The 72,089-nt window shown below is 42.7% G+C and overlaps 1 protein-coding gene and 1 non-coding gene across 2 annotated transcripts; both read right to left on the reverse strand.

Annotated features, from left to right (window-relative positions):
- Positions 1 to 3,219: 3,219 nt before the first annotated feature.
- LOC126961940 (small nucleolar RNA U13) lies at positions 3,220 to 3,323 on the reverse strand. The gene has a single exon (XR_007728519.1). It is a non-coding gene; the product is annotated as a small nucleolar RNA U13 (small nucleolar RNA).
- Positions 3,324 to 28,176: 24,853 nt separating this feature from the next.
- LOC126960627 (programmed cell death protein 5) lies at positions 28,177 to 28,750 on the reverse strand. The gene has a single exon (XM_050800300.1). The coding sequence runs from the start codon at positions 28,676 to 28,678 to the stop codon at positions 28,301 to 28,303; it is 378 nt and encodes a 125-aa protein (XP_050656257.1). The 5' UTR covers positions 28,679 to 28,750; the 3' UTR covers positions 28,177 to 28,300.
- Positions 28,751 to 72,089: the final 43,339 nt, after the last annotated feature.

Genomic DNA, 72,089 nt, shown 5'->3' on the forward strand with positions numbered 1-72,089 from the left:
GGAAAACTCCAGGGAAGACATCTGTGTAGTCTGTCTTGAAGGGTCTTCCTTGAGCCAACTGCTGTGGATCACAGGAGGGGGTAATATGATCAACCACATTACCAGATCAGCCTACCTGGCGGATGGAGGAGGGAGCCGTTTCCTAAAGGAGGAGAAGGAGTATTTTACCAGGAGTGGAAAAGGCAGGCAGGCAGATGAAAACAACAGATGGTCCTTCAGCAGGCGCCGAAGGTTTAGATGAGTGGAGAGGAAAGGCAAGGTGATTTCAGGGGGATGGTCACCTCCTCCAAGAAGCCTTTTCAGACAGCCTGACTTAGCCACTTCTCTCTCCACACCATCCACTCTTGCTTCCCTCATGGTAGTACATGGCACTGTGTCTTCCTGGCAGCTTTGAAGGCGGCCACTTCTTCTGGTTGATCCTGTATCCCTTCCTCCCATTACTAGCATGTGGTGGCCACTCATTGTTTAGAGCAGTGAGTGAAGGGACAGGGGGAACAAAGACACAGAGGAAGAAAGTCACAAGAAAACTTCGGTGTGCTTGGAATCTTGAGTGTATGATTAAAAACCTGGCAAATCCCAAGATTCTTAAGGTGGGTTAGGGTTATAGTATGGCCCTGAATGTCAGGCTAAGAAGTTTGTGCCATGGACAGTAGGGAGCCGTTGAAATCTTTTGAGCAGGGGAGTGGCAAGGTCAGGGCTGCTCCACTCCTGTGCCTTGTTCCTTTGACCCCTGGCTGCTGTCTTTCTTTTCCATTCTCTGGATTCTCCATGATTCTTCTTGGTCTGGTTCTTCACCTGTCTTGAACACCTTTAGTCTATGTTTTGCACCCCTGCTTTTTTTCTCCTCAAACTTCTTCACCAATCAGTTCTGGGCTGATTCTGCTCTCTGTGCAGGGAAAGGACAGTTTACCCTGGTGCCAAGTGAGTGTCCTTCCCAGGAAGGTTCCATCTGAGCAGCTCTTGGCTGCCCTCTTCTGGGCACTGGTGGATATAACCACCTGCTCTTCTGGAACTGGCTAGAAAGACTCTGGTAGCAGCCTTGCCTCACGATGAGACTTCGGTCTTTTTGTATCTGCCCACCAGATCCCCTTTAATTTCTTAAAATCAGTAAGTTTTTTTTTGAGTGCCTACCAAGTGTTTAGATTTGTCTGGCGATAGCTACGTATAGAATAGAATGCTTCTGACTTCCCACTGATCTAGATATTGTTTCATCGTGGGATCTAAGCCTTGCATAAATGTCTGAGCACTTCTTTTGCTAATTTACATGTCTGTCCTATTTATTTGACTGAACTGAGGTCACTTTAGTTTTGAAAGCCATTGAAGAGGTAATGTATTTGAACTTTATAAGTATGTAAGGCTTACATATTTATGTTCCCCAGAGAGCATCTTCCCCCATAAATCACACCCTGATGCTTTCATCAAAGTACAAAGACTGTGTACATATTTTTATTATTCACAATGGAATCAAGGCAATGCCCTAATTAATGATTTTGCTAAGAGGCAATTGCTGTTTCCAGGGAACTCGAACTTGTAACATGGATTTGAAGCCATTCCTGGGGTTTTTTGAGCTCATAAAATGACGGATACACATCCCAACAGGACATCTGACTGGATTCTTGGCCTCACGGTGGGTGATAGACATACTTTATTCTGAACCAGTTGCTTTCCTCAGGCCAAAGGCTAATTGCCATCCCATTCTGGTGAGCAGGCTCTCACTCAAACGCCTAGACTCTGAAACCTGTAATCTCTTCACAGTACTAAGACAACATCTTCCTTTCCTGGATCTGCATTTGGAATTCCCCCATTCCTCCATTCATTCAAACCCAGCCCATTTTTTCAAGACCTATTTCTAATCTCTTTTCTCTGAGATCCATTTCCTGCATCCTGACTTTTCTTTGTTCTAAACAGTAACACTTCTGTAGTTTGTGGCATTGACTTAGCAAAAGTCATGTATTATCTTGCAACATCTTTTAATTTTGAAATAAACCTTATTTATACATTTTGTACTGTCATTTAACTTTACACAAGTTTATGTTTCATGTCTTTAATTGAATCATAAAATCCATAATGCTAGAAACCATATCTTACACTTGGTTGTTTACCCCACAGAATGTTGAATATTTATTGCTATATATTCAATAGATGAGCAGCAAATGCTCTTGACTGGTGGCTTGTTGTATCATTTGCCTATCTTAGCTCTAATTAGTATACTTGCCTGAGAAATTATTTACAAAAGACAGATTGGCCCAGGCCATCATTAACACTTCTCTGGAATATTTTCATGCATTTAGATGCTTTGCAAAATGTATTGCCCAAATGGCACTGTGTGTCTATGTGTGCACATAAAAAAGAGAAGCCAAATTAAAATCATCCTTTTAATTTACTGTTGATGCATGATTATTTTAAAATTTAGTTTTAATTTTGATTATACACATACATAATTTTCAGGGTCAAATAATTTTAGAAGGCATAATGAAAAACAATAGACTCTTCTCTTGATCCATCATTTCCTGCTTCCTAGAATCAACACATCCACCTCTTGCTTTTGGTTTTGCCTCCATGTCACTGGTATATGCTTATAGTGCTCCTTCTTTTTTGTCTAATGCCTTAAGCATTAACTGCTAGCCTCCCACTATTTTAGCCCTCTTTTACCACTTCTACCACGCCCCGTCATGTACAGTTCCTGAATCCCTGGACCCCCATGCTCCCATTATCCCACTACAGTTATTTCATAATTTTGCTTAGGTTAATATTCAGTGTGTATACTTTCCTGTCCCTATAAATACTCTTCACAGCTGAAATGTGCTTACTTTTATTTTCTTGCACAATCTTTAGGTTTTCCTGGAGTTAATAGCTCTATTGTTTTTTCTTCCTTTGTTTTGTTTTCTATCACTAATTCACTCCAAACTTTCTCCTCGGTTGTTTACATTTCCTCTCAATACACTCACTCACATCAGGTATTCTAACAAAGCCATCTTTTGACCATCTTTCCTGCGCCCTGCTGAGCTGCTCCAACCGGGACTAGTTTATTTCTAGGCTGAGTACATGGCTGTATTTGGATCTCCCTTCGCCTTTATCTCTGAGATTTCCTTTGCTCTTTCTTGGATTGATGTTCTTACTTTCCAGACTCCATGTCTTTCTCTTTCTTGCTTCGCCTCCTAATTTTGGACTTATCTAGTAGCTGCTGCTTCTTCTCTTTTTTCTTTTTTTCCTTTTTCACATCAGATGGGAAGTGTGCCAACATCACAACAAGGTTTGAGGTAGGCACATCTCATGCATAGACATGAACACCCAATCATCACGCTTATAAACTACAAAAGGATCTCCAGTAGCTTCCTGAGAATGGGCTCATGGCAGGTAATTGTTTTGAGACTTACGTCTGAAATGTTTGTATCCCACCCAAATATTTAATTGTTAATTTTGATAGGTATAGAATTCTAGGCTAGAAATAATTTTTTTCTACAGAATTCTAAAGTCATTGTTACATTATCTTTTTGCTTCTACTGGGGCTGTTGAGAAAGCCACAGTCATTTTGGTATTTTGAGCAATCATTTTTACCTTTTTCTGAAAAGTTTTAAGACTCCCTCTTTTATGTCTATTGTTCTGAAAGTTTAAGATGATGGAACTTAGTGTGAATTTATTTTTATCTATTGTACTGAATATTTACTGTAACTTTTAAGTCTGGAAACTCATGCCCTTCAGTACTAAGAAATTTCTTGGATTATTTCTTTTCTCTTTTTTCTTCTATTTTTCAAGTTCTTTTTCTGAAATTTTAGTTACTCAGTTGATGAACTCCTAGAATGATTTTCTATATTTCTTATTTTTTGTATCATATCTTCTATCTCTTTGATTTTTCATTCAACTTTCTAAGAGATTTCCCTAAATTTATCTTCTAACTCTTTGACTGAAATTTTCATTCTGGCTGTCAAATTTGAATTTATAATTCCTCTCTTGTTTTAAAATTGTTTTCCTTTTGCTAGAGCATTGTTTTTATTTAATAAATTACAATAACTTCTCCTATTTGTCTGGGGATGCTGATGATAGTTTCCTTTTGAAGTTTTTATTTTCCTGCAGAGTTTTCTATAAGTTGCTTTTTTCCCCCTCCTAATATTTTGACCCTTGAAAAACATGAGCTTGAACTGCTTGAGTCTGCTAATATGTGGATTATCTTCTGCTTCTGCCACCCCTGAGACAGCAAGATCAGCCCTGTCTCTTGCTTCTTTTCCTTAGCCTATTCAATGTGAAGATGACTAAGGTAAGGACCTTTGTGATGATCCACTTCCACTCAATAAATAATACATATAGTTTTTCTTCCTTATGATTTTCTTCATAACATTTTCTTTTCTCTAGCTTACTTTATTGTAACAATACAACATATAATACATATATCATAAAAAGTGTTTAGTGATTGTTTTATGTTATTGGTAAGTCTTTCAGTCAAGAGTAAGCTATTGGCAGTTAAGTTTTTGGAGAGTCAAAAGTTATATGTAGATTTTCAGCTGCTTGGGGGTTGGTACCCTTAACCCCATGTTGTTAAAGGGTCACCTGTATTTTTCAAGTTAGGGAATTTCCTTAGAGTTTTGGTGATCATTGACTAAGGCTCACATTTTGAAATGAGACACTTAAAAGCAAATTAGAAACTCAGTGTGTGGGGGTGGAACTTGTTAACTCTGAACTCACTACTTGCAAGGTAATTTGGCCAATCTGCTTCTCTGCGGGAATTCTGTTGTTGGCACTGCTATATCTTTTCTTGGAGTATATAGACTTCCTAGAGAGGTGTGCTTCAGTCTCCGACAAGCAGTGTTAAGTCTGGCTTCTCATGCTCTGAGAACTAAGGTCCTCATATTCAGTGTGTTACCTCTCACTTAATCTTCCTGTGTTCAGTGCACTGTCCCTGCCCTCAACAATGACATATATGCCCCACTATGCTTTATTGTTTCCAAGAATTACGCCTTCAGTTGTCTGGGTTGGGGAAGGGGCAGGATGAGGGGCCTGGGGAGGGTCTATCCCCTTCTTAAACATGCTTCCCGCCAGTCATCTTGTCAACAGACTCAACTTCCCACCCATGTCCAGTGGTACCCTGGGATTCTGCAGTGAAAATCGGGCTTATTCTCATTGTCAGCTTGGGGTTCAGCTTTCTCAGGTCTGCTAAGTGAGTTATCACTGGTTCATCTGCTTCCTAGAGCTCCAGATTTTACTCTTTTATGTTCTTTCTGGTTATCTTTTTCACTGAGGTTTAATGCTTTAAAAAAAATTTTCCAGCCAGGCGCAGTAGCTCATGCCTGTAATCCCAGCACTTTGGGAGGCCAAGGCGGGTACATCACCTGAGGTCAGGAGTTTGAGAACAGCCTGGTCAACATAGTGAAACCCCGTCTCTACTAAAAATACAAAAATTAGCTGGGCATGATGGCGGGTGCCTGTAATCTCAGCTACTTGGGAAGCTGAGGTGGGAGAATCGCTTGAACCCAAGAGGTGGAGCTTGCAGTGAGCCGAGATCAGGCCATTGCCCTCCAGCCTGGGTGACAGAGTGAGACTCCATCTCAAAAAAAAATTTTTTTTCTTTGCTGTAATATTTATTGGAATTTCTGGGACAGAGCAGAAGTAATGTTTATGTTCCATCTACCACTTTTACGTGGAAGTCTATAATATCTTCTTATAGCATTGAACGATTTTATGGTGAGGGTGAGATGTTTTAGTATGTGGCTGAAAGGAAATTGGAACAGCATTTTCAGAATTGATAATAGATGTAGGAAGTTGGCATGGCTGCCTATCGTTCTCTTAGATTAAAGCAGAGATCCTTGGGAAGAATTAGTGAGAAGGATGTCTTTTGAAAGCTTGACCAAAGTTTGGATTCCATTTCATACTTAGAGAAAGAGAATGAGGGATATCTGTATTTAGGAAGTAGTGCACTGGTGAGTTTGTGGAAACTCTGTGCCAAGAACCCAGTTCATATTTATAGGAGAGCTTGAAAATGGTAGGTCATCAATTCCTAGGCAGGTAACAATGCCAGGGCCCCTACAAACTTAACTGCAGTCAGGTTTTGACTTTTACATTGCAGCCAACACCCATGGATCATGGATCTCTTTTTCAGGGGTGGGTGGGGTAGGGCCTGTAGCCATGGGATTTACTATGTTGGCATTTGGACTGATGCTTTTGGGTGTAATGAACTGTGACTTGCTGAAATGGTTAGGGAAGAGGTTTATATAAAAGTCTCCTAATTAGCACCACAATGCTGGAAAAGGAGAAGAACAAAATTATATCAAGAGACCATGGACCATTAAAAAAATTTTTTGTTGAAATTCATAACTGCTCTGAACTACTGCTACCACCACCACCACTACTACTTATAATGGCTACTATTTATTAAGCACCTATGAGGCTTCGGGCACCATTCTAAGTAATGGGCATACCTTCCCTCATCTGATTCACATACAAAAATGTATGAAGTAACATTTGTACAGGCAGTCAATAGTTAAGTGAATAACAATAACTAACACTTATTAAAAGATTACTATGTCCCACTCAATCTTCAAAGTTCTTCATATGCATAACTCATTACAGACTCATAATAGCTTTATGAAATCAGTTCTTCATAATCACTATTTAATGGACAAAGAATCTGAGCCTCAGAAGGTTAAGGAACTTCTCCAAGGTCAGCTCTGGCAGATTTGGAGATGACCCAGGTTTGTATTACTTTTCCTGTTCTACAAATAAAAGGAAGTGCCTGGATTCAAGAGGAGAAAAGCGTATACCACATTTTGGGGAAATGGTAATAGAAAAAAGAGGTAAAAGCCACCAGAGACACAGTCTTCTCTCTAAGAGTTTGGCCAAAAATTTGCCTGGTATCTGAAATAAGATAATGTATTAATAATCCTATGTAATACTTCCATAGTTCTTTGTTGTTTGGAAGGCATACTTACAGTCACAATCTGATTTGGTCCTCACAATAACCCTATAAAGTAGAAAATTCAGGGACTGCTGTCTCCATTTTAGAGATGAGGAAACTGAACTCAAAAATTGAAATAATTTGCCCACATTCATGCAGACAGTAAGTGCTAAAATCTCAGGCTTCATTTATTTATTCATTCATTCAAAACAAATACACGTTTTTGAAGTTTACCATGTACCTGGCAGTGTCATAAGTTCTGTGAATTCTAATAGGGAGTAAGAAAAAGTTCCCGTCCTTGTGAAATTTACATTCTAGAAGGAAAGATAGACAACAAATCAAAAAATAATTGTAAAATATATTAATTGGTAATGATAGGTGCTATGAAGTAAAAATAAAGCAGAGGAAGGAGATAGCAGGTAGCCAGATGGGAAGAGGGAATGGACTATTTTAAACCAGGTATGTAGGGAATCTTCTCAGATGGGCAATATTTGAGCAGCGGTCTGTTGGAAGTGAGGGAGTCAGCCATACAAGTATCTGGAGGACAAACATCCCAGTCAGAGGGTTCAGGAAATTCAAGATCCCTGATGTTGGAATGAGGTTGGCGCATTCAAGAAACAGAGAGAAAGCCAGTGCGGACTTCTCAGTGTCAGAAAAGAGCGAGAGGAAGGGAACAAGAGATGTGGTCAATGTGGTGAGCTAGAACTCAGCCATAAAGGAGTTTATAGACAAGATGAGAAAACTGGATCTTATTCTAAGTTAAGTGGAAGTCTTTGGAGGACTTGGAGTGGGGAAATGACATGATCTAATTTACCCTTGCAAAATATCTCTTTGACTACCATGTGGAGAATTTACTGGGTGGATGTTGGGGAGGGCGGTGACGTGGAAGTAGACAGTCAAGTGGGTAGGTGTATTCATCGGGACGGGCTGAGTAATGTCACAGGAACAATGCTCCAGGTTTTGCAGGTCTGTTGCACATTATCTTCACTCTAGGACCCAGGTTGATGAAGCAGCACCATCTGGAGCCATTGAGGGTCTCATGGAAGAGACAAAAGAGATCACAGTGAATCACATGCTGCTTCTGAACTTCTTCTGCCTGGAAGTGACAAACATTGTTTCCATCACATTTCACTGACCAAAGCAAGACATGTGGGTAAGCCTAGTATCAGTGGGGTGGGGAAGGAGAAGAAAATTCTTGGAAACCACAGGAGGTTATTGCAATAATCAAAGTAAAAATGAAGCCAGTGGCTGGGTGCAGTGGCTCATGCCTGTAATCCTAGCACTTTGGGAGGCCAAGGCAGGTGGATCACTTGAGCTTAGGAGTTCAAGACCAGTCTAGGCAACATGGTGGAACCCTGTCTCTATGAAAAATACACACACACACACACACACACACACATACTAGCCAGGCATGGTGGCACACACCTGTAGTCCCAGCTACTTGGGGCCTGAGGCAGGAGGATCGCTTGAACCCAGGAACTCAAAGCTGCAGTGAGCTGTGATCTTACCACTGCACTCCAGCCTGGGTGACAGAGTGAGAACTTGTCTCAATAAAAAATAATGAAGCTGGCTTGGTCTAGAGTGGAAGCAGTAGAGGTGGTAAAAGGACTTGCTGGTTGAATAAATGTGGGGAGTGAAAGAGTTTTAAGATGGACTCCAGGGTTTTGGTTTGAACACCTTGGTGAAGGATTTGTACCATTTGCTGAGTTGTAGAAATCTGAGGGAGGAGCAGGGTTAAGGGGGAAAATTAGGAATTCCATTTTGGACATTTCTAATAAGGGAAACAATGGATTTGAAGATAAAATGTGGGAGTCCTCAGCATGTACACTGACTTTGAAGCCACGGACTGGATGAGATCACATAGAGAATGAGAACAGAGAGAGGACACAAGAAGGCTGAAAGTGAGCCTGGGGCCTGTCAGTCTATATAGGTCAGGAGGAAGAGGCGAATCCAGTGAGGGAGAGACAGAAGAGACAGATTGGGAAGAGAGGAAACAAAGAGTGTGGGGCTGCCTAAAAGCCCAGTGAAAAAAGTGTTTCATGAAAAGAAGGATCAACAGTGTCAGTTGCTGCTATTGAGTAAGATGAGGATTAAAATTCATTGTTGGACTTGGTCAGATGCAGGCACTAGTGACTTTGACAAGGCATTGATGACTTTGTTACATGGTGGGGGTAAAAGTCTGATTGAAAGGGGTTGAGAAGAGCCTGAATGTTCTTCTGATTCCAAAGTCAACGCCTACCTTGTTTTGCTAAACTGCAAAGAACGTTCTCGTGTGCAGGATGCAGGCACTGAAAATGTTGTAGAACTAAGTAATTTGTATCTCATTCTTGGAACCACTCAACCTGGGAGAGCAACTCCCTAAATACGTGAAGGCAACTACCTGAGCATAACTGGTTCACTACCTTTTCTTCTGGGAGTGTGTTGAGTAAAATTTGAACAGAAATTATCTGTTTTTCCTTCTAGGCTCTAGGCAAAGTCTCTGTAAATGATGGGGCATGGTACAAATTTGTTAGCTCCCTTAACTATGAAGACACAAGAAAAGGTTGGAAATTAGGGTTAGGAAAAGAGGAAGCATATTGTTTACTGTTCAGCTTCAAGTACAGGAAATAAAACCTTTTTCCGAGAGCAATACATTGGATTTAATGAAGTAATTTTACTTCAGAATGATACTCCAAGGGGCTTTCCCAAGTAATAAAACAGACAGCAAAAACTGAAATAAAGTGAGAGAAAGGTGGGAAATGGAAAAGAAAAGGAAATATGCATCTATTACTGGGTGCATTTTTGTTTGGCCTGTAGGACATTCCTGCTGACAGCCATTTCTGGCTGTGTATGCGATATGCCATGGAGACATGGGAGGACCAGATGACACTTCTGAGCTTCACCCTCAGGTACTGATTGTGTCCAAAATACACCAGGTTGGTAAGGCCAGGAAAACAAGACTTGAGGGATATTTTCTATAAACTGGAAAGACTTCCGACGTCTTCCAAAGATTATTATGGTTCCTGACTCATAATCCTGTGCTCCCAGGCAAGGGCAGTATTCCAGATATTTAATAACCAGTAAAGAAAAGGGCCTGAGTGATTGGAAGGAACTCCACATCAATCAGAATAGAGGCTGACTGTATCCAAAATTTTAGCTAAATACTAGGCTTATTCCCTATGTCTAGTGAAAAGAGCATGGGTTCTACAGTTGGTAAAGGTTGTGTTCAATCTTGGATGTCTCTTAGAATCCTTTGTTGCTCTGTGATTTGCTGAGCCTCATTTTCATCCTATCTAAATGGAGGGAATACTATATCCTTGTACTATTTTGAAGATAAAATGAAATGTGTTTCAGTTGTCTATTGCTACTATATAACAAATCATCCAGAAAGCAACAATGATTCACTATTGCTCATGATTCAGTGGGTCAAGAATGCAGGCAGGGCTCAGCTGGGCAGTTCTTCTGTTCTGCTTGGTATACGCTGGGAGTCACTCATCCAGTTGTGTCCATCTGGCAGCTTGGCTGGGCTGAGAGGTTCAGGAAGACCTCACACACATGTCTGGTACCTCCCTACTCCTTTACATGGCCTTTCTCCCAACATGGTGTCACGTCATTCAGGAATCTGAGCTGCTTTATAGCAAGCTGCCTGATATCTTCAAGTTTCACTCCAGAAATGACACTGTGTCATTTCTGTCATACTGTACAGGACAAGGCAAGTCATGAGGCCAGGCAAGGTCCAAGGGGAATGGAAAGGGATCCTACCTCTTGATAGGTAGAGCATCATATGTGTACAGGGAGGGAAGGAATCACTGGTGACCATTGCTGGAAGCTATCTACCCAAAATAAACCTTTGTGGCTCCAAACATTCTCAGACTAGTGTCCAAATTATTTGGCTTGGCATTCAATGCCTATGATTATCTAGTCCCTGCCTGTTTCTCCAAGCCTCTTTTTTCAGTGCTCCCTTCCTTGAAGTTTCCACTGTAATCAAATAAACCTCTTGCCATAATTCATTCCAGCTTTGTGTCTTTGCATATCTACTATCTCCAAATAAAATCCCCTTCCTTCATACACCTCTTTCTAACTCCGGCTTATACATAAAATTCTCCTCAGTGGTGCCTCCTCTGAGAGGTCTTCCTGACTCTGCTTCCACCTCACTTCTGTGCACTAACTTCACTTAAGCAAAGGTTTCATCTCTCCATATTCTTTCTTTCTTTCTTTCTTTCTTTCTTTCTTTCTTTCTTTCTTTCTTTCTTTTTTCTTTCTCTCTCTCTCTTTTTCTTTCTCTCTCTCTCTCTCTCTCCCCCTCCCTCCCTCCCTCCCTCCCTCCTTCCCTCCCTCCCTCCCATCCATCCTTCCTTCCTTCCTTCCTTCCTTCCTTCCTTCCTTCCTTCCTTCCTTCCTTCCTTTTCTTTCTTCTTTTTTTGTTTTGACAGGGTCTCTCTCTGTTGCCCAGGCTGGAGTGCAGTGGCGTGATCTTGGCTCACTGCAACCTCTGCCTCCTGGGTTCAAGCCATTCTTGTGCCTCAGCCTCCTGAGTAGCTGGGATTACAGGCATGTGCCACCACACCTAGCTAATTTTTGCATTTTTAGTAGAGATGAGGTTTCGCCATGTTGGCCAGGGTGGTCTCAAACTTCCGGCCTCGGGTGATCTGCCTGCCTCAGCCTCCCAAAGTGCTGAGATTATGGGTGTGAGCCACTATGCTTGGCTGTTTAATTCATTTTTAAATGAGCTTCTCCCACCATTTATTTATTGCACATGAATGGTTGGCTGGGACGGGGTGGAAAAGAAAAATGGCTGGCATTAAGGAGCTAAGGAATTGAAAGACAGGTGTGTTGGCTGTGTCATTTATGTGATTTTAAACTCACTGCGAATGATAAGGGGGGTTGTGAAGTGGCAGACCAGCAGCCAGGCACTGAAGTCATCAGTGAATTATGAAGAGGGGCTTGAGATTATGAGAAGATGACAGGAAGTGATGATGAAACTGGGTAAAGTAAACTTCAAAAGAGGTGAGGGTTTTGTTTGTTTTTAATGGAGCAAGGGGGAAAAATAGGTTGGAAGAAACAATGAGGAACACAAGAGGACACCTGCCTGTGTTAGTTTGTTCTCTCATTGCTCTAAAGAAATATATGAGACTGTGTAGTTTATAAATAAAAGAGGTTTAAGTGGTTCACAGTTCTGCAGGCTGTATGGGAAGCATGATGCTGACATCTGCTCAGCTTCTGGGGAGGCCTCAGGGAGCTGTCACTCATGGTGGAAAGTGAAGCGGGAGCAGGCAAATGAGATGGCCAGAACAGGAGCATAAGAGTGAGGGAGGAGGTGCCACACACTTTTAAATGATCAGATCTCCTGAGAATTCACCCATTATCACAAGGGCAGTGTCAAAGGGAGGGTGCTAACCCGTTCATGAGAAACCCACCTCCATGATCCAATCACCTCCCACCAGGTCCCATCTCCAACATTGGGGATAGCATTTCGATATGGGATTTGGGTGGGAACAACACCCAAAGTGTATTACTGCCCCACCTCCACCCTGAGGCTTAAGGGTTAGGGGAGAAAAATAATAATTTCTGCTTGAGAAGACTGTGGGACCATCAGGAACTGGCTCGATTTTAGTTAGTGGAGTAAGGTGACTGGAATGTTCAGAGAAGAGGTTGAGGAGGAAGGGGAGTTTGCTGGTGAAATCATGAGTTCCAGAGGGCTCTGTAGAAAGGTTCTGAGGGGAGATGAGGGATGGGAGATGGTTTTAATTAGCAGATGCATCAGCAGTATGAAAATAAGTGTCCGTATGATGATGGAGGCATGGTGGGTCACATCTGCAATCCCAGCACTTTGGGAGGCTGAGGTGGATGGATGATTTGAGTCCAAGAGTTTGAGACAAGCCCGGGCCACATGACAAAACCCCATCTCTACAAAACAGAAGCAAAAAACATATAATGATGGGACTTCCTATGGTTCCTGAGATAATTGAGGATGACAAGTGTGATGAAAAAGGCCTTGGATGTCTCTTAGTAGAGGATTGTTATTGGCTAAGCTTATGGTCCAGTGTTGAGCTGGGGCCACTGGGAAGCTGCTTAGTCATGTGGTGAGAATTGGGCAGGGGGCCCCGTTAGGCAGCTCACAAGCTGTGGTCCTTGCAGGCAGAGTTGGAGGATGGCCTGTCTCCCCTTAGGTGGAGTCATCAGGGCAGCTGGAGCCGTGGCTCGGTGAACATTATGTGGCAGCCGACTTCTCCTTGGTGGAAAGGAGCTTATTGACTTGAACGAAGGGATTGAAGGTCTGGGTGTCTCTGTCATGGTCGGAGCCTGGCATTGAATAATTCAGAATAGGGGCAATGATTTGCCTAAGGATAGATAGTTAATAAATGTCTGACCTGGAGTTCTAACTCAGGCTTTCTGAATTTGAGTTCATTTTACTTTTAGGACATTCCTCTAAGGGAGGGGGAAGATGAGGCTGAATGTAGGGGAGAAAGGTGGATGAGGCAGGATAGAGAAGCAGGGAGTTGGAAGGTTTGCTTGAAACTCCAGATAAATTTTAACGCATCTTAGAGCAGAAACAACTCTTGTCTAGGTTTCTCGGGATGTACAGAGAAGTCTAGCCTCACCATGGCACCTGAGCAGTGGGTGAGAAGTAGCTGAGGGACACATCTCAATGGATGAACCAGCACTCCTGATTCTCTGCAGCCTGCAAACGGGGATAAGAGGGGTAATGGAATTAGTAGTTCCTAGATGGTCCTTGAAGGGTGTACTGGGTTGACTCATGGCTCCCCACAAGGTATGTCCAAGTCCTAATCTTTTGTACCTATGAATGTGACCTTATTTGAAAATAAGTCTTCACAAATGTAATTAAGGATCTTGAAATAAAATCATTCTGAATTTAGGGTGGGTCCTGTATCCAGTGAGTAGTGTCTTTATGAAAAAAAAAAGAGGGGGAGATATGAGGCACAGAGACAAATCATTCTGAATTTAGGGGGGTTCCTGTATCCAATGAGTAGTGTCTTTATGAAAAAAAAAAAGGGAGAGGGAGATTCGAGGCACAGAGACACAGGGAAGAAGGCCATGTGGAGATGGAGGCAGACTTTGGAGTGGTGCTGCCATAGCCCGGGAAGGCCAGGAGCTATCCAAAGATGGAACTGGCAAGGAAGGATTCTTCTCCAGGGCCTTTGGAGGATCAGTGGCCCTAGCAACACCTTGATTTTGGACTTCTGGCCTCCAGAAATGTGAAAGAATACATTTCTGCTGTTTTCAGCCATGTAGTTTGTGGTAATTTGTTAGGACAGCCGTGGGAAAAGAATCCAGCAGAGGAGATGTGGAGCCTGAAATAACTGCTGGGTCAGCAGAGGCCTGGCTCAGTGCCGATTGTACAGAGACATCTCGACTGGAGGAAAGGGCCAGAACCACACACGTCAGCAGCAGGTGCCAGCTTATTGCCCCAAAGGATGGGGAGCGACTCACTGTGCCAGAGGAGATACCTGTGCTGGGTCCCAGAGACCAGCCCAGCTCGGCTGCCGCCTAGGGAAGATTCGCCTTCCAAGAAGGAGGTCTTACATTTGAGGTCTCGTCTCTAGCTACTGCAAGATAAAAGCTTTCCTTTGCACCCAGGCATGAAAAAACCCTGAAAAACTGAGCAATTGCTTCTCAGCAACTCAGCTTGAAAGAGTCTGTTTTAAACTGGAAGAGGTTGAGAGGCCTTCAGTTGGTGAGTTTATTATTTTCCCTTGCTCCTCTATGAAATGAGGCTCATGAAGAAGTGTAGGTCAGGTACAGAATATAAAAGAATCACCTTTCCTTTTTCTTGCGCAATTTAAGCGCACTCTCATCTCACAACCTCAAGCCCTTTAATATGGTAATGAGAGGCAAAAGGCATTTTAATTTGGAGCCATGTCGCAGTTTTCCAGCATGTGAAGAAAGCATCCTCAGTTGCCAAAAGGTCACGTGTGGGATTAGTTGCTAGGCTGTGGGATTACTTTTCGAGGCTTGCTGGGGAAAAGGGCAAAAGAGAAGAAGCGAACTAGCAGTCATGTGGCGTTTCTGCCCTGGAACTTAGGCAAATTATGCAATTGTCCTTTGCATTCAAATCTGTTCCTCTTCCACCGGATATTTTGCTGAGGGGACAAGTGAGATTCCAAAGCTCAGTTTGCTGAAGTGTGCAAAATGCTAATCAGCTTCCACAACCCACAAAGTGGCAGATAGGGCGTGCCTCCCTGGAGAAGAGAGGAGAGACTGGACTAGGAGCTGGGAGGAGTCTGGCTGACTCAGGGGCCCCAGACAAACGCACTTCCATCTTTTCCCGTTTCCATTGTGAACTCTTCCCCGTGGGCAAGGAGGGGACTCAGAACAACTGCGTTCTTTTTACAAAGAAAGATGGTGTGCAAGGGGGTCATTTACAAGAGGATCAAGGGTTTGGCTATGTTGGGAGATGTTGATTTTGATAAATGTTTCCATATCTCTACAAATGTGCCATTCTGAGTCTCCAGTTAGACTTGAAAAAGACTTTGGAGATCGTTCCCTGCACAGTGGCTCTGAGCCTGGACACCTAGGAGATGCTCAGTAAGTATTTGTTAAATAAATGAAGGAATGGATATAGTCCAGGCTACTCGGTCATACATCCAGTTTGTGGCAGATTTAGGTCTCTAAGGCCCAGTACACTAATCACTCAGCTGAAAGTTTTTGTTCTGTTCCATCTTGCTGCTAGGACAACTGTAGCCACCCAGAAAGATGTTTCAATGCTCTAGAAGGTTCTCTGGCTGAATGTTGCTATGATACAATCGTGCAACAAGCTGATGGCTCAGTAGCAAGAGCAAGTGCTATTTATGTTGGGTAAACAAGAAGAAACGCTGCCCTGTTTTTATTTGTTAAGTGCCCCCTTAATATTTGTGAGGAGGTGATCTTGATAACATTTTGAGAGAGTGTATACACTCACAAATTTTACCTTTTATGAACTGTAATATCCTATTGCTACTTGACTTAAAAATCTCTCCCTCCCTTTACATATATCCATATGAAAAAAAAAACAGCAGAGAGAAACATGTGTATAATATATAGGAGATATCTATCTATCTAGAAATATATGTATAATATATGGGAGATATCTATCTATCTATCTATCTATCTATCTATCTATCTATCTATCTATCTATCTATCTATCATCTCCCACTTATGACTTGGAAGCCCCCTCTTCGAGATGTCCTGCCTTTGCAGACTAAACCAATGTATACCTTACATGTATTGATTTATGTCTTTGCCTGTAACTTCTATTTTCCTAAAATGTATAAAACTAAACTGTAATTCAGTCCCCTTGGGTTTCTTGAGAATTCAGTCTCGGACTTTCTTGAGACTGTTTCCCAGTCCATGGTCAGAATAAACCTCCTTAAATATTTTACAGAGGGTTTTTTGTTGTTGTTGTTATCAGCACTCATCCACCAAGGAGGTCACCAGAAGCTTTGGTGGACAGTTTTCCTCCAGGCCAAGGGGATTCTAACTCAGGCATCTTCGTCTCACTGCCTGAGAGTGTTCTCTGGTGGAAGCATCATGATCAGCCCATGTGTTGGGGTTGGGGTAGAGATCTGAAGTGCCAGGGAGTTAACTCCCAGGAGAAATCTTCAAAGAAGGCAGGCAATTGGTGGATAAATACCCCAGTTTCTTCACCCCGATGGAAACTTTCTGAGGTGTATTCTATAGAGGCTCTCAGGGGATACCCAGGAAGCGTAAGCCCCAGTTGCCCACAGCTGTAGTCCATTTATTAATGCACCTTTGTGTAGCTGGGGTCTGGGCCAACTGCTTGTGTGGCTTATTTACACCCTCTGACCCTGTCAGTGCCTGATTGTGGATGTGCTGCCTCCGTGTGGCAGTGGATTGCTGCAGGGTTCCCTTGTCTTTTGACTTCCTGGGTATATGGTAGAACCCAGCTCATGATTGGAATCCAGCTCATGATGGGAATCCTGCTCATGATGGCTGCACGATCATTTGATGTCCATGGTTGTAGGCTCCATCTTAACTAGCATGTGAGGGATTATTTTTTGCATGGTGTGTTGCTCTCTGCTGTGAATAGCCTGGAATTGCCATAGAACTGGGGTCCCCAACCCCCAGGCCGTGGACCAGTACCTGTCTATGGCCTGTTAGGAATTGGGTTGCCCAGCAGGAGGTGAGTGGCGGGCGAGTGAGCATTACCACCTGAGCTCTGCCTCCTGTCAGATCACTGGCAGCATTAGGCTCTCATAGAAGCAGGAACCCTGTTGTGAACTGCACATGCAAGGGATCTATGTTGCACACTCCTTATGAGAATCTAATGGCTGTTGATCTGAGGTGGAACAGTCTCATCTCAAAACCATACCCACTCTTCCTCCATCCCCTGTCCTTGTTCATGGAAGAATTGTATTCCACAAAACTGGTCCCTTGTGCCAAAAATGTTGGGGACCACTGCCATAGAACACTGGAGTTTTCATGCAGTAATTTTTCTGATTTGATCTTCTTGTAAATCCTACACACATTTTTTTTTTCACTCCAAATACCTCTAGAACTTTGTGGATCAGGCCCCATGGCTGATATTTTTTTTATTTTTGAGATGGAGTCTTGCTCTGTAGCCAGGCTGGAATGCAGTGGTATGATCTCAGTTCACTGCAACCTCCACCTCCTGAGTTCAAGAGATTCTCCTGCCTCAGCCTCCTGAGTAGCTGGGACTACAGGTGTGTGCCACCACGCCCAGGTAATTTTTGTATTTTTAGTAGAGATGGGGTTTCACCATGTTGGCCAGGATAGTCTCAATCTCTTGACTTTGTGATCTGCCTCTCTCTGCCTCCCAAAGTGCTGGGATTACAGGTGTGAGCCAACATGCCCAGCCTATGGCTAACATTTTAACCTTGTCACTCATTACAGTAATTGTGACCACTTTGCTTTTGATACTTCAACATTGCTACATGGCTTTCATTATTTTGAAACCCAATCAGTCCATTTGCTAGTAGGGGGTCTGTAATAGCATTAGCTGTGACCCACAGAGGATGACTACCACTGAACATTCCAGTGATGCTGGTGCCCCACCTCATGGACATATTTCTCATTACTGTGGTAAATGAGGCACCCTCTGGGCCATCCCATGGAGGACATCACTGGCTGGTGGGTTTTCCAGCCTTAAGTGGTATATTAGTTACCTATGCTACATAACAACTTACTGCAAAATTACCAGTTTAAAATAACATACAGTTATTTTCTCACAGTGTCTGGAGGTCAGAAGTCTGGACATGGCTTACCTGAAGTCCTTTGTTTGGGGTCTTATAAGGCTACAGTCAAAGTGTTGGCCAGGCTGTACTCCTAACTGGAGCTCAGGATCCTCTTTCAAACTCATGGGATCCTCTTTCAAACTCATGGCAGCATTCAGTTCCTTGTGGTTGTAGGACTGAAGTCCTTGTTTTCTTGCTGATGGTCAGCTGGGTGCTGCTCTCAATTCCTAGAGGTGATCTGCAGTTCCTTCCTGCAGGGCCTCTCACAACATGGCAGCTCACTTCTTCAAGCCAGCGGGAGAATCTCTCATTCCAGGATGCCAAGCTAGAGTATTGTGTAATGTAACATAATCACAGAATGACTATCCCATTACCTTTGCCAGACACTATTGGCTAGAAGTAAGTCACAGGTTCTGTCTGCACTCAAGTGGAGGGATTATACAAGGGCATGGCTCATTGAGGGTCATGTAACGGTGTGCCCACCACAAGGACTATAACAACACCACACACTTCCTTCTCTGAGCCTTTTGACCCTTTCCTCCACTGTCTGGAGGAAGTTCTGGCGTTTGTGTCTCACTTAGGATGAGCCATCAATTTCCTCAAGCTTTCAGGAGCCATCCAAGATGCAAATCAACACCATCTCCTGTGGTTACCAGAGTGTTACATCATTTTCCCATATCAATAAACTTTCTTATCCAACTTTATATTCTGTCCCCTTGATCCAGGCCCTCGGGATCCAGTCCTATACAGACTTTCCTGGCTCCTGGTGATGCATCTTGGTGAGGACTAGCATCTTCTTTGGCCTATGGTCCTTTAATAGCAGGCCTAGCGCTTTCCTGGATTTATCATGTTGTAACTCGACCCTCATTATTGTTTTGGTGGCCAGGAGAGGAGGTGGGGTGAGATTCTGAGGGGATCATTTGTTGTCTTGCACTTGAGGACCTCTGCACTTAAACTGTCTTCAAGTAAAGTGGTAGGGGATAGGGTGGAGTGCTAGCCTGTAACTCGGAAGAATGGTCTACTCTTTCAGGTCCAGGAGGTTCAGGAGGATCCTGTGTTTCAAAGTTCCTCAGTCCATTGACCCAGTTGTTTCCACCCAGGTATCAGGGTTCCATTCCTTCCCAAACAGAGCTTTAAGTAGACACTGCAGCCTTGCCGCGGTTTGGATGTCAACCTTCTGTGGAGTTCCACAACCTTATAATTAAGTTTTTTCTGTCCTCTGGCTGCAGGAGATGAAAGTCTCTTTGCTCGCTGACAAGGAAACCCTCTGACTCTCCTTCCTTACTTTTTAATAATGATGAATCACCTCAACATTTCATTGTCTTTCTGTAATGAATTTATAGCACCTAGCAGCAGCCATCTGATTTTATTGTACTTCTAATTACTACTTCAGTTGCCCTGTACCTCTTAATGCTTTATCTATCCACCAGCCAGCGCATTTCCTTCTGCAGAAATCTCATCCCATTCAGAACAGGTGACAGTTTCAACAATTGCAATGTCAACATGCCAGAGCTCTCAGTACTCCACCTACCACCAGTGATGAGGTACTTATTGCCAGCCAACTGATGGGGGATCCAGCTCCTAAAATTCCATTTTAGGGGACAGACATTGGCAGGATGGCAGAATAGAAGAGCCCCTAGCATCACCCTCCCACAAATGCAACTAGAAACTATTCAAATATAAGAATACCACCCTGATTTTACCAGAACTCATGGGGAAAGCAGAGAAACTCCTTGGGCCCACAGAATTGAGAGAAGCTGTGACTAGTAAGAGACTTGGTCATTTCGGATTGTACCACTCCCTCCCCAAAACCAGCATAATGACATTCACAGAAATTTTCCCTAGACCCAGAGTTTCCAAGGTGAGAGGAAGAAATTAGAAGTGGACATTTGATTTCTTCCCTGATCTGGGAATCTTATGGGAGGCCCACTACAGTCTCATCCCACTAGAATCATTGGGAGCTCAGGAGGGCTGAACTACCTGGGGTGAATTGGGACGGACAGAAGGGTGCTGATAGCAGCAACTGTCATGCAGCTCTTGGTGGCTACTCTGCCCTTTGATCAGTGGGGATGCCACTTTTAAGAGACTAATGGTACTGTCGTGCTACAGGGACACAATTTCTTGGAAGGCCCAAATCCCTGTATGGACTTTTCACAAAGCCCAGGTGTATAAGGTCATTCATGCATTGCTATAAAGAAATACCTGAGGCTATGTAATTTATAAAGAAAAGAGATTTAATTGGTTCACAGTTCTGCAGGCTATATAAGCATGACGCCAGTATCTGCTTCGCTTCTGGGGAGGCCTCAGGAAACTTACTCATGGCAGAGCAGGCACATCACATGGTGAAAGCAGGATAGAGAGAGAGAGAGAGAGAGAAAGAGAGAGAGAGAAGGTGTGGTGGGGAATGGGGAGGTGCCACACATTTCTAAACAACTGGATCTTGTGTGAACTCAGAGTGAGAGCTCACTTATCACCAAGGGCATGGCCTAAGCCATTCATGAGAGGTCCTACCCCATCCCCCATGATCCAAACACTTCCCACCAGACCCTACCTCCAACACTGGGGATTACTTTTCAAAATGACATTTGGGTGTATCACCAGGTACTAATGTGGAGCCTTCCCGTGGCCCAGAAACAGCTAAAAGTTTGAGATTAATTTCCAGTTCCCACTTAAATCTTCTGCAGACTGGGAAATGATATCACAGCAGCAATATAGTTTTGAGGAAACATTTAACTTTTGTTGTTCACTATAAGTCTTTCCCAGACTGGGAAACACTGGCAGTGTATTGAATTAGTTCCAGTGCAGTGTTTTAGTTCTGGTGCTCACCATAAGCCCTCCCCAGAATGAGAAGAAACAACAGGGCAGTGTGTAAGTTCCGATACTAGGTAGTAAGGGTCTAACACCACCAAATGACACCTGTAAAAAGCAGAAGAGATGACTGTGACCTCAAATGCATGGGAATCAATGTAAAGACACAAGAATTGGGAAAATTCAGGGAAATATGACACCGCCAAAAGAAACCAACAAAGCTCTAGCAATAGACTCAGAAAAATGGAAGAGGTATGAAATGTTGGATAGAAAATTGAGAATAATTCTCTTATAAAAGTTAAGAGAATAACAAGAAAATAAATACATATAAAAAACTAAATAAAATTTGGGAAACAGTTCAGGAACAAAAGGAGAAATTTGACAAATAATTAGAAACAATTAAAAATAAAACATATAAGGCCGGGCGCGGTGGCTCAAGCCTGTAATCCCAGCACTTTGGGAGGCCGAGACGGGTGGATCACGAGGTCAGGAGATCGAGACCATCCTGGCTAACACGGTGAAACCCCGTCTCTACTAAAAAGAAAATACAAAAAACTAGCTGGGCGATGTGGCGGACGCCTGTAGTCCCAGCTACTCGGGAGGCTGAGGCAGGAGAATGGCATGAACCCAGGAGGCGGAGCTTGCAGTGAGCTGAGATCCGGCCACTGCACTCCAGCCTGGGCGACAGAGCGAGACTCCATCTCAAAAAAAAAAAAAAAAAAAAAAAACATATAGAAATCCTAGAAATAAAGAATACAATAACTGGGCTGGGCATGGTGGTTCACGCCTGTAATCCAAGCACTTTGGGAGGCTGAGGCGGGTGGATCACTTGAGGTCAGGAGTTTGAGACCAGCCTGGCCAACATGGTGAAATATTGTCTCTACTAAAAATACAAAAATTAGCCAGAATGATGGTGCTTGCTTGTAGCCCTGGCTACTGGGGAGCCTGAGGCAGGAGAATTGTTTGAACTTGGGAGGTAGAGGTTGCAGTGAGCCAGACTGCACCAGTGCACTCCAGCCTGGGTGACAGAGAAAGACTCTGTCTCAAAAAAAAAAAAAAAAAAAAAAAAAAAAGGAAAGAAAAACTCATTAGAAAGCACCAACAGCAGATTTGATCAAACAGGGGAAAGAATTAGAAAGCTTGATGAGAATATATGAAATTGCCCAATAAGGGAAGCAAGAAGAAAAAAGAGTCAGAGAGGGTAAAAATGGCTTATGAGAATTACGGAATACCATCAAGTGAACTAACTTCCAAGTAATAAATATTCCTAAAGGACATGAGAGATAAAAGCCCTAGAAAGCATATTTATGGAAATAATGGCTGAACATTTCCCAAATCTGGAAAAAGATAACATCATCCAGGTACAGGATGTTCAATGGTCACCAAATTCAACCCAACCAAGGCACATTATAACCAAATTAGCAAAAATTAAAGACCAAAAAAGAATACTCAAATCAGCAAAAGAAAAGATGCATATTAGATTCAATAGAGCTCCAACATGACTTTAGCAGGTATCTCAGCAGAAACCCTGAAAACTAGGAGAGAATGGGATGCTATACTCAAACTGCTGAAGGGAAAAAAATTGACAACCAAGAATACTGTACCCAGGAAAGCTATCCTTCAAACAAGAGAGATACTTTCCCAGATCAACAAAAGCTGAGGGAATTCATCAATGCCACACCTGTCTTACAAGAAATGCTAAAGAGATTCTAAATGCTAAATGGATTCTAATGTGTAACAAGAAAATATCTGAAGATACTAAATTCACTGGTGAAAAAATAGACAAATTCAGAATACTTTACTATTGTAATTGGGGTAAGTAAACCACTGCATCTTATGTATGAAGACTAAAAGGCAAAACTATTAAAATCAATAATAATTACAATAATTAGTTAGGAGCTAGGCAATAAAAACGATGTAAATTGAAACATCCATAAGTCAAAATGTGTAGGAGGGGTGGTGTTAACGTGTAGAGTTTGTTTTTGTTACTTTTCTTTGCAATCAAAGCAAGGTCACTATCAGCTTAAAATAACCTGTTATAACTACAAAATTTTTTTGTAAGCCTCATGGTAATCACAAAGCAAAAACCAGTAATAGATACGCTAAAAATCAGTAGCATGGAATCCAAATATCCTACCAGAGAAAACCACTTTACCACAAAGAAAGTAAGAGAGGAAAACAAAAGGAAGAAAGGATCCACAAAACCAGCAGTAAACAAGTAGCATAATGGCAATAATATATCCTTCTTTATTAATAATGTCTTGAAAATAGATTACATTCTCCAATTAAAAGGGAGAGTGGCTGAATGGATAAAAAACAAGTCCCAATTATATGTTGTCTGTAAGAAATGCACTGCACCTATAAAGACACATACAGACTGGGCCGGGCACGGTGGCTCAAGCCTGTAATCCCAGCACTTTGGGAGGCCGAGACGGGCGGATCACGAGGTCAGGAGATCGAGACCATCCTGGCTAACACGGTGAAACCCCGTCTCTATTAAGAAATACAAAAAAAAACTAGCCGGGCGAGGTGGCGGGCGCCTGTAGTCCCAGCTACTCGGGAGGCTGAGGCCGGAGAATGGCGTGAACCCGGGAGGCGGAGCTTGCAGTGAGCTGAGATCCGGCCACTGCACTCCAGCCTGGGTGACAGAGCGAGACTCCGTCTCAAAAAAAAAAAAAAAAAAAAAAAAAAAAAAAAAAAAAGACACATACAGACTGAATGTGAAGAGATGGCAAAAGATAGTCCATTCAAATGGAAACAAAAAAGAACAGAAGTAGCTATACTTATATCACATAAAATAGATTTTAAACCAAGAATAGTTTTTTTTAAAAAAACCACAAAGATGACCGTTATATAATGATAAAGGGATCAACACAGTAAGACGATATAATAATTATAAGTATGTATGTATCTAATACTGGAGCACTCAAATATATAAAACAAATTTGAAAAGACCTAAAAGGGAGACTGACTGCAATACATTAATAGTGGGAAACTTCAACACCCCACTTATGGCAATAGACAGATTATTTTGATAGAAAATCAACAAAGAAACAGTGGAATAAACTGCACTCTGGAGTAAATGAACCTAACAGACATTTACAGAATACTTTATCCAACAGCTGTAGATTGTGCCTTTTTCTCAACAATGTATGGAACATATTCTGGGGTAGACCATATGTTAGGTCACAAACAAGTCTTAACAAATTAAAAAAAATCAAAATCATATCAAATATCTTTTCTGGTTACAATTGAATAACACTGGAACTCAATAACAGAAGGAATGTTGAAAACGGTACACATTCATGGGAATTAAACAAAATGTTGTTGAACAATGAATAGATCAATGAAGAAAGTAAAAAGGAAATTTAAAAATTGGTTGAACAAATGAAAATGGAAACCCAACATACTAAGATGATACAGCGAAAGCACTAAGAGAGGAGTTTATAGCAACAAACTCTTCATTAAAAAGCAGGAAGTCTTCAGATAAACAACCTAATGATGCACCTCAAGGAATTAGAGAAAGAAAAACGAACCAAACCCCAAATTAGTAGAAGGAAAGAAATAATAAAGATCAAAACAGAAATAAATAAAGTTGAGACCAAAAATACAAGACAAAAGATAATTAAATAAAAAGTTTGTGTTTTGAAAAGATAAACAAAATTGACAAACTTTTACCTACATAAACTAAGAAAGGAAAGATCCAAATAGATAAAAAATCAGAGGCAAAAAGGAGATATTACAAGTAATATCACAGAATTACAAAAGATAGTTAGAGACTATCATAAATAACTATATGTTAACAAATTGAAATACCTAGAAGAAATGAATAAATTCCTTGAGACATACAACCTACCAAGATTGGACCATGAAGAAATAAAAAATCTGAACAGACCAAAAATAAGTACTGAGATTATAGCAATAATAAAATATCTCCCATCAAAGAAAATTCCAGGACCTGACCATTTCCCTGCTGAATTCTCCAAACGTTTAAAGGAGAACTAATAGAAATTCTATTCAAACTATTCAAAAAAATTGAAGATGAGGGAATATTGAGGCAAACTTGTCCTATGACACTAGCATTACCTTGACACAAAAACCAGACAAGGATACAACAACAGCAACAACAACAGCAACAACAAATTACAGGCCAATACCCCTGATGAGCATAGATGCAAAAATTCTCAACAAAATACACAAATCAAATTCAACAGAACATTAAAAAGATCATTCATCATGATCAAGTGAGACTCATCCCAGAGATACAAGGATGGTTCGACATATGCAAATCAATAAATGTAATATATCAGATTAACAGAATCAAGAAGAAAACCATATGATTATATCAATGGATGCTGAGACAGCATTTGATAAAATCCAACATTTCTTTACAATAAAAATTCTCAACAAACTGGGTATAAAAGGAACATACTTCAAAACAATAAAGGCTACATATGTCATACCCACAGCTAACATCACATTGAGTGGGGAATAATGGAAAGCCTTTCCTCTAAGATCTGGAACAAGACAAGGATGCAGTTGCAATAGAGGATTTGCTCTATTGCAAATCCCCAGCAAGCTCTAGAGTTGGGATGGCCTTTCATAGTTGTCCTGCCTTGAGGTAAGGGGGCTGGGCCTTAGGGCCCCTGCACTGACCAGTCATTGGATATAGGTTGCCCCTAGGGAAGAGGCATAACCTGGGATGTGAGGCAGTACTTTTCAACCAAGGGCAATTTCCAGAAGGGGGTTCCTTTGTGATCAGTCAGTATCCAACTCTCCCAAATGCTAGGGTAGTATATCCTGATGGGGAAATCTGAGTCAAAGGTAATACTATCCACCATATCAGTGGTTGTCAACTGGGGGTGATTTTTTTCTCCCAGAGGACATTTGGCAGCATCTGGAGACATTCTTGGTTATCACAACTGGAGCGGGAGGGTTGCTCCTAGTATCTAGTGGTAGAGGATAGGGATGCAGCTTAACATTCTACAGTGCTCGAACTGTCCCCCACAAGAAAGATCTGACCCAAAATGTCAATAGTGCCAAAGGTGAGAAACCCCATGCTTTTTTGGGCCAGCTCCAAAATCAACTACTTGTACCAAAATCCTTATTTGAGGATCTGTGCTTGGAGGATCCCAAATTAAGACAAAATGGATATCAAAACTCCAAGAGATGAAGTAGTTTGCTTGGAGCTGCATGCTTGTGGGTGGCACAACAAGGTTGGATTGGGATAAGAACTCTAGACTTTCTGTCTCTTGAGCCCACATGTACATGTCTATTTGTACTATAATGTAGGGATGGTGAATGGACCAGTCTCCAGATCACACAGCACATGTAGAACTTGTTGATGGACTTGGTTAATTCATGGACATTTCTGCAAATTCTGGCTCCTTGACAAATTGGTTGGCTATTCAATAGTCATACAGTCATTCTCAACTGGGACTACAGAACGTGAACAATGATTTGTGTAACCTTCTCAATTCTCCTAAAGTTGGTACTTAGCTAGTATGATTGTAGATGCATAGAGAGAAGTTAATTCATTCCATACTGTGGCTGCCTTAGAGCTTTAAGGCAAATTCTCTTGCACAAACCTGATTGAGAATGGCCGAATGGGCAGAGATGTTTCTATCAAGTTACTGAGCTTCCACTTATTAATGTATTTTTTCATTTGATCATTTTTTCTCTTACTTATTTATTACTTCATTTAACAAGTACTTATGCTTAGCAGTAGACATTCCCATGTTGTAGGCATATTATTCTAGAATAGAAAGTGACTTGAGCTATCATTGTCAGATGATTCTACAAATGATGAAATTGAGAAATCCAGATAGGCTAGTAATTTACTCCGAGTCTTAGGGCTTATCCAAGACACAGCTGGAGTTAGAACCAGGTTCCAGAGGGAGACAGGTGTGCCTAGGAAAGACAACGTTGTGGTCCTTTATTGCAAGCACAGGAATATGTGACTAATCTTAATTTGCATTAATATACATCTCATATTAATATTCTCTGCTCACAACCCAGAGGTATGGGATGTAGCCTTCCCTTCTGTCAGTATTTCTCTAGAAAGCTGTGTGTCACTGGGAGCTGTGACAAATCAAAGTCCTGGCTTTGATTTGAGTCAAGGGAGCAGTTTAGATTCTGGAGTTCCTCTTCCAGCTGCAATTCAAGGTATAGGAATGCAAATGCTCCCAAATCTCTGGGAAATGAAAGCTCTAGCTTGCTGTTTAAGTAAGCAATTTGTGAAACTATCTGGTCTCCCCAAACATTAAGCCAGACCTTTGCCAACCATAATTGTAAGGAGAGAAGCCATTGTCAAGAGGACATAAATTGGGATTCTTTTCAGGCTTGGAGCCGTGACTAGAAACTGTGTTGCCTCCTCTCTCTGCCCTAAGTTCCTATGCAAACCTAATTTTCTCATTCTTCTGGGCCTGAGTTATGCACCTTTTGTGGCCAGTATAGTACTGGGGAGAAATCTGATTTATTTTTACTACCGTAGACCGAATTCATTCTGTTTGACTCATATCTGAATGCTGCCAATTCCCAATCTTGTAATCCAGTCAAGTGTTATATTATCGTTACCCCAAAGGTGGCTTTCCCTGGCATTTGGCCACTGGCCTCATGCCAGAGATTACCTGGAGTTTCAAGGAAAATGTTCCTAGTACCCAGCACAGGAAGTTAGAGGAGAGTTATTTCCATAGTAACCACACATGCCCCAAATTTACCACCAGTGACTTAAGCCTGAATTACTCACACTGTGAATCTCTATTAATACGTTTAACTTTTTCTTAGGTTTTTATATTTATATTAGGTAAGAAGTCAAGGCTGTGGGAGAATCCTGTTAGCACTTGCTCTCAGGGGGAACAAGAGGGCAACATTGGCTCAGGCAAATGACAGGGTTGTGGGTGGACCTGGCTTTAGTAATAATTGGAATCAGGAACTGGACAGCTCTCAGCTGGGTCTGGCCAGTGCATATTTATTAGGGGTAAAAAGCTTCCCTGATCCTGGTGCATCCATATTCATGGAGGTGGTGCCACTAGGCTAATGCTCTGCTTTTCCTCTTCCATTCCCTTTGCAGGGGAGGAGGGTGACTTATCTTTCACGGTAAATTGTGGGAGAACAGAGTGAGCATTATTCTCAATTCAGCTTTTTCCTCTACTTAGAGTCCCAGGGAAGATGGCTCTTTTCTGCCCTCCCATGTACTTGGGGTAGGTCTGTGGTTTTCCCATACCTCTTAGGACTAGGTGGAAAAGTCTTTCTAACTTTGAGATTTCTTTTTTTTTTTTTTTATTTTATTTGCATAACAAGTTTATTTCTTTTAAAAGGCATATAGACAATAAACAAAGTAAATATTTAATCAGATCTTAACTTCTGTACTAGAATTGTTCCGTTAAGTTCTAGTCTGTAAACACTTGTAGTTCAATAATCATCATCTTCATCAGAGTCCATTACTTTTCTCCTGTTGAATTTCACTGTTGTCGTCTTTTCTGTTTGTTGGCTTACTTTTTTAAGGATTTCTATTAAACCTTGTTCTGATACCTTCTCACTCAGTTGTCCATATCTTGCCATCTGTATGAGGTAATTCTCCACTGCTTTAGTTTTTTCAGGCTTTACAAGTGCTAAGTTACTTAACCTGGCCCGGGCCGACTGATCCAGAACTTGGGCTAAGATACTGTTTCTCATTTCTGCTTCCCTGTGCTTTGCTTCCTGTTGGGCCGCATCGCCAGGATCCCCATGCTTGGCCTGCAGCTCGGCCAGCCTCTGTCTCCTCAGCGCCTCAAGCTCCTCGTCCGCCATGGTGCGGCGTCAGCGGTGGAGCAGCCACGGACACTCCCACAGCCCCTCGGCGCCAGCTCGGCCTTGAGATTTCCTATTATTTATTTCTTATATGTTCCCACAAATGGAATCCATATTCTCTAGCAGCACCTCTTGCTAGTAATAAAGGTGACATTTTGGCCTCCATAGGTCTGATTTGTCTGTCTCTCAAATTATTTTGGACTTGGATGGGGGAAAGAAGAGTTATTTATCAGGCCCTCTGCAATCACATCATTAATTCATTCAGCAATTGTTTATTGTGTGATCATTACATATCAGGTGCAGAGAGAAAAGAGATGGTTTCTGTCCTTGAAAGGCTCACAGTGTAGTGAGAGCTGCCTACTGATGTATCTCCAGGGCTTAGTCCTCTTGATAAATGAAAGAACAAAGATTCTGCATTGTAATGCTGTCAGTGTGCAGAGGATGCTGTGCTGTGCTATCCAGATCTCCCTTTATGATTCAGGCATTCTGTCCTCCAGTTGCTGGGAGTGTTGGCTGCAGATGGGTGTCAGTTGAGTTTCTCTCTAGGAATTGCCCTAGTTAGAAGAAAGCAGCCTCACCCAGGAGCATGTCCTCTCCTCAAGGGCAGTGTATTTCAAAGTGGGACACTCTGAATGACCATCTCAGATCCATAGCTCCCCATAGGATTGGAATGAGATTTCTATGTGACTGTATCACAGTCAGCTTCTCCCTCTGCCTAGTCCTGCTTTCTTTGGTCTTTTGCATATTGATCCTGAGAGGACCCATCAATAAACTTCCTGCATGTGGATTTCCACCTCAATCTCAGTTTGCAGGAACTTGATAAGACAGAAGTCCAAACTATTGTGGGATTATCAGGGAAGGGTTACCAAGTCAAGGCTGGGCATTGAAGAAGTAGAGACAGTACTGGGATTGGAGGAGAGGGTAGGACAGCTGGGCAAAGGATGGCAGGAGGCAGATGGCAAGAGAAGGAAGAGAAGGATGAGGTTCGGGAGGAGAGGCAACTCGAGTTTATAGGGGTGTGTGGAGCTCCTGAGACCCTGGGAATTGGTGCCAATGGCTGAGAGGATATGATCCCACTAGCTTCCCTCCCCAGGCAAGTTTACCTTGCCTTCTTCAAGCAAGCAGCCCAGCCAGAGAGGTCACAAGACAGATGCATTGGCCCTGGGTTGCAGCAATCTCAGGGCTTATCTGAAGTGATGAAGGAGGAGCATCATGATCTTAGGGCACTAGGGTAGGGGACAGTGTGGAATGTGAACAGGGATTCCTGGCTGGAGAAGACCAGAGGAAGCAGAATGTCATGACTGACCTTTTGGAGGGCCGACTGCATCTGACTGACTTGGGAAGGCTGTGCTTTAGCGCTTGGAGTTCTGACACAATGCCTGGGCATGCACAGGATGCAGGCAGCAGAGAGACCAGAATGCCTGCTGTGGCCAAGTAGGGCTAGCCAAGATGAGCATCTGCTTCTTCTCTGGCAGGTGCCGGGGCAGAAGAGAAAATCAGTGTGAAGGAAGCTACCCAGACGGCAAGAGAGATGGGGAAGGGCAGGAACTGAAGAAGTGGCCTGAGGGGTGGGTCAGGCAATTGCAAAAACTTCTGACTTTATTTTCTTGGTTATTGATATAAAACATTTGTTTTCCCTCACCCCAGAAGCTTCAGAAAGAGAAAAACAAGTAGCTTTAGCTTTCTAGATGACTAAAATTTTTAATCATGCTTATTGCTTGTGATAAGATTTGTGAAATCAGAATCCAACCCAAATAACCCTGCATGTCTCATGTATACCAGGAGCTGAGCCATGCAGCCTGGCTTCATTTGCTAGTGATTGTAATCAAAGGAGAAGCAGTACCTAGAATAATTCTCCTTAACGAGAGAAGAATAAACAGAAATACCATGTACCATTTGGTTGACTGTTCTTACCTTGCTGTGGATGCTGGCTAGTTTTGTTCCATAACAGCAAATGCCTGTTAATTTCATGAATTTATGAAACACTATAGTATTCAATGTCTTTTCAGCGACTGGCACTGTCAGGTGCTGGAAATATACATGCCCTGCGTAATGGAAAGTGAGGAGAGGAGGCTCCTGAACATGCTGTACTCTCAGTCCAGTGTGGAAAGGCTCACAGGGCGTATCAGCTGCAATCCCTGCCTCCTGGGCCTTTTATTGCCACAGACACAGAGATGATTCTCTCATCACAGCAAGATTCTAGAGCAGCTTCTGGCCCAACCAGAAGATACTCCCGACTCAATATAAAATCACAGTCTGTATAGTTTAGTGTAAAAGTGTTTTCTTTTTTTATTTTCAGTCTTTAAAACATTAGCAATTCTGCCACTGTCCCTTTAGCCATCCAGTTAGCCATTGGTTAGACTATTTAGTTAACTAGGGAAAAGCTAGTCCTTCTTAGCCAGGCAGACAAAATATTTACTTTAGTTTCACATATGCATTTTTCTCCTGCACTGTTTTAGTGATGATATTAAAGAATAATTCAACTTAAGAGTTTCACCTTTTATTTGGTGGTCACATAGAAGTTTGCTTTAATTGCACTTAAGGACTATGGATTTGGGGCTTTTAATACATAAGGACAAAATACGTTGCTTTTGGACATTAGTTCCTTCAGCTTTGAACATCTTTAGACTTTAACTTTTAGTAGGATTTACTTTTGTGGCATACTGTATATTCTTTAAGAATTTGATAAGCGAATGTTTCTGGGTTATAGTCATTCTATTGTGTAAATGTCTTCATGCAGTTCATTATTGTTCATTATTGGATCATTTTACTGTTGTCATTTAATCTCATAGCTGAATCTCATTGCTACACTACATTGGACAATATGGTCGTACATACTGTGATATGGGAAATGTATTAGGGAGTGAATTTGCAGCCTTAGGTATGGAGTCATCCTGTCATTGACTGAATTTTGATTCTGTTCTGATGCATTTCAGAGCCTTCAGGAAGTAATGTCTAAACCACTCTTTAGTGGTCCAGGAGTGGCATTTGTAATTTGTATTGGAGATGCAGACATATTTTGGTGAAGTCCTGTGAGGACCATGGCCACTAAGGTTGACCTTGGACTAAACAATAAAGATGATCGAGTTGACAGCAAAAAGCTAAAGAATGTTGGAGAACATTTCTCCCCTATGTCTTACGTTTTCTTCTGTGTTAAAGAAACTTGGTTTGACTTCTGACCTTTCTCCACTCCAGGACAGATAGAGTGACTCACCTGATCGGCATCTGTGAGGAGCACAAACTGGGCATGTTTCAACCATATCTCCCCCTCTTCATCTTGGGAACGTTCTATCCTCAGGAAGTCATGCTTTTCTTGGTTCTTCCAGGGAATGCCTGCCCCATTCAATTCCACTGCCTGCATCAGGTTGGTTTTGTCCACTTAGTTTACTTAGCCAACCTGTGTTTTGTTCTAAACCATTTCAGAGACTTCTATAAACAAAATGTAAACTACACACGAGTGGTCTCAGGAGATCCCCAAGGAGGAGAGTTCATTTGGCTGTCACAAGAAACCTCAGCCTTCTGGTCAGGCACGGTGGCTCACTCCTGTAATTCCAGCACTTTGGGAGGCTGAGGCAGGCGGATCACAAGGTCAGGAGATCGAGACCATCCTGGCTAACACGGTGAAACCCTGTCTCTACTAAAATACAAAAAATTAGCCGGGCATGGTGGTGGGCACCTATAGTACCAGCTACTTGGGAGGCCGAAGCAGGAGAATGGCATGAACCTGGGAGGCGGAGCTTGCAGTGAGCAGAGATTGCGCCACTGCACTCCAGCCTGGCAAAGGAGCGAGACTCTGTATCAAACAAAACAAAACAAAACAAAACAAAACAAAACAAAAAACCTCAGTCTTCTATCTTTTAAGTGTGGAGAATTGAACCAACAATGATAAAGTAAGTTTGTGGGTATGTGGGACAAAAATTCAGGCTCCACATATGTATGTAAAGTACTTTTAGGAAAGTGGAGGCAAATGAAATGAACCTTGCATCTTTCACAGAGCAGCCTAGTCTCATGCCCTAACGTCCCTTGAAGCCCCCCTTCCCTGGATTCCGTTTGAGGTGCTCTTTGTCTATGCTCCCAGATCTCTCTGTGGCTACTTGTGTCACACAGTATTCACCATGCCAAACTGAAATTCCACATTTATATGATTGACTCTGTGTCAGTTTGGGTCTTCCAAGAAGCAGATATAGAGATGAAATTAGTTATGGGATTGATTTATTGGAAGAATGCCAGTGAAGGATAAAGGGGAAAAGAGCATGAGTAGCCCAGACCTTCAGACCTCAATGCTGATCTTACACCTGTGAAGAGAGAGCAGGCCAGACTGGGTAGAAAAAACCAGAGAAGATTGTGGCATGATCTTGAGAGTTTCTTAGCCAGGCCAATGGAGAGTTGCTGAGCCATAGTTGCCCATCAGAAAAACCTCACCTTGGGCAGGAGAAAACTGGATTTAATGACTGGCTATGCTCAGTCATAGGCCAGGAGCAGTCTTAGGGGAAATGTGGCCTTGGCATTCCTGGAGGTCATGGATGGGTCTGCCAGTTGTCTTCCCTATAGCAGGTTCTCTCAAAGAAGATCTAAGAGATGTATTTCTTTGGCACCATAGTTCCTCATCCAGACAAGAGGCTCTTAAAGGGTAGGGACTGATCTTACTTCTCTCTGCATCCTCAGAGCTTGGACAGTGGGTAGGTTTAGCACATAGAAGGTGCTTAACAAATATTTGTCAAAATATTTTCAGGATATGGACAGACTTCAAGTTGAGTGAGTAGTCTGAATTAATTTGGAAATGGAAAGTTATTAAAGATTTTAGAACAGATGATCATAGCTGCACTTAAAGAATAATGTAGAATGGATTAAAGGGGAACATTTTCACTTTTGCAATAGTATAGGAATAGTGGTAGCCATAGAAAGGAAAACATTGACTGCAAGAGATTTTGGAGGTGGAGTCTTTAGGATCTGGAAATTTACTGGGACTTGGGGTGAGGAAGATGAAGAGTTAAAGATGACAGTAATGTTCCCAACGTCAGAGACTGGGGTACATGGGAAGAGATGGGGAAGAAGAGCTGGCATTGCCGAGAGGAAATGCTAAGTTTGATGTTAGATTTCCTGAACTATAGGTTCTCTTACACATCCAAGTGGAAGTGTCAAGCTGACAGAGCTGCCTGTCAGGAGCCTCTCAGAGAGCTCCAGGTTAGAGATATATACTGAGAAAAATAGGCAATGAGATCAAAGTGAAAGTAGACAATGGAGTTCAAAGATTAATTGAAATAGATCATTTGCATTTTTCTTTTTCTTTTTGCTTTCTTTCTTTCTTTTTTTTTTTTGCAGACAGCTGCTAGGTCATGTGGGCATTTTTTGTAGGTTTGAATAAAACAGACAGAATGATACTGTTCACTTCTTCCCTTTTATTCTTTGGTAAGAGAGAAAGATTCCTCTTAGCTGTCTGCTTTTCCCTCTTAACTGTGAGCTTCCTAAGACTGTGTCTTTTCACCTTCGATGCTCAGAGAACAAGTGTAGTGATTTGTGCCAGGTGTATGAACTCTTGTAAGGTAGAGGCCTTACTCATTTATCTCTGCTTTTCTAGTGTTTCCCATGGTGCCTAGACAATAGGAGACACTCAGATAACAGACATTGAATTGAATTATTTAATGTGTACAATACTTTATAGTTTAGTAAGTCCTCAAAGATACATTGTAACATTTAATCCTCACCTAATGCTGGGAACTTTTATTACCCCCATTTACAAATGAGTAAACTGAACCTGAAAGAGGTTAAGTAACTTACTTGAAACGATACAGTTAGTAAGAGGTTGTATCAGTCATAATAGGCTAGGTTGTGCTTAGTAACAAACTACCCTAAAAAACTCAGTGGCTTAATAACATAAAAGTTAAGTTTTGTGCAAAGTTCACTCTGGGTTTGGAGAATTCCAGGCTTTTCAATCTTATATTAACAAGTGCTTCCAGAGTTACTGCAGAAGAAAAAAGAGAACATAGAGAACCACACACTGGTTCTTAAATGCTTCCACTGGATAGTAAATCAGATTTCTTATACTCACACTTCATTTTGACTAAAGAAACCACATGGCCTGACCTAACTTCAAGGGAGAAGGGAAGGACCTTTTCCCCATGTGCCTGGAAGGGGAACTGGAGTCACTGGGGAGTAATTCCATTGTCTATCACAAAAGGAGAACTGGATCTTGAACTTAGATTTCTGATTTCAAAGGTAGATCACATTTTACTCTTTGCCTCATGTTTTATTTTTTATTAAGCATATTCAGAAAACTATCCACATTAATGCAAGTTAAAATAATTAATATCCTAAAAAATAGTCGTGCTCTGCACTCACTATTTTCTTCTGCTTTCTCTTGCCACAGGCCAACCTCTGTCTCTTAACCTTGGGTCTTAGAGTATCATGGCTCAAAGAGACCCAATAATAGAGAGATACTGACTCCTTTCTCAGGGATAGAAATGCGTGGGGTTTAAATGCATAAAAGAGGATTTGGGTAGAGGACCCCGAAATGCCAGATCTTGCTCTGCCAATTCAATTACTCCTCTTCCCCTTGAGGTTTTGAAGATAAGAAATATCCAAATGGTGAGAATTTGTCATTGACTGGGACAGTGTCTCCTATTCTCCTATAGTGTTCTCCAGCAAAAGGTCTATTAGAGGACACACTAGGCTTCAGGCCTCATGGGGTTTCCCACCTCTGTACAAGCCCAAATCCATATCATGGAATCCTATACCATATGTCTACTCTTATGGGGGCAGGAGCCACGACCAGCATGCTTATATGAAGAGAGGAAAAATATGAGCAGGACTCTTAGGCAGTACAAATGGAGAGGACATTGGGATTAAGTGGGCCAGACAGACAGACATATGCATGACCTATTTACACACAGGAAACTCCTCAACCACTCAATGTGGCCCAGTAAAAGTCTAAGAACTTGACCCATCAGAGCTGCACTAAGAGCATCTTCTCCAACCAACCCTATTTTACTTACCAGAACATTGGAGGCCCCTGGATGTTTGCAGTTCACTAGTTAGGAGTTGAGTTGTTTGACTCTAGCCCAGGATGGCTGTCTCTTTGGTGTACAACTTTGGAAGGACCCTGAAGCAAAATAAAGGCTCTAGGGCCAATCAGAATGATAACAAAAGCTAACATTACTGAGATTTTTTTTCATGTGCCAGGCCTAAGTACTAAGGTTATTTTATTTAACCTCACAATATTATGGGATAGGTGCTTTGAACAACCTTTTATTTTTTTTCCACCAATAAAGAGTATATGGTTCCAAAGGGACGATATTTTTTGGTGTCTTTTGCTGTATACTTATTGCCCAGACCTGTACTTGCTGTATATTAGGTGCTCAGTGTATATCTATTGAATGAAAAGGCCCAAAGTCACTGAGCTGGTAGGCAGAGGAATACAGGCAGTCTGATTTCCAGGCTTTCTCTAGGGACTGTTACATGACATGACTTCATGTGTAAGTTTGGCACTTATTAAATGTGAGGTCTAGTGTTTGCTAATCATTGCATCATCCCTCCCATCATATTATGAGCACCTCGAGACAGAGATGATGCCGATCTCTCCTGCACTTCCCCTGCCCTTCAAAGCTGGGTAGACAGTAGGTGTGAATTACATGCTGATTGGTTGCTTGGCTGCAGAGTTGTTTGCATACTCCGGGGAAGGGGAGGCAAAGGCAGCCACAAGTTTTGGCAGCTGGTTTTAACTTCCCTGAGGGGGGTTCCATCTCTCCACATGCCTTCTTCAGGAGACCAAGACAGTGTACTTTCATTACTCCACTAGAGGGATCCAAATGCAAACAAAAAACCTCTCCTGCCCTCCTAAGGTAACGGGATCCCTGCGACAGCCCTCAGGAGGGGTCTGTCCGCAGGGCTCTGGCCAACCTCAGAGGGGAGTGCCCACGGGCCCCTGCTGGGCTCTGGTTCTGCTTTCTCCTTGCCTGATGGCAGCTTTTACAGTCAGGGCTTTTGGAGCAAATTCCACTCTTGTGGGTCCAGGACTGCTCAGTTCTTGGGATCTCTGCCGCTTCTGCTGGTGCTGACATATGGATTTGTCTTAGGAGCAGAAAAGATGAATTTTGAAGGGCTGCCAGGCTGGTGATGAGGCTGCTCTGGTTTCACATGGGAAGCCCTGAAATCAAGATCTAGTAAATGAAAGATACTTAATCTTTTCCAGATCTCTTCTCCTCCCCCCAAAGCGCAGGGGGCCTTAACCACTTTGATATTTCAACAAGAGGCCATTCAAAGTTTAGTGCTTCCATTTCTGCAGCAAAAAGAACTGGTTCTCACAAGGGCAATCTCACTTGTTGAGACACGAAGGATCTATTTTGACAACTCACCTTACAGAGATGGATGTATGTGTGCAACGTTGGGTAGTTTTATTTTATTATTATGCTTTAATATGGCACTGTGGAACACTTTTTCTTTTTTTCTTTGAACAGCTTGCAAGCATGCTGCAAGCATTTGGGAAAATTCTCAGTTTTATATTTTCTGTAATAAAATCTGATACAGTTATTTTTTCTTTTCTGTGATGTCTAATTAAATTGTTTGATTTAGTTTTTGTTGTAGACGTTTTATTTCTTTTTAAGATCTGATATTTTCCTTGAGGAAGAATGCTATAGATGTTTTCAATGAAACAGATTTATTGTTCTGGGGTTTAAAGAAGTTTTAGGAACACTTATATAGACCTGAAATGGTCCTGACAGAGAGAGGTGCCATGGTCTCTTTGCATTAAAGATGGAGCACAGGAGATGGATTGGCATTAAACCCAGGTGGGGCCAAATCATTTCAGAGAATTTCAGCCCTAAAGGAGTCCTTAGAGATTTTCTCATTTAACACCAGCATTTGACAGGCAGTAAACCATGGTTCAGAGAGGTAATAACTTGCTTTGTCACAAAGCTGGCGAGTTGCAAAGCCCTAAGGGCATCTGGTCATCACTTGTCATTATCTTACAGATTTTTGGTGTGAACTGAGGGCAAAAGTATTGCCTTGCTTCCCATGGCTTTTCATTTGAAATTAGTCTATCAAGGAATAAGCATCTGAAATAAAGGGAGTAAATCAGAGAGAGAAAAGAGACAAGGCTTTGAGCATCGTGTGATAACGATGACACATTCTGGTGACTTTGGTGCCCTGTGACCTGCTGGGGATGTAAAAGAACCACAGTGAGTAGCTCTGTCCATGAGGACAAAAGGCCAGAAGAATCTCTGAAAGGTTGTGTCCAAAAACAGAAAGCACACTCAACAGTCTTGCTTCAACAATGGTTTAATAAGACCCTTGGGTGGCCAACAGTGTGGAATGTTCAGGAGAATACCACCTGGCATTTGTACACATCTTTTATGTTGTCTAAGCACATTTCCTCACATCACGTCCTCATTCAATACCTTTGTGTCAGCCAGCATTCTGGGTGACCCTGGCTCATCTAAGTATCGAGAGATTTTTTGAATGATGCAGATGGGTCACACCATGGCAGGACCCGGAGCTCTCCAGGGCTGAGATGGGGGAGCGGGAACAAAAGGGTCATCTCTTCAGGCTCTGCCTTTGCCCTGCCTTGATCCTGACTGTTCTCAGTTTTGCATTTCCCTGCTCAGGAATCTGGGTAAGGGTGTCAGATGGGCCCAGCCTAGAGCACATGCACACTCCTTGGCCCAGGGACTATGGAGAAACCTTCAAAACTGGGTATTCAAAGCTGGATAAAAAGCAAATTGTGTTGTTGACAGGAGAAGGAGGAATAAGCAACAGATGTTCCCTACATACCCTGTGAGGTGGGGCGTTAGGTGAAAGCATTACCTCCAAGGTACAAATGGGAAACCTGAGGCTCAGAGAGGTGAAGTGACATGTCCAAGGTCACACAGCTATATATAGCAGAGCACAGTTATGTCTCTAGATCCTACTTCATACACCCAAAGGAGTAGGTGAAGCTTATATTCCACATAACCCTTTATCCTTCCTTACTGCTTGAATCACCTGCTTCCTACCCCTCCTCTGTAGCAGCCTCATTACCCCATCACCTGCCATCTCTGGACCGGGAGACGTAGATTTTGACTCTACTCCTGCATCCCCAAATTTCCACTACTAACAAAGGATGCTTCTGCCTGTGTGATAATGGAAGAAGAGTCAGTCCAGGTTGGCCTTCTGGACACTATGGAAGCCCTTTCTCCTTCTTATTTCACTGATTAATCATTGTTGGGTATCTGGACCTTGCAGGAGGGAAGATCAGGCACCTAGGGAGTCGTTTGTGAAGATCTCTTTGAGATGAGATTGCTTACAAATGAGGCCTGGCCATGGATTCATGGCCCCATCGCAGTAGCATTATTTAGAAATCAATGAACCTGTAGGGACAATGTTTCAAAAACACATGCTCTTGGAGTAGGCCCATGTGTGGTGATTGATCTGAGGTCCTGTAGTCAGTTCTAGCAAAAATGACACTATTTTAATGTATGGATATTGTTTATTTTGTGTTACAGGTTTTGCCAACTCTGTAGTTTTCTATCTCCTTATCCAGCTACCTGTAACCTTTCTGGACATCTTTTTGTTTTTGTAAAATTGGGATAGTAATATTATTGGCTTCAGGGTTTCTGAGATGAATTAATTTAATTTATGCAAAGTGCTTATAACAGTACCTGGTACAGAGTACGTGCTCAGTAAATATTATTTATTACTATTATTGTAATTATGATCTCAACACCATTAAGATAACGACCCTTCTCCACCTTGACTTCATGCCCAGGCTCCTGCCAGAGGGGAGGATTGCATTTGCTTTTCACAGGGATGCATGAAGAAGTGAACCTTGTGACTCTTGGCTTGGAGGCTGGATGCATGAAGTGAGAATTAGTCATGGCCTTGTTCACAATCTGAGAACATTCACACTTGTTGCACCTGCTGGGAGAAGTTTGAATTCAATCAGCAAATTTCACATTTCCCAATCCCAGCCCGGGGAAGAGCTTAACTTTAAAAGTCTTGCAAAGACCTCCTCTCCACTGCTCAGTGATTTTATTCAAGAAGTTGCCCCTCCGGGGAGTGAGTGACACAAGCTCTGCTGAGAGGCAGGAGAAAGCTGCGTCAACGACAGTGTTTTCTCAGGCAGGGTTCTCCTGGGGTGCCCATGCTTGCCTGTTCCCAGTGTGTGCCTTCAAGCCCAAGCAGCAAAAGAGCTTTCCTTCACTAAGTCAACCAACAACCATTCAGGACACTGCAACTTGGAGGGGACATATTGGAATGCCAGGTTCTTGACTGGAATCATTAAGTGAATTTACATCCTGATCTGCTGCAAGTGAAACATCTATCCAGATAGGAGAGGCTTTAGCTGGGTCTCAAATCCTTATGTTTTGGGATACTTGGCTTCTCTTTGTCCTATCTGTTGGCCTTCCCAATTGCTGGGCAATTATCCCAGAATTTATTATGTTCTCTCTTACCTTTGGGCCTCTACCCAGAAAAATTGCCCCCTCTTCTCCCATCCTCCATACCAGCCCTTTGGGTTTCAGTTTCTACACCATTCTCCCCAGAAATCTCTCTTGACCCCCAAAGACTTTTGGATGGTGTCTTTTCCTTCAGCATCATGTACTTGCCTCCAGCATGAGGCTTCTAACAGTTAGTTTACCATGGCCTGTCTCTGTGTCTATGTCTGCCTGGAAAATGACCTGCAGGCCCCCAGGGACTGTGTTGTTTGTTCAAGGCTGTAACCCTGGAGGCCTGGTTAAAAAATGTACACACTAATAAAAAAAAAGAATGAATAAATGGATAAAAGAATCAAGAATAAATGGTTATTTTTGTTTATCTCATTTTTAATGATTTTAAGAATGAGAAGATGATTGGTGACACCAAAGAACAAATGTTCAAATATTGTTCCACAGAAGTACTTTTTTTTTTTTTTTTGAGACGGAGTTTCGCTCTGTCACCCAGGCTGGAGTGCAGTGGTACAATCGGCTCACTGCAACCTCCACCTCCTGGGTTCAAGAGATTCTCCTGCCTCAGGCTTCCAAGTAGCTGGGACTACAGGTGCCCACCACCACGCCCGGCTAAGTTTTTATATTTTTAGTAGAGATGAGGTTTCACCGTGTTGGCCAAGATGGTTTTGATCTCCTGACTTCATGATCCATCTGCCTCAGCCTCCCAAAGTGCTGGGATTACAGGTGTGAGCCACCACACCCAGCCCACAGGAGCACTTTGGAGAGTAAAACTGTGTGCAGCATCTTCGTTTTTGGAACAGATCAAAGCAGGACTTTTCTGGTGACAGGAGGGGTGAGGCCCTATCTGTCTCACTTTCCCCATCCCACTTCAGAGGTACCTAGGCTCCTCGGGCAGAATTTGAAGACTACTGTCCTTAAAAAGATGGTACTGTTTTGAAAAGAACTGAGCAGAGGAACCACAATCGAGCTGGGGTCCTGACTCCCTTGTTAGCTGGGGCTAATAGAACTGATTACACACGAATGTAGTTGCTCTGCTAAGTGCTTTGTTTATGTCAATTTTTCATCCTCACAATAATCTTATGTGCTGTGCACTATGTTTATTTCTATTTTGGGGGGCAGGGAATCACTTTAAGTGATGTTTAACAGCAGAAAAGGGATGTATTGCTATGACATTGAGGATTTTTAACAGCAGAAAAAGAATGTATTGCAATGGCATCAAGTAGCTCACAGAATTGATGAGAAGGGAGAGCTAGGTTTATAAAAGAACAGATACAACAATGGTGCCACAGGTCTAAGAATCAGGATGCTTTGATGGTGTAATTGGGAAATGGAAGTGTAGAGAGGTTAAGTAACTTGCCTGGGGTCCCACGATTGCTGAGTAGCTGAGTTGGGAGTCAAGCTCTGGATTACCTGCCTCTAGGGGCCCAGCCCTGAGCAGCTACATGCAGCTCCAGAGCAAAATTGCCCATAAGAACTTTTGTCATCCACTGAGCAAGACTGTGGCCAGGCACTGTGCTAAATCCATCATAGGTGTCATTAGCTCATGCAATCTTCAGCACATCTGTGAAGTGCAGACCTTTATTGCCCGGGTGTCACATGAGCACTGACATCTGTCTACGCCCTTCTCAGCGGGTTCTCCAGGCTGTCTATTGCCAAGAAGGGGGTTGACTAGAAAGCAATTAGTGCAACTTTTGCATGCCTTTAGCAACCAGATGACTTTTTTCTTTTCTTTTTGAAGAGAAGCCTAGATTATTTGCACCCAGTGATGCTAATTCAGCTTGGCTGCCTCAGCAGGATAAAATAAATCGACCAATCTACTTTTTGGAAGCAGAAGGTGGGAAAGTGGCTACTCCCTGAGCTGACTGTGCACCAAGGGACAGATCCTTGTTTTATATAAATTGTCTATGAAAATTCCCCTAGACGAACACAGGAGGGAAATCTGGCACAAGCCCCAGAGCAGAATAAAGACATTTGAAAATCCTTTCAGAAGTCATAACTTAGATGCCTCTTCCATCTGCCCCATTTCTGCCTGTTCTCTGCAAGAAATACGATCCTCTGTCTCATAGGTTCTCAATGCACAGGACAAACTCTGGAATGATATGCAGTGTAGAAGGTGCTGCTGCTTTTCACAGTGGACAATACAAAACCTCATGGGCTCCTCTCTGATTAGACTCTCAGAGACTGAGAGCCCTGTGGTAAGAAGCCTAATGAGAGATGCTTCTATCGATGACTCTCCCTTGTCCCATCTTCCTTCAAGGGAATCTCTGTGTACTATGAACACAGAAGGCTTTCGCCAACACAGTAAAAAAGGGAAGGACTAAGGGAGATGGCATGATTTTTAAAAATTAAAATGAGATTATGATATTGTGGTATTCATTAAGGCCATTCATAAATATTTTGGCTCTATTCTGGGCCCTTGCTAAGATTGTACTTTTTGACCTCATTAATATTAGGCTGTATGACTTGCTGTGGTCAATGAACTATGAGTGAAAGTGAGTGAAAGTGAAAAGTATCAGTTCTGGGAGGAAATGTTAAGAGCCAGTGTGATTTGCCATGTTCTTTTCCCTTTTGTCACAATGATAGGCAACATTTGAGATGGTAGTTAATTCTTTAGCTGGGGTGTGATGGTTAATTTTATGTCGTTAATTTTATGTCAACTTGGCGAGGCTATTGGGTCCAGTTGTTTGGTCAAGAACCAGTCCAGATGTTTCTGTGAAGGTACTTTTTAGATACGATTAACACTTAAATCAGTAGAATTTGAGCAGGTGGTACTCCATAATGTGGATAGGCCTCATCTAATCAGTTGAAGGCTTTAAGAACCAAGACCAAGGTTTCCCAAAGAGAAAAAAATTCTTATCAAGACTGCAATGTAGAATCCCTACATGAATTTCCAGCCTGCTGGTGTGTCCTACAGATCTGAGACTTCTCAGCTTCACAACCACATGAACCAATTCCTAAAATAAATCTCTCTCTATGTATATACCCCATGAGTTCTGTTTCCCTGGCTGACACACTAGGTGAGGATGCACAGGAGCCAAGCACCCTCCCAGCTCAGAATGAAAATGTAGTGTGAGCAAGAAATAGACATTTGTTGTTGAAAGCCACTGAGATTTTTGGGGTTATTTGTTACTGCAGCACAACCTAGACTATTCTTACTGGAGGAAACATTACACATAATGTTCCATTCACCTATTATTTTCCTTATACTTTTTCAGGAGTACAACTGAATCTCAGTTGGACATCATGATGCATCTTGGCTTAACTCCGGCGAGGTGCAGTGGCTCACGCCTGTAATCCCAGCATATCGGGAAGCTGAGACAGGTGGATCACTTGAGGTCAGGAGATCAAGATAAGCCTGGCCAACATGGTGAAACCCCATCTCTACTAAAAATACAAAAAATTAGCTGAGTGTGCTGGTGGGCACCTGTAATCCCAGCTACTTGGGAGGCTGAGGCAGGAGAATTGCTTGAACCTGAGAGGCTGAGGTTGCAGTGAGCCGAGATCACACCAGTGCACTCCAGCCTGGGCGACAGAGGAAGACTCTGCCTTAAAAATAAATAAAATAAATAAAGGCATTCCAATGATTACCCTTTTTCTAAATACTGGTTTGAAATATCAAAAGCAAATCTACATAATATTAGCCAAAAGCAAGGTTGGAAAAAAGTTAATAGCTGATGTCTTACTCTTGAACCAGGTACTGAGCCAGGTGCTTGGCATATATTGTCTTGTTTATTTCCAAAACAATTTTATAAGCTATATGCTATGGTTTAATATATTCCCACAAAAGCATGTGTTGGAAACTTAATCCTCAGTGCAACAGTATTGGGAGGTGGGGCCTAATGGGAGGTGTTCATGTTCCATCTTCATAAATCGGTTAATGCTGATTATAAAGGGGCCTGCAGCTCCAAGTGTGATATCTTGCTCTCCCGCCCTCTCTTGCCCTTTGATTTCCTGCCATGGATGATGCAGCAAGAAGGCCCTTGCCAGATGTGGCTCCTTGACCTTGGACTTCCCAGCTTCCAGAAGAGTAAGAAATAAATTTCTTTTTAAAAAATAAATCAAGCAGTCTGTGTTTTTCTGTTACAGTAACACAAAACAGACTAAGACAGTATGCATTATATTATTTTTATAGATGAGAAAACTAAGGCCAAAGACACAGAGTTAGTGAATGTCAGAGGTGGAATAAAGCTGATTGTAATTCAATCAATTAGGATTTTTAACAGCACAAAAGGAATCTATTGTAATGGCATCAGGTAACTCACAGAATTGGTGGGAAGGGAGAAGTAGGTTTATAAAAGAACAGAAACAATGGTGCCACGGGTCTAGGAATCAGGATGCTTTGATGGTATAACTGGGAGATGATGCTGGACTGAATGTGCTCTTTCTGGTGTTTAGGGTTTTTCGGTCACTTCTGGTCAAGTTCAAAGACCTGAGTTCAGTCATCCTACCTTGAATCATGGGTTCACTGTCTGGCACTTGCACTGACCATCCCAGTGAGACTACTTACCATTGTGGATAGGGGATTCTTGTGTGTGTGTGTGTGTGTGTGTGTGTGTGTCAGAAAGATGAGTGATGATATGGCTTGGTTAGTGAAAGAGTCCCAGTTTTCTGCCTGTTGTCCTAATAGGGTTGTATATATGAATGTTATTCAGTGGTGCCATAATTTATTCTCCAAATAAGGACATTTTAAAGAATAAAAGTAGCTTTTATTAATAATTATGTCTGGTACAATATCTGTCATCAGGATTACCATGACTGTCTCCTGATCAGCACCTGGCCTTCCAGGTTGCCTCTGGTCAATCTATTCACACCATGGTAGTTAGAGTGATCTTTCTAAGCTGGAAGACTGATTATGTCAGTTTCCCTGCTCTAATGATGTCTTATATTGTTCTTGGTTAAAACCCAGATGCCTTTATCTGGCTTGAAACTATCTCATGACCTGTTACGCTCACCTCCTCAGCTTTCTCTCTCAGGAAGAACCTGTACCCCTTCCTTCTAATTCTCTGTGACTCGGGCCTTTTGAAGAAGTTGTTTCTTCTGTTTGGATCCCTTTTTTCTTATTCTCCACAAGTTCCTACTTAGCATTAGTAATAATCTTCTTATTCACAGCTCATCTACACAGAACACTTATTTTGATGCCAGATGTCATGCTAAGGACTTCATGTGGAGTATCTCCTTTGATCTTTTTAGCAATCCTAGCAAATAGGTGCTACTATCACCATTAGGATCCCTACCTTATAGATCAGGAGGTTGGGGTACAGAGATAATAAATGCCTTACCAGAATACACAGTTATTAAGAAGTGGAGCTAGGATTTGAACCTGCCAGAGCAGACCAGGAGCCTCTTCCTTAACCCTGTGCTAATGGCTTTTTTTTTTTTTTTCATTTTCTACAGGTGGCCTCTACCTTCCTCGACCTTCTAAGTGTGTGTTAAGTGCCTCTTCTTGGTGCTTCCCTAGCATGGAACTTTCTCTAGGATCATCTCCATCACTCTTCACTGCAATGGTTTATGTGTTTTATTTTTCTTCTGGAGTCTAAGGTTCATGAGTTTAGTGGCTATTTCATTCTTTCTTTTTTTTGGTGGTGGGGACAGAGTTTCACTCTTATCTCCTAGGCTGGAGTGCAGTGGTGTGATCTTGGCTCACTGCAACCTTGGCCTCCCAGATTCAAGCAATTCTCCTGCCTCAGCCTCTCAAATAGCTGGGATTACAGGCAAATGTCACCACACTGGCTAATTTTTGTGTTTCCAGTAGAGATAGGGTTTCATCATGTTGGCCAGGCTGGTCTTGAACTCCTGACCTCAGGTGATCTTCCTGCCTCGGCCTCCCAAAGTCCTGGGATTAAAGGCGTAAGCCACCACATCTGGTTTATTTCATTCTTTCTTACTCAAGTAGGTGTAGGTTTTGTCACACAGTAGGCATGCAATAAATGTTGAAATGCTAAAAACTAAGAGGTTAAGGCTTGATAGGTTATCAAAGGTCTCTCCCATTCTACCTGTATACCTGGTTCCTTAGGCTGTTCTCCATCACCATTGGCCCAGTAACTGTTTCTCTTATTATATTAGTTTTTAATATCCCCTCATTTAGGCCTTTGTCTACGAGATTGCCTCCATGCAAAACTCTCTCCTTTCTCCTTTGTGCTAAGTCATGGCCTTCTGGTTTCAAATGGCATCAGGGCATGAGTCTTCTCTGGCTTACTCATTTGTCTTCTCTTATCCATTTCCTGTCACCTAGAGACTGGCCCTGGGTATGGCAGAAACCCACATTATTTCTCGAGCTTTGCCTCTCATTATTAAGGAGATGGCATATTGCCAATAATTAAATGACTACTCCCCCATTTGCCTTTGCAACTGGGATGAAAGCTTTTGATTGACTTCAGTTTTGACCAATGAGATAAGGGCTGTGAGTGAACACAGGAAATGTTCTTAAAAGGAATAGGTATACCTTTTTTTATTTTTAAACTTTACCTCCCCTCTACTGCCATAAGTATAGGTTGGAGCTCTAGCAGAGCATCTCGGACCATGATAACCTGAGCTACCCTCTGGAGTTGGTAGTCTGGCACAATGCTTCAGGTAGTCTGCCTGAGTCCCAGACAACTTTGTGTTGCTCATATGCCATCCCTAGACTATGTACTGTTGACTTCTTTTTCATTAGCGAGCAATATGCACACTTACTCTTAGCTTCTCTGTTATACGCAGCCAAACCTAATCCTGTCTGATACAGTGGTCCCCAGGAAACTCCACACATGCCGAGCAGTCTTGAGAAGCTGGATGGTGACTCTAGGGGGCAGGTGGCAGCTGTCAGGGGAAAATAAGTGGCTTTCACGCTAGTATTTAAAATGTATTGGGTGGGCGCGGTGGCTCATGCCTGTAATCCTAGCACTTTGGGAGGCCAAGGTGGGAGGATCACAAGGTCAGGAGTTCGAGACCAGCCTGGCCAACATGGTGAAACCCCGTCTCTACTAAAAATACAAAAATTAGCTGTGGTGGCAGGCACCTGTAACCCCAGCTACTGAGGAGGCTGAGGCAGGAGAATCACTTGAACCTGGGAGGTGGAGGTTGCAGTGAGCCAAGATTGTGCCAATGCACTCCAGCCTGGGCAACAAGAGCAAGACTCCATCTCAAAAAAAAAGTATTGAAAAGAGAGGCTTCTACAAGTATTTAAAAGACAGGCTTCTACTCATGTAACTTAAGTTCTCTGCTTGTGGTTCTGACGTGAATTGCTGGTATATCCTTGGACAAGCCACATCACCTTTCTGGACCTCAGTTTTCTGCTAGGGATGGCTGGTGGGTAAATGAAGTTGCACTATGAATTTTCAAAAGTCTCTGGTGTCAAAGGCTGTGTTCCCAAGACAAGAACTGCTAAGACAGAGACCTGGACCAAAAAAAACCAAACCAAACCAAACCAACCAACCGAACAACCAAACAAACAAACACAAAAACTGATCTAGGCAAAAACATTTCCCACATTTTTTTTTTTTTTTTCTGAAACCCCCTTTGCTTGTCCGCTCTCCTTACCCAGATATGTGGTCTGGGTACTTGCTTCAGCCTTGTAAGCACATGTTAAGAGAAAGTGGTAAAATTTTGACTGGAGCAATTAGTGCTGTTTGTGAGTGATAGCTCCGACCCTGCTGTTCAATCTTCAGGGGCTTCTTAGATCTCAAAGTCTGATCTTGCTCTCCTGGCCTACCCCACATTCTATCTCTGTCAAGTCTAATATCAATGTTTCAGTTCTAAAATTATCTTCCTCTAATAAGCTCCTAACAAAGGCAAAGCTGGTAGGACCACCCTAGTTTCCTATTCAAACACATCTCCTCCTACACATAACCATTGTGTTATGTTGTTTGTTCTTTGATGTCTTCCTAACCTCCATTTGACCGGGCTTCGTAGGAGTGTGTGCGTGTGTGTGTGTGTGTGTGTGTGTGTGTGTGTGTGTGTGTAAGTCTGTGACTGTTTGGAGGTACAGGCAGCAGACAGAGGAGAGAAGAAGGGAGTGATTTTCTAGCTACAATGTAATTGTACAATCCTTCCTAGAGATAGTCCTGAGTCTTGCACTCTGCTTTTAGTTTCTGTGCCCTAGAAATCATTCCATCCTTACGTGCTTGAGTCATCAAGGCTGTAGGCTAACAATACCCACCCCTACCCATTCTCAATCATCAATATCCCCATAGCAGGCATTGATAATCCCTCTCTGCCCTCTTTTCCCCTGAACTGGATAATGTCTTACAAGTTGGTTGCAACATGGTCCTCCAGGCAGCGTTTATTGGCTAATTAAAGTTGGCCCCAAACTGCATTGGTTGGCTCTGATCTCCCTGGTAAAGTGTTTTTCTCAGTGACATGGATCTTGTGCCTGTAGTTGTGCTGAGCAGCCAGTGCACACCGAGCACACATGGCTAGTCAGCTGAGAATGGAAGGTGGGCTGGTGGGCTCTGATGTGTCTAAATCACATTTCTCATCTGTACTAGGCTCTTGTGTTCTTTATAGTTCGCTTGTTTTTAGGATGCTCTTTCCATAGTGGAAAAAAAAGCAGCACTGGAATTGGGGTCAAGTGTATTAGCAGAAGGTCAAGTGGGCATGACCTTCTTTGAGAAACGTGACATGCTGGTGGTGAAACAAGCCCAGGATCCAGAGTCAGATTTCAGCTCAAGGGTCAGATTCTCACATTTTCCTTGGACAAATGCATGGAACTACCTGTTTTTCTAATTTTCCTTAAGAATAAAATGAGGATGAGAATATACTTAGCTCCCAAACCATCCGTGTGTGAGCACATGGTAGAGAGAACACAGTCTGGGAAGAGGAAACCCTGGGTTTAAGCACTGCTCTTCCTCTTCTGGGCCAATAAATTTTAGGAAAGTCGTCTAACACTGAGTCTTCATTTCCTCATCTATTAAATTCTATGAATAATAATTTCTATAAAGGAGATTGTGTCAAGTGAGAAAACTTAGATGATGTGCTCTGATAATGACAAACAATTGTTATTATCAGTAAGAATGACAGTGATTTTCTTCCATATCCTACCTTACAATTGTTCATACCTGCATGCTAATTATATTCACTCCTCCCATTCTCAGTTATCAGTTATTGTGTTATTCTCAGTTATTGTGCAATGTTAGAGGCTATGTTAGGCAGGCCATGGTAGATATTGATAATTCATCTCTGCTCTCTTTTCCTCCTTTCTCAGTGGTCCAGAGGGCGCAGCAGCATGGCTGGTTGCACTCTGACTTCTGCCTGCTTAGCAGTGGGTACCAGGCTACTTACACAGCATAGATCATGCATAGATGAGTGAGATGAGTGATCGCTTGTGATGTGAATGGCACCACCTAGAATGGTGCAGTGCACAACTTGTACAATTGTACGTGGAAGCCTTGGCATCTACCTGTCGATCCGCAGACATCTAGATTTTTTTCCCTTTAGAGCAGTATTTAGGCCACAGTTCCAGCTTTGCCGGTAGGGTTTGTGCAACGTTAGAGGCTATGTTAGACAGTTTTTCTCATCTGTGACATCAGGAGATTCCAAACACACAGCAGCATGTAGAGAGAACTGTGAATAAAGCTGACAGCTAGGAGACTAGGATCTAGAAGCAAGCAAGTAAATCCAGGTGGTTGCCTAAATGAAGGGGTATGATGCAGTTAAGGGGAGAAATGAGCAACCCCTGAACAAGGGAAAAGAACAATTGTAATTAGACAGAATGCACAGGGAGGGTTGAGTTAACTTTCTGGACAAGACAGTATTTGTCTGAGGTTTACTTTAATGTAGTGGACCATAAACCTGCCACGTTCTGATGTGGATGGGCTCTGAGGTCGATTGAATTTTGTTTGCCCCCAAATTCATGTGGAAGCCCTAACCCTAATGTCAATGCATTTGGAGACAGGGCTTTTAGGAGATAATTAAGGTTAAATGAGGTCATAAGTGTGGGCTCTTAATCTATTAGTATTTGTGGCCTTACAAGAAGAAATGAGGCCGGGCACAAGTGGCTCAAGCCTGTAATCCTAGCACTTTGGGAGGCTGAGATGGGTGGATTGCCTGAGCTCAGGAGTTCGAGACCAGCCTGGGCAACATGGTGAAACACTGTCTCTACTAAAATACAAAAAAAAAAAAAAAAAAAAAAAAAAAAAAAATTAGCTGGGCATGGTGGCGTGCACCTGTAGTCACTCCAGCTGCTCGGGAGGCTGAGGCAGAAGAATTTCTGGAGCCCAGGAGGTGGAGCTTGCAGTGAGCAAGATCATACCACTGCCCTCCAGCCTGGCAACAGAGTGAGAGTCCTCAAAAAAAAAAAAAAAAAAAAAAAAGGCAAAGAGAGAGACCTGTTTTCTCTTTCTGCTATGTGAGGACACAAGGTCACAGTGAGGAGGAGGCAGCTCTTTGCATGGCAGGAAAATGGGGCCCTTGTGAGCACCTGGCCATGCTGGCACCCTGCCCTTAGAATTCTAGCCTTCTGTTGCTTAAGCCACCCAGTCTGTGGTATTTTGTTATGGCAGCTTGGATAGACTAAGACAGACTCTTTATAATAGAAACCTTTAAGCAACAATTTGTTTTCGAGGTTTTATCTTCTTATGTAAAAGAAAGCTGGAGTAGGCATAGCCTTATAGGATCATTAAGAAGCCAGCATCCTTCTATCTTTCTGCTTCAAGGCTTCCATCTCAAGATTACCTCATGGCTCAGGACTACTGTCAGCTTCAACTGTTACACAGCGTCTCAGGTAACATGACAGAGAGTGGGAAGAAGGGCGAAAGGGATGACACTTCCTGGCTGAGTCTGCTCTTTTTAAGTAGTCCTCCTGGAAGGCCCTCATGCTCTGCTACCCATCATTGGCCAAAATTTGTCTCATGGCTATGTCTAATTAAGAAGGAGGTGAGGAAACTTGGAATTTTAGCTGAGTGCATTCCTGCCCCCAATAAAACTGGAGTGTTGTTTCTAATAAGGAACAGGAACAAGGTTATTATAGACAAATAGACTTTGCCCCAGGGGTCTTTTGCATATCTCTTCACATAACTATTTTTTTTTTTTTTGGAACTACCTTTCTTAAAAAGCAACTGATAAACACAGGTGATTGTGCTGGGCTCAATAAATACCAACTGGGTTATTGAATTAGAACGTCTGTTAAACCATTACGCTGATTGAAGGGCAGGGGAAAATGTGAGCTCTTCTTTTTGAAGACTTGGTAGTCAGGGCCAGAACAAACATTCCCCACAATGTCAGCCTGGCTTGCAGAAAGCCCAACTGTTCCAAAATCTCAGCATGGGTCAGAACTTGATCTTTCCTTTGTTGCTGCTTCAAATGACAGTTTTTCATTATTATATTGTGTAAGGTAGCTACTGGTGCCATAGAAAAGAAGTTGGTGACTCATGAAATTACTTCTTAGCCAGAAATATATTAAGCTAAAATAATGAGGCAATGACATTATTTTTTCACCTATATCCCACAGCATCACTTGCCAGTGATTGCTTAAGGAAACTTGGCCTTGACATGGCATACCAGTCTACATTGAATATTGCAAACTTTTTAGGGTCACTCAATAAATGCAAAAGCCAAGCCATATGTGTTAGATCACTAGAAGTTCAGCTTGGTTGATTTATGCTTTGAAGTGTCCATCATTATAGCAAAAAAAAAAAATTATTGAGCATATACTATGTCATAATGTTGTGTGCCAGTGCACTGACAAAGAACGAATATTTGGTTTTTGCTTTAAAGACCTTACCAGTTAGTGAGGGAGGTAAAATGTGAATGGTAGAATTAAACAAGGTAGAATCTGAGGAGGACACTAATAGAGAAGCAGTGGGAAGCCAAGCAGAGAGGTGGGGACTCCAAGGAAAACTGTATGGCAGAGGTAGAGAGTTGAACCTTGAAGACTGGGGAAGCTTTAGACCCAGACCGGTGGAGACAGAGGTTGAGAGAATGGAGGGCCATTTGCCCAGAAAGGAACAGCATGAAGAAGGGCCTGGAGAGGTGTCCTGGGGCATCTCAGAAGCCGCTGAGAAATCAAGCTGAGCTCTGTAGATATCAATATACATGCTGGGGAAAAGGACCCTAAAAGCAATAAGTTTGGGGAAATGCCAGAGATTTTGATTAAATAGCATATTGAGAACCTTTTTTAAAGGCAAACTGGCATCTATTTAATTTTGTTAAATAAGCAAACAAATTTATATGAGCAGGATGAGCAGGAAAGAAGTTGGATTTATTTTTTTCCCCGGAATTAGTATTTCCTGAAAGCTTTCCTATAATATTAGTTTGGGAAATACTAATATGCTTGGCATAATTGTTTTAGGCTCATTAGAAATGTTGCCTAACAATCATAGTTATACTGAAGATAATAAAATAGCAAAATTTAATTTTTGCTGGAACACAAAAAGCATAAATGTAGTCTTGCAAAATAATGCTGGAAAGGCACATTGGGATGAGATTGTAAAGAATATTGAGTGCCACATGTATGAGTCAGGGTTCTCCAGAGAAACAGAACAAATAGTAGATATCTGAGTATCTATCTATCTATCTATCGTCTATCTATCTATCTATCTATCTATCTATCTATCTATGAGATAAATTATAAGGTATTGGCTCATATGACTAGGGAGGCTGAGAGTCCCATGATCTCCTGCCTATAAACTGGAGACCCAGGAAAGCTGGTGGTGTAGTTTGCAGGCCTGAGAGCCAGAGATTTGATGGTGTAGATTCCAGCCTGGGTCTGAGGGCCTGAGAGCCAGGGGCACCAAGGGCAGCAGGAGATCGATGTTCCTGCCCAACAGTCAGGCGGAGAGTGAGTCCAGCCTTCCTCTGCCTTTTGGTTCTATTCAGGCTCTCAGAGGATTCGGTGATGGCCACACCCACACTGGGAAGAGCCATCTGCTTTTCTCAGTTCACCAATTCAGATGCTAATCTCTTCCAACACCCTCATAGACACCTCCAGAAATAATATTTCATCAGATATCTCGGCATTTTGTGGCCCATTCAAGGTGACACATGAAATTAACCATCACACTATGCTAAAATATTTGGATTTTATGTTGTAGGCAGAGAGAATACTACTACTGTCACACTGTGAATACTGCATAGATTTGCTACAATAATATAATGTTAAAAAGATGAATACCTGGATTAGACTTCCTGGGGTTTAGAGATCAGAACACTTCCTATCTTCATGTTTGGGGTCTTCAAAGAACAAAGCTTACGCTTTAGTTATAAACTAAAATGAATGTTTGATTACTTAAGTAGAACCAGTTTGGACAATATACAAGTTAACTGAATTAATTACAGCCATGGTTTTGATGTTTATGTGAAATTCAGACTGATCAAAATGGAAGTGGTGGTTTAAATGAAGCCATCCATGCGTGATAAGGGAACACCTTCCAATGTAGCAAGGGCACACTTCTGAATCAAATCATAGGGTATTAGTAGATGTGTAAGTGAGGATAATTAATGGTTTCATGTACACACACACACACACACATGCACGTATGTACACGTATTTCTTGCTTACGTCAATTTTATTGCAGTTATTCTTTGTCAGGAGGTTCTTCTAGGCAGCTCCTCCAGGCGGTCACTCAGGAATCCATCTACTTTGTGCTCCACCATGTTTAACACATTGTTTCTAGTTTGCTCTGGTGTCATCGGCTGACAGATGAGAAGACAGAAGCATGGAGAAGGTGTATTGATATTGTTCTTAACCACTTTGGCCTGGAAGGACACATCACTTTTTCCTCACCTTCCTTGGGCTAAAACCAATCACATGGCCTCATCCAAATGCAGAGTGTTGGAAATGTTAACAGTGTTTCCAGGAAGAAGAAATGGGTTTGCTGAGCATCAAGGCAATCTCTGCTTACTAACACACTACTCAGGCTAACATATTGGCCCAATAACAGGTTAGAGTTCCAAGTACAGAGCTGTTTTTTCTTGATCATCAATTCTATTGCTCATCCCAAAAGAAAGTAAGAAGCACTGGTCCTCAAAGTTCTTGCTTCTAGATACCATAAATGTATTATGAAGAATTAGGTACTCCCTTATGTGTTTCTTAAATTGACTTATGAATTTTTTCTTCATAAATTTAAATAGTATCAAAGGATGAAATGTCTCACATGTTATAAATATTGAATGTTTTAATATAAAATAATGCATCACTCTTTAAAATTAATCTAGTGGCATAAAGATGTCATAGTCACTTGTCATTCACTATCTAATTTTTAAAAAGTCACATGAATGGGCTTTTATTTAATAGTAGGAAATTCTACATTACATGTTTTTCAAACCATGAAAATCATATTTTCACTTTATCCCCATGACAGAATTTTCTCTTATTGTAACTTATTTTTATGTTTGGAGGGTCTTCTATTGATCAAAACATTTCTGCAAAAGAAAATATGTTTAAAAGTTGAAACAAAACTTGTTTCCTGTGACTCCGAGGCTTCAAGTTGTAAAATGAATTTCTTTTGGATTGAGCTGTCATTATAATTATTCAAAATGACATGTGTATATACTGTACATTTTAATAAACAATTACAAGTCATGAAAGTAAAATCTTTTTATTGGAAATGCTTTTTTTCACGATAAACACGGGTGAGGATTATATTTTCTTATTAATGAATGCTCTGCAGATATCAAAATTTTGAATCATCTCTTTGTTTGGCACCTGGGGCTTGCTGCATACTCATATGGCTGAGAAGTTTTGTTTTGTTTTGTTTTTGCAGAATGAAAGGAGGGAGAAAGGACCTGGCTTGTTGGCTCAAGGTGCTTTCTCACACAGATCAATTTTATAAAATAATGCACCTTTGATAATTGTAGATTTGGAACTCGTTATATTTGTGCCCACATATGCCTAGGGAGGTCTTTATGAGGATGTAGCTCAGTTTGAAGATTGCTGATGTATGGATGATAAAAATGGCCCTAGAGTATGGATAGAGTATGGATACCTCATTTCACTCATAGCTGGCTATGCTCTCCTAAATAATTTACTTCACCTCAAGGCACCTGGTCTCCTGTTTCAAAGAATTTGGAGCCATTTTAGCGCCCACATCCCCATTCCCAGGTATCCCTCTGGGGGTGAAATTAATTGTATAATGTAGGCTGCACTTGCTACCGACTATATCCACCAAATTATCTTTTCCAAGCAATTAGATTCTGTAGCCGTCTCATCTCAACATATCAAACAGATTTATGAAAGTAATCTTTGATCTTTGCAACTACCAGAAAGGAACATAGATGAAGAGAACAGAACTTTAAGGCATTTCTTTTCTTTCCTTTTTTTTTTTGTCTTTGGCTTGATTAGATATTTGGTTTCCACAGCTTGCATGACTAATTCTGTGCTTCAATGACTCTCTTATAACCTTAGCATGTAGAGATGGAAAAGTTCCCCCAACATTTTCAGGAGACATTTATTACAGGCTATTTTATATGTCTGGTCAGAATGGGCTAACTGATTTTTCACAAGAACAGAATTTGGCAGAAAGCCTGGCCTCTCTTAGTCCTGCTCTTGCCAAAAATCACTCTGAAGCCAGCCTGGAGGCCTCTTGATGTCCCCTATGAGGCCAGGTTGAGAAATGGCTTGGGTGAGAGTAACCCTTTCACCTACAGTCAGAAACAAAATCGATGCAGAGGTGGAGAACCTCTCTTTACCTGCATTTGAGGAAAATGCAAGGGGAAGCTTAGTGGCTCTATCTCCCTGAAAAGAGCTGATGACACGTTACACATGCAAGCTGGGAAGGGCACAGAGAAGCCAGGTCACATTCATCCTCCTAACTAGCAAGGACACTGTAGGAATATGGCTGTCCCCACTTCTCCTTCAAATCTTCCCAACTACCATGGTTTACCTGGCTCAGCAGGTTCCCAGCCCTTGGGTTACCTCCTTCCCCCTCCAGTGTGGTTACCTAGTCCCCATCTGAAGATGCAGCCTCACTCTGCCTCTCAGGGCAATTACTGACAAGAGACAGGAGGTGCCCAAGTCTCAGGAAGGTTTTAAACAGGGGTGTGTCAGAATCAGCTTTCAGTTTTTGATTTACTGCTCTGACTGCAGCTGTATGGAGGATGTTCAGGTTACCCTGTGGTGATAAAGTTGTTATTCTGCTGGAGAACTCCAATGAGTTTTACACGTTTATTGTCTGTGTGATGTGGTGAACCCTGATGGCCCCTATGGCTTGTGGCAGGAGCTGTTGTCTCATCATCTTTTATCGGAGATGAGTAAAACAGGCTATTTCTGAAAATGAATATTTTTAGGAGGATCTTCACTAAGCCAACTTGGTAGACTCTGAGTTTTGGTCTCAGATGGTCCAGGCTCTGATCTCCCATACTTCTGCTTACTGTGTGATCTTGGGGAAATTACTGAACTTCTCTCAGCCTGTTCTTCATCTGTAAACTGGGAAGGATCCTTGTGTCTATTACACAGGATTATTGTGATGATTATGCTCCTGGTATGTATAAATATTATACTATCCATTTTCCTTTTTGAACTAGTGCTGAGGATAGAGTGGAGAGAACTATGGTTAGAGGAAGGGTAGAAAAGGAATGTGGATATGGAGGTGGCATGGGGGCTGAGGAAGGGGAGAGAAGGAACGTGGATATGGAGGTGGCATGGGGGCTGGAGAATTTGATGTCCCTAAGTTGGATCGGCAGAGATGCTGCAGTTTTGACTAAGAACAGCTCCTGGTTTGATATGTCTTAGTTCTCACTGAAGATCCCAACTGATTGCCCAGAGGTTGGCAGTGTTCTAAAAATGTTTTTGTTTGGCCACTAGAATTAGTTGATCTGAATAGTAATAGCTGGTATGAGAGACACACACACACATACATAGATTGAATAAGAAACTGGTCTGGAGGTGCAAGTGACACACAGGTAGATGAAGCACATACACACAGAGATTGACACATATATAGATTTTATTTTAAGAAACTGGCTCACATGATCACATGATTGTGGAGGTGCAAGTGAAAATCTACAAGGTAGGCTGCCAGGCTCTAGATCAGGGAAGAGTTGCAGTCAGAGTCCAAAGGCATTGTGCTGCAGAGTTTCTTCTTGCTTGGTGGAGGTCAGTCTTTGTTTGACTAACAGGACAAAGCCCACTTGCATTATGGACAGTAATCTGCTTCCCTCAAAGTCCACTGATTTAAATGTTCATCTTGCCCAAGAAAACACCTTCACAGAAATATCTAGGATAATGCTTGACCGAGTATCTGTGCACCACGGCTCAGACAAATGGACACATACAAATAACTATCCTAGTGCGTATGCATGGCAGTTGGCTCCAACCTGGATTGCCTAACACCTGACCCATGCCATTCATTTACTTATATTCCTGATTCTGATAGATGTTTGTGTTTGTGGTCTTCAGCATCCTTATTCATGATTATGTATCAGATAGCATCATCAGACACTACATGATGCAATTTGACTTGCTGGTCTTGTGTCCCCCACCTATCATCATGAACTGGCTACACGACCACTGTGTGGCATGCTGGGGGTCTTTGACTTTGGTCGATGTGCTGAAACTTATATGAGCTTAGGTGTGAGGCATGTTGGGATTATAACAGCATGGTCCTGGGTGGAGAGAAAGCTAAAGATAGCAGGCTATGCTGGGAAAACTAATTGGCAGGAGCAAATGCCCCTTGGAGCAGCCTAGGGGCCTAACCCCAGTGTCCAAAGGATGGGGCACGTTCCTGTGTGTTTGGGCGGGTATGTGTTTGGGCAGGGAGGTCCAATCCGAAAGTGAGGCCTCCCTTGAGTGGGAGGGTCCAGGAGGCTGGCAATACTCTCGGGCTTGGGGCAATTGGTCTCTTCACAGCAGGCTCTGAGCCAGGAGGAAGGCAGTGTAAGCTACCTTGGCTATAGGTTTCTCATTCAGAAAGCTCAGGTTCAGGGAAGTGTTAAGCTCTAGCGGGAAATGGAGCTAGGACCCAGGTGTAGGGAATGGCCAGGGTGTATGATAGAGGCTGGAGTGAAGGTTTCTGTGGTTTAGAGGCCACATGGTGAGCTCAAGTTCATCCTGGTGTGGTGGAATCCAGACCGCAGGCAGCAACATCCACCTTAGACCTTGCGTGCTGCTGCTGCTGAGGCTGCTGCCCTGGCTTAGACTGACAAGGGGATGGAGTTGGGGTGGATTGAGAGGGGTGTGGACTGCATAGGGCCCTCATCCCTGTGTGAGTGGCACTGATGGGGCAGTGGTGGATTTCCCCATGAGATGGCGCTCAGAGTTTATCTTTTCGCGTGCTTTTTTTTCTTGCTTTGATTAAAAAGAATGCATACTGTAAATTGTACTGTTTTAGAATTCATAGAAATATGACTTGTCTTTCCTAATCTCAAAAGCAGATTTCATGTACTTTAATGATTCCTAGGGGATTATGTTTCTGATAGTTATTTTTTTTTCCTTCTGGGATTTGGTGATGGAAGGAGGCAGGGCATAGGTTATAATCTCTTACCCTAACACCCTTGGATCCCACCCTTTCCCCAAGAAGCTCACAGTCTAGTTATAAGTAAAGATCCATCTGCTCTTCTGATACAAGATGTGATGAAATGTGCTATGCTACAGATGAAAACAAGATGCCATTATTGGATGAGAGAGAAAAGGCTAATTCTCTGTGGCATCTCCTTGAGGAAAGGTCGGGACATTAATAGGTCATGGATGCAGCTTAATATTTAAGGTGAAAAATACTGTTTCTGAAGACTGTGAAGTAGGGACATCACAAATAACTCAGGTCTCCCTGTGACAAAGTTGTCCAGGGCAAACCTTTTCCTAAGAGTCGTTTGAGACAGAGACCTTGTTTGTGAGTCTGAAATTAAAGAAAAGGAGAAGAGAGGGAGAGGCATAACTTTACAAAATTTAGGAAGTGCCCCCAACTTCTGGAGACAAGAGGGACCAGGTAAATATTAAAGCAGGGTCTTAGTAATTAGGAGGTAATATGCTCTTTTGAAGTTATTTCAGGCAAGAGCTGACAAGAGGTAGTAAAAATGCACAGCCTGGGAATCAACAGATAACTAATAGTACCTTTGTATTATACTTTATGGTTTAGAAAGTGGGATCACAATGTAGGAATTTTTTGATATTTCTGCTTAACAAATGAGGAAGCAGAGGTTTAGAGAAGTTAAGTGAATTACTTAAGGTCATGTAAATAGTAAGTGGCCAAATCCTGTTGAAGGAATGGGTCTGGACCAGTCTGTTTTTATAGCCACTGTGAAACTTCAATGTTTCTGTCTTCAATAAATATTTATTGAGCACCTATTACGTGTACATACTAGGTATCTGATGGCTTCTGATACAGTTCCTCCTATCTGGGAGCTCACGGTCTAATGCATGGTTCTCAACTGAGGTGACTTTTCTCCCACCAGGGGACATTTGGCAGTGTTTGGAGACATTTTTGGTTATCATAACTGGGGAGTGGGTGTCACTGACATCTAGTGGGCAGAGGCCAGGAATGCTGCTAAATATCTTACAAAGTTCAGGACAGCGCCCACAACAGGGAGCAATCTGGCTGTCTTAGTCAGTTTGGGCTGCTGTAATAGAATACCATAGACAAGTGGCTCAAACAATGATATTTATTTACCATGGTCTGGAGGCTGGGAGTGAGGGTGCTGGCAGGTTTGATGTCTAGAAAGGGCTACTTCATGGCTTGTAGACAGCTGCCTTCCCCTTGTGTCCACGGGGGAGACTAATCTCACTCATGATCATCTCATCTAAACCTAATTACCTCTAAAAGCCCCACCTCCAAATACCATCCCATTGGGGGTTAGAGTTTCAACTCATGAATTTTGGGGACACAAACCTGCAGTCTGTAACCCTAACCCAGACTGTCAACAGTATGGCAATTGAGAAAATCTGGCCTAGCTCATCATTCATTCATGCACTGTATCATTTTTAAAAGAATATTTCTGAATTATTAGATGTACTAATGTACTTACAAGGGGCCAGGCACAGTTGGAAACACAGAGGGTATGGTTCTGAGCAAGACAGAGAAAGCCCCTGCTCTCCTGTTGCTTCCATTCTAGGTGTGGGGCAGAGGGCAGAGGAGAGGCAGAGTTGGACATTAACAAGTAAACGAATTAGTGACAAGGAAAGTGTCAGGAGATGATGACCGCTGTGCAGAAAGTTCAGGTGTGTTGGCACAATTACATGTAACCAGGTGGTGGCTTTAGGTTGACTGGTCACGGAAGGCCTTTCTGAAGGGGTGATAGTTAAGATTAAATTTGAATGGCAAGAAACTGTGCAAGGAAAGGGCATGTTGTGCTGAGAGAACAGCAAGTGCAAAGGCCGCCATGTGGGAAAGAGGTTGGCCTGTTCTTTCAAGGAACAGAAGGCAGGCCAGGGTGTTTGGAAGGTAGCAGGAGAGGGAGAGTGTGATGGAGCTGATACTGGGGAGGGTAGCAGGGACTCCATCTGATTGGGGCTTTGTTGGCTAAGATGAGGAGTTTGGGTTTTCTTCTAAAGCCTTACATGTAGCTTCTCTCAGGGTGAAAAATGGTGAGGGTTATGAAGAAAACAAAACAGGGTTTTGGGGAAAGCATGTGTGAGAGGGTGTAACATTGAATTTGATGGTGAGAGAGAGTCTCTCTGAGACTTGGATGTTGAGATCCAGACAGTTGTGGGATGGCCTGGGGAAACCTATGAGCTTCGTAGGGTTATGCGCCAAGTTGTGTCCCCACCACCATTCATATGTTGAAGCCCTAACTCCTCCACCACGCTAACCTAATACAGAATATGACTGTATTTGGATATACGCCCTTTAAAGAGGTAATTAAAGTAAAATGAGGCCATGAGGGTAGGACTTAACCTAGTAGGGCTGATGCCCTTTCAAGAAGAGGAAATTGGACACAAAAAAGGGACGTCAGGGATGCATGCGCCTTGGGGACAGGCCATGTGAGGCCATGGGGAGAGACAACAGAAGGAACTAAGACTGTTGAAAACTTGGGCTTTTACCTTCCAGAACTGTGAGAAAATAAATTTCTGTTAAGCCCCCCAACCTGTGGTATTTTGTGACGGTGTCCTGAGCTGACTAGCATACCTGAGGTTCAGTTTTCTTATCTGTTGTATAAGGAGCAGCTGTGAATCTTTAAGTTTAGGTTCTTTTCAGTTTTAAAAGTTGTTGACTCTAAGAAATACATGGGCTCATTGTTGGGGCTACCTGCACCCCATAAGCCATAGCTATGTGTCCCTTAATCAGAGAATAAGGACAGAGCAGTCCTGACGGGAAACAGAAGAGCCCTTGGGAGAAAGTTGGAATTTGATATAAATTTTCCATCAGTTTCAAAGAAGAGGGCTCAGGCTGGGAGAATAGCCCGGTCATTCTGCTCCCACATAAGAGGGATTTAAAACCCCGGATGGGACTCTGCGAGATCACAATAGCATGCATGTCTCCACTGGGGACAGGCAGAATTTGTGCCAGAATTTCCAGAGAGAAGATGGAACGTCAAGAATTTTTCCTTGGAAAGAGTTCACTAGAGTCTGAGGGGCCTCATGGGGAACTTTCAGCTCCCTTGGTGCTGGCTGGATGCACCATTCCAGGCGCAGAGGAATCCTTGCATTCCGTGTGAAAGGAGACTCATTGGCTCATCAGGTTCTTTGTGGCTCTTGTCTCTGAGAGGGAATGTCGGAGGATGCGACTGGCTCCAGGGCTCGGGAATGAGGTGGCCAAAGCTTTGCAAAATTCACAGGTGCCCTACTTGATGGAAGAGAATCTGACCCAGGAAATGGCTCCACCGTTCTCTAAACAAGAGTGTGTGAAGAATGGCGGTTATAGTTTGAGTTTTACTTTTCTTTCTAACTTATTCTTCACAAATTGAGACCTATCAGAACATATTGAAGGGGCAGACTCTGTCCCTTGCTTCCCAGCCTTTCATAGTTAACCATCTGTCCAAATATTATGAATTCAACAAGTATTTACTACGTAATTCACATTGCTTATAATTTTGTCAGGGTTGGGGGTGGTGGCTGGGGGTAGGGAGAGAAGACACAGATGCTAAACCAGTATTTGGGGTGTGTGTGTGTGTGTGTGTGTGTGTGTGTGTGTGTGTGTGTATGTATGTAATGAAAAGAATAAAATGGCTGGCAGGCATTCGCTCTTTAACTAAATGAATGAGGAAACGAGTGAACGGACTGGACATTCTATTTTTAAATTCCATTTCTATCTTTGCCTCTTTGTATCAGTGTAAACTCTACAAGAGTGTAACTCCCTTTCTCCCCCAGAAAGTCTGCTTTGTGATAGCAGTATTGTTCAATGTTACATCCTTAATACACAGAATAATACCTGGCATCGAATATACACTCAACTAATATTGAATGAATGAATGAATAACTTTAAAAGAATAAATTGATCTCTCTAGGTCTCATTCATTCATGTGACAAACATGTACTAGATCCTACATTAGGTGCTAAGGATGCAGAGATGGTGAAGCTAAAGTCCCTGCCTTCAAGTAGAGTTTACTGAGGGAATAGGCAAGTGAGCATACAATTGCAACACTTTTGGGTGATTTCTATGAAGAGGAAGAGCAAAAGGAATAGTAAGAGCACAGAAGTGGTGACCCTGGAGCCAGGGCCGTTGCTTGAGTAGAAGTGAGCCAGGAAGACAAGGGGCTGGGGAACGCATGAATGAAAGCACGCAGGTGCCAAAAGCATGGGCTGCCATGGTTTAGCATGGCCAGATTGTTGAGGGGAGGGGACAACGGGAGATGAGGATAAAGAGGAGTACAGGAGCAAGAGCATGAAGGGCCTTAAATGCCATGCTCAGAGATGTGGACTGTGATGTGAACATGATGACAGGCCATTTAGGCAGGGACGTGTCAAGATGAGACTTGTATTTTAGAAAGATCCCCCTGTTTGCAGGGTGGAGAATGGCTCCAAGTGGATTAAAACAAGGAGGAGGGAGACCACTGAGGACATCACTTGAGTAATTAAGCACAGACACAGATATTAGGGGGCATAAAAGACAGCACATAATAACTGATCAATTGTGAGGTCCAAGGGAAGAAAGTCGAGGGAAACTCCCAGGATTCCGCATCCAGGCAAATCTGGTGCCGATAACAAAGACAAGAGGGAGGTGGAGAAGACCACTGACCAGTTATAAACAGATGCTTGGAGCTTTAGAGGGAAGTCAGTATTAGCAGTATTGATTTAGAATCATTAGCATAAGATGCTAGTTAAAATATTAGAAAGAGGAGCAGAGGCCTCAAGATAGAAACTTGGAAAAGTAGAAACATCTATAAGTAGAGATAGAGTAGAGTCTACCTTGGACACTGAGAGGTGATCAGAGAGGTGGGAGAAAAATGAGCAGAGAGTGACACCTCCTAAAATCAGATCTTGTCATGTCAGTGCTCTGTAGTCTTCTTGCATCCTACAGAATTAAACTTTGTGTCATTAACATGCTTACATGTGGCACATTGCAAGCTGCTGACCCAGAATTCATTATTTTTAACATCTTTCTTCCTAACAGAATTCTGATTCCCTTGCATATCTACTCACTTCTCAGAGACTCCAGGGAGGCTAGCCTCATCCCCGCTCCACGGATAGGTCCTAATTAGTCTCTGCCAATCAGAACATGACAGTCCCTGGTGGCTGTCACTGATTCAGGGACCTAAAATGACATCACCTAAAATGGTTCTATCAGACCCAAACCAAGAATTCCATTCTGTGCTGGAGGTGAACCAGGAAGACTATAGTCCCAGTTTCTATCAACAGCCTCAGGATGAATCCAGTTCTGTGCATGGCTGAGAAGAGAGGCAGAGGGAGTCAAGATTTTTGATGATGGTAGTTGTTTTACAGAAATTTACTTCTCTTAGTTCTGGAGGCTGGGGAGTCCACGATCAAGACATCAGCAGATTCAGTGTCTGGTGAGGGCCTCTTCCTCATAGATGGTGCCTTTTTGCTGCAGCCTCACATGGTGGAAGAGAAAATGCAGCTCCCTTCAACCTCTTTTATAAAGGCTCTCATCCCATTTGTGAGGGGAGAGCCTTCATAACTTAATTACCTTCCAGCAGGCCCACCCCTTAATACTATTACATTGGGTATTAGGTTCTAACACGTGAATTTTAAGGGGAACACCAACATTCACAGAACAGCAGTAACATATTGCATTATCATCATCATCATCATTACTATTTTACAGTTCTTAGATCCTGCCCCACCTTTGCCACACTGACCCACACTGCTGACTTTGGCATGGGCCAGGTGACATGCTTGTGCCAGTGGCTGTAAACAGATATTTCATTTGCCCATCCTGAGCAGAAGATTTAAGTGTGATTGTGTGGTATGGTTGGCCTCTTGCTTCTTTGACAATAGCATGCTCCAGTGTCATCTCCTGCAGCCCAGGCCCCAAAATGAGAAGAAATAAATGTTGAATTAAGCTGAGACTCGCTGAGCCTGATCAAGCCTAGCTGAGTCCAGCAGAGCCCAGTCAAGCCCAGTTGAAAACTTTCATGAACAAGAAATAAATACATGCTATTGTAAGCAATGGACATTTCAAAATTGTTCTGTTTGTTATACAGCATAAGCTACTGAGAGCTACTAAAACCAGAGGCTGCTGAGCAGCTGAATTCATCCACTCAGGATTACTCAGTGTGCACTTTCAGACATCAAGGAGTATGTCCTTATCATTTATACCATTGTGAGCTACAGTTTTCTGTTACTTGCAGCCAAAATCACCTGGTTCTCAAATCAAGTAGTAGGCACTGACTTTTCCCAGTGTCATCTCACTAAACATTTTGAGCCTTCATTAGCATTGTTTGCTGTCCTTGGAGACCCTCTGCTTCACCTCAAAAGTTTTTATTCCTCCTTTGCAACTGTATTAGTCCATATCAAAGAAATACCTGAGACTGGGTAATTTATACAGGAAAGAGGTTTAATTGACTCACAGTTCTGCATTGCTCAGGAGGCCTTAAGAAACTTACAATCATGGCAGAAGGCAAACAAGAAGCAGGCACCTTCTTCACAAGGTGGCAGGATGGAGTGAGTGCAAGCACAGGAAACGTCAGGCACTTATAAAACCATCAGATCTTGTGACAACTCACTCACTATCACGAGAACAGCATAGGGGAAACTGCCCTCATGATCCGATTACCTCCACCTGGTCCTGCCCTTGACACGTGGGGATTATGGGGGTTACAATTCAAGATGAGATTTTGGGTGGGGACACAGCCAAACCATGTCAACAATTAAGGTCAATGCTTTCTTCTATGTGAAATCTTCTTTAAGTCTCCATGGAAAAGTTAGTTATATTCATAGCACTTCAATCTATCTTCCTTTTATTATAACTATTACCACATTGTACTGTACCTTGCCCACTAGGCTGTGGGCATGGCTTGGTCCTATGCATTTTTGTATCTGTTGTGTCTAGCACATGCCTGGTATGTAGTAGGTGCTCATGAACATTTTGCTAAATAGGTAATTTTTAACCAAGCATTCCTTTAAGGCATTACTGGAAGGAGATCAGGTATTTGTTCTATGCATCTTCCCTGAGTTGCAGGTCACTCACTAATGGAGTGAGACACACTGGGTAGTGTGATAGAGAAGCATCAGCTCTTCAGATTGACTGGAAAAAGGGGAAAGTATTGAGAATCCAAGACTGTCTTTACTAGTCTGACCAAAGCATTCCAAATAGGTCAGCAGACTCTGGGATTTGGCAGCAATTTTGTGCATTCAGAGATGGAAAGAATTTACCAGACCCCTGAGGATCATTTTTGCAAAGACAATGAGACTTTTAGGTCATTTTGTCTGATACATTTCTTATCACCAACGGCCTGAAGAAGTGTATGTCAATGCACTCTATTGTAGTCTGATTTTGTCATTTGGCAATACAGTTTAAACTAGTATGTATTGACCCCTGCCATGTTCCAGATGCTGTGGCAGACATTTCAAATAAAAATCTCTCATAACGCCAGAAATTCATTTAGCAGATGAGAAAACTGAGGCTTAAAAGAGGTAAAATAACAAGCTCGAGTTTTATGTTGGAAAACTTGACACATGTGAAATTCAACCTTAGATTCTCTGACTCCAAGTTCAAGTTTTTGTTTGTTTTTCTGATTTGTGAACTAGAGACAACATCTGCCTTGATCACCTTCCAGGGTTGCAGCAAGGATTACATGAAATTGTATAAATAAAGTTCTTATTTAGATAGCATTAATATCAATGATGCTTAGCTAAAGTTTGTTTTAAATACCTTTTCCCAAAAGATTGAGAAAAACAGAAGTTTGTGATACCATAGGATGCTTGTGGAGGAATATATTTTGTGGGGAGTGTGGGGCTGTTCAACCACTTTTCACATTCCATCATGGAAGGTGTAACCTATCAAGAGATAGGCCATATAGTACCCAGTGTCCTCACCGCCAAAAATGTACTGTAATAATAGCTATCATTCAGTAAACATCCATGGATCTTCTGCTTTTCCCATGTTATTTTTAGTCCTGAAGGAGAATAGGCTTTGCTATTTTTCGTTTTTTTTCTTTGAGGTGGAGTTTCAATCTTGTCACCCAGGCTGGAGTGCAATGATGAAATCTTGGCTCACTGCAACCTCCGCCTCCTGAGTTCAAGTGATTCTCCTGCCTCAGCCTCCTAAATAGCTGGGATTACAGGCGCCAGCTGCCATGCCAAGCTAATTTTTGTATTTTTAATAGAGATGAGGTTTCATCATGTTGGCCAGGCTGATCTCAAACTCCCGGCCTCAGGTGATCTGCCCACTTGGCCTCCCAAAGTGCTGGGATTACAGGCCATTTTCTTTGTACCAGAGAAGATAGTGAGGTTCAGAGAGGTTAAGTAACTTGCCCATGGTAACACAGGTGATGAGAGGCAGAGCTGGCTCTTGAACCCAAGTGAATATTATTCTAAAGAGCATGATCACTCTATGTAGTCATTATTGTTTATTGTAATAGTTTATGGACGTGGTTCTGGATAATTCCTTTCCCCTGATATTTTATCATGACTCAGGAACTTAAAAAAATTTGGTATCCTTCCTTAGGTGAAAACTCTGTGGTTTTCCAAACATTCTACATACCTTTTAAATGAGGCTCAGCTAGGGTGGATAAGGAGCTAAATTTCATTCTGTGTGTGTTGGTTATTTGAACATAGGTTGAACAAGAGCATTTAATGATGTGGAAATTAAATTGATGTCAAGTCATTGCATCTTATTCTACTCTGCCTTGATCAAATAAAACTCAGTAAGTCAGACATTTAAACATGAAAAGGCAGATGGACCTTGGTGAAGTAGCTGAGGACATAGGCCAGAGGTGGCAAACTGAGCTGTAGGCTAAATCTGGCCAGCTGCCTGTTCTTATGTGGTGCTCAGGAGCTAAGAATGGTTTCTACATTTTTAAATGATTGGAAAAAATTATAAAAATATGTTTTCTTTCTTGTTATGTACACATATGATAATATCTTTGATTTTGCTTTTTGGCCCATGAAACCTAACATATTCACTTTGTCCTCTTACAATAAGAGGCAGGCCAACACACAAAGACCCCTAGGTAGCCTCAGAATCTCCTCTGACCTGCGGGTGGGATCTGTGTGGATCCAATGTGTATGCCTGGCTCCTGGCTCTTTTGGGGAACATGCTGAATCCCCAAGTCTCCGGAAATAGGTCTGTGGCTACCCTTCCCCCTCCCTCCTCCAGGCATAACCAGACCTGCAAGAGAACAGCTTAGGCTCAACCGAGGGCCCCTGCTGCACACAGCTCTGCCTTTGCACTTGCTCCATACTTAACAGTAACACTTTGCTGACTGCTGACATAGGACTTTACCTTCCCAGGGTGAAGAAGGGAAGGCTCAGCCTCTCCTCTATTTCTGGAGCATTTTCTTGTCTTTCCCTTTCTGCTCAATGTAACAGACATTGTGGGCGGGGCTTTGTGCAGACACAGTGCCGAGGCAGTGGGGAAATGAAGTGGATAAGGCCAGTTGCTCCCTGGGCCTTTGGGCTCTGTGGAATTGCTATTTCAGAGGAAGAGGGCTTTGTTCTGGGAGTAAAGGAAAATATTTCAGGGGAAGCTACTCAGCAGTGAGCAGCGTAGACTCATCTGCGAGTACCTGGTTTCCAATCCCAGGCCCACGGTGAGCCTTTGCCTGATCTGGGCTCCATTATTGCACAAATACGAGGAAGAATGTTTTGTTTTTGTCGGGGAAAGAAAGACTTCCTCTTTTCTACAGTGCAGATAAATTAATGGTGGAAAGTTCGAGCAAAGCTTTCCTTTCTACATCAAGAATGAAAGGGCATCTGTTTGAACAGGCTTCAAGCAAGAATCAGAGCTAACTGGACGCTCGGCTCCACAGCTGGGCTTTTCAGCTTTTTGCTCTATTAAAGCTTCCCAGCTAACTCTTCTTGGCAGCCTGTCTTCTTCAGAAGACCCAGATGTTTGACTTTGGAGGTTGTGATGTGTGTTCCTTCAGATCTGTGTTTCCGGCGGGAGCCAGCCAGCAGGAGCCTAATCATCATCTCGGCCACAAGAGCAATGCCTCACGTCCTTCAGCAATGGACAGAGAGACCTTATGCTTTGTGGTGTGGCTATCCACTCACCCTACAGGCTGTCTGCTCCACCGTCCTAATTAAAGACATAAAGTTGGATTTCTTCAGGGTAGTTTTGGAATAGCAAGTATATCCAGGCCCTTGCCCTGTACTTCTTTGCCAGTTAACAGTTTCCATGTTCTCTTCCTGCACAGCCCCACTCCTATCTCAGGACATCCTTTCTCCTGCTCCCTTCCTGCCCACGTCCACCTCTGGGTGTCCTTCCTCTGTCACTGCAATGGACTCCTGACCTTTAGCCTCCCCCGTGAAACACCCTTGGCAAGGCAGGGAGATGAGGCGCAAGGTTTCTTTGGCTTTTCCTTTACTCCCCAGATGGAATTTACTTGACAACAGATTTGCTCTCAGGAATATACTTTTAACACACCTAAGAGTAAATAGCAGCCATTTGGGTGTTGCAGGCTGCTCCAACCTGAGGGCACAAAAACAAAGTCACAGTAACAGCAGGGATTTTGCTTTTTTGTGGCTCTGATTCCCTCCCACCAGGTCCCCTGAGAGTTCTCTCCCAGTCTCTGGGAACCTCAGGTGGTGGCTCCTGTGTGGTTAGAAGCTCAGTTCTGTCGCCATGCCACCTGCCCTTTTCCTGGTCTCCTGCTCTGGTTCGGGCTCTGGATTCCTGAGATGATGTCCTCAGCCCAGGCCTCTGAGGCTAAGTTGCCTCACCACCAAGCCATGGCTGGGAGCCCCAGATCGCTGAGCACTGCCAAGGCTGGGCAGAAGGCTTGCCATGCTCCTCAGTGGATTCGGGAGACCCCTCCTCCACTTTTGGGTCTCCTGCCGTTGCTTCTGTCTCAGTGTAGGACTGCCTCGTGTTGTAGCTCAGTGAGATTTATTGTGGAAGTGGCTCTTTTGTTTCTTAAAGCCCCCTCTCTGTAAGGCTCAGGTGGCAGGTCCGGGGGGCTGAGGTGGCAGCCCGATACAGAAAAGGCTCCTGGGTAGCCTCAGACTCTCCTCTGTCCTGGGGATGGGGGCCTATGTGGACTCAACTGGTTCCTAGCTCCTGGCTCTCTTGCTGTACAAGTCACGAAGTAGACTCGTGGCTCCTCCTCGCCGCAATCCATCCATTAGGCATAACCAGACCTATGACAAGAGAACAGCTTAGGCTTAACCTAGGGCCTCTGGTACACACAGCTCTGCCTTTTTACTTGCTGTGTGAAACAGACTACCAGACCTTCCTCCATAGGGCTGACATAGGACTTTACCTTTCCAGGGTGAAGAAGGGAAGTCTCAGCCTCTTCTCCGTTTCTGGACCACGTTCTTGTCTTCCCCTTTCTGTTCAATGTAACAGACATTCTGAGTAGGGCTTTGTGCAGATGCTGCACAAAGCTGGAGGTTCCTAAACCTCCTCCATAGGTTCTTTAGGATTTACAGGCGGCAAGCACAGATATTATCTCATTTAAGTTTCACACAGATTCTTTGAACTTGGTATCATTTTAATGTCCATTTCAGAGATGAGGAAATAGAGGCCTAGAGAAACTAAGTAATTTTCCCCAGTATTATATAGCAGAGCTGAGATTTGAAGGCTTCTTTTTAGATCTCGAAAACCCAAGTCTTTGGATCACATACGCAGTAAGTTAGGAAAAACAAATACAACTTAGACATTTGTTATAGCCCTTATTAGGTTGCACTATAACTGTATATACCATTTTGCTTGTTTTTTTCTATTTCTTTCTCACTCTCTAGACTATAAGCAAGGGCTGGGTTTATTATTTTTAAATCCTCAGAGATAGACAGAATGCCTGGCACATAGTAGGTGCTCAGTAAGCACTTGTTGATTGTTACCAAGGATCCTTGGTGAACCAGATGCATTCTGAACTTAATTATGAGTGAGAAAACAATCCAGGAGGGAGGTTAGGGCATCCAGGTAGAAGCTGTCAGAGGAAAAGTAGGGAAGCCTAGGAAGGGAGGAGAGGAGTAGGCTGGAGGGCTGGGGTACCCCGTGGTGAGCTTTGATATTCAATAATCCATGCTTTGATTTGCAGGCTTGAGGCTCAATTGCTGCCTTTGTGTACAGATTGATCGGGGGGAGGGGAGGTTTTTTCAAGTGGATTTTCTAATGAAATCTGTACAGTGGGGAGAGAAGTTAAGTCTATAGTTCCGGCTCTTTTTCCTGGACAAATTTCAGAGGAGATTCATGCAGGAGTCAGGGGTCGCTAAAGCAGAAACATGCCTGTGATTGCTCATGCCAGCCTGCGGAAGCTGGCAGGATATGTGCTGGCAAGCGCTGGGGGCCGGGGTCAGGGGGTGTCTTCCCTTTGATTTGTTTCCAGAGCTTGTCAAGGTGGTCTGTGGGAATGAGCCTAGTGACAGCAGGCCTGCGGAGGTGGGGTAGGGAGGAAAACGCACTCATTTTCCTGCTAGAAAAGCATTCGCGACTTTTGGAAATGTGGCAGAATTGTCAGAAGGACATGACAAGCCTAGCTACATGAGTTGAAAAAATTAAGCGATTGCTTCTACCATTCTGTGACAAACAAAATTGTCAATTGTCTTCAATATAGATGATGAAAAGAAAAAAAATTATGAGCACCATCTCACAGGGGACACGTGCTGTATATTCAAGTAATTTGGATTGCCTGCTCCTTACTGCTCCCCCTCTTTGTGCCCTCCTCATCATTTTGGATATGCTATGCCAATGACTGCAAGGATTTAAAGTGAGAGGTTATTGCTTTCTTATCGTTGAAGAACAGTTTCTTGTCTGTACATTTATGACTGCTCAAGTATAGTATGCGGATATGAAACCACCTTTGCAAAAATTACAGTGAAAGGGATCTGGCTTCATCGACTCCATCTTGTTTCTAACCGGCAACCTGCCCTTGTTCATTCCTGGGCATAGCCCAAACTAACTTTGGGAGGAACTTAGTTTATAGTTTAATGTTGAAACAAGGATGATAACAGCCCTTTTCCAAAACAAACCCGCTTTTGCCCGGGGACCAGACTACCTTTGTAAGACTAACAAATTAGCCAGAAGATTAGAAATCATGGTTTAAGAGACACGCAGCTAGAGGCCACAAGATTCCAAACCATGCCAATTGCTCCCAGGGAAAACATCACTATTGTAAAACCCAGTTGGTGCTTGAGATATTTTCTGATGCACCAGCTGGCACCACCCAGACTGGTAACCCGGCCCGACCAGTTCTGTGATCCCACCCAGGAACTGAATACAGCAAGAGGAACCGACTTTGATGCCTTATGATTTAACCCCTGTCCCAACCAATCAGCATTCCCCACTCCTTGGTCCCTTACCACCAAACTATTCTTAAAAATCCCCAGTATTTGAATTCTTGGGGAGACTGATTTGAATAATAAAACTCTGGTTCCCATTCAGCTGGCTCTGCGTGAATGAAACTCTTTCTCTATTGCAATTACTCTGTCTTGATAAATCGGCTCTAACTGGGCAGCAGACAAGGAAAACCTGTTGGGTGGTTACAAATCCATAAAATTGAGGCTAATCAGAACTTCAGTCCTTCAAATGTGATCACTATTAGGTTAACGTATCTTTGTGCAAAACCAAGGAAAATCAACTTGGGGAGCT

Source organism: Macaca thibetana, chromosome 8 (genome assembly GCF_024542745.1).
Source record: "Macaca thibetana thibetana isolate TM-01 chromosome 8, ASM2454274v1, whole genome shotgun sequence".
Taxonomy (NCBI): domain Eukaryota; kingdom Metazoa; phylum Chordata; class Mammalia; order Primates; family Cercopithecidae; genus Macaca; species Macaca thibetana.

Bases quoted from the DNA above. Each gene is read 5' to 3' on its own strand.
- LOC126960627 (XM_050800300.1), bottom strand. From the start codon at position 28,678: ATGGCGGACGAGGAGCTTGAGGCGCTGAGGAGACAGAGGCTGGCCGAG.